General features: G+C 34.9%; 4 protein-coding genes and 1 pseudogene across 4 annotated transcripts; all 5 read right to left on the minus strand.

Moving 5' to 3' along the window:
- Positions 1–4,196: 4,196 nt before the first annotated feature.
- Positions 4,197–5,522, minus strand: LOC124959165 (olfactory receptor 1052-like). Its single transcript, XM_047517782.1, has 2 exons — positions 5,383–5,522; positions 4,197–5,124 (listed from the first exon to the last, which is right to left on the minus strand). The coding sequence occupies exons 1-2, from the start codon at positions 5,520–5,522 to the stop codon at positions 4,197–4,199; spliced, it is 1,068 nt and encodes a 355-aa protein (XP_047373738.1).
- A 4,615-nt stretch (positions 5,523–10,137) lies between these two features.
- LOC124960168 (olfactory receptor 1052-like) lies at positions 10,138–11,106 on the minus strand. The gene has a single exon (XM_047518740.1). The coding sequence runs from the start codon at positions 11,074–11,076 to the stop codon at positions 10,138–10,140; it is 939 nt and encodes a 312-aa protein (XP_047374696.1). The 5' UTR covers positions 11,077–11,106.
- A 13,527-nt stretch (positions 11,107–24,633) lies between these two features.
- Positions 24,634–25,573, minus strand: LOC124960276 (olfactory receptor 1052-like). The gene is given in 2 exon segments (XM_047518986.1): positions 24,634–25,215; positions 25,217–25,573. Coding segments are annotated over 2 exon segments (939 nt in total).
- A 15,803-nt stretch (positions 25,574–41,376) lies between these two features.
- LOC124960206 (olfactory receptor 1052-like) lies at positions 41,377–42,861 on the minus strand. The gene is made up of 2 exons (XM_047518835.1): positions 42,684–42,861; positions 41,377–42,137 (listed from the first exon to the last, which is right to left on the minus strand). Exons 1-2 carry the CDS (start codon positions 42,859–42,861, stop codon positions 41,377–41,379), a joined length of 939 nt encoding a protein of 312 aa, XP_047374791.1.
- Positions 42,862–61,525: 18,664 nt separating this feature from the next.
- LOC124959166 (olfactory receptor 5AS1-like) lies at positions 61,526–62,462 on the minus strand (annotated as a pseudogene).
- Positions 62,463–72,089: the final 9,627 nt, after the last annotated feature.

Below are 72,089 nucleotides of genomic sequence, written 5' to 3' on the forward strand. Positions count from 1 at the left end.
ACCAAAATGATGGCTTTCCACCATATATTATTAGGAAGTAATGTGAAGTAGCCAAGCAATTTCTTATTTTTATAAATACTGCTTTTTGACTCTTAATTTCTTCATAACCTTAACTACTTGACCATTTACATGTTATCAAGTTCCAATTTTAGTAGAGTATGAGAAGTCAATTATTACATTATTTGATATTTATTTTATAATTATCAATAAGAGTTCCTTAATCTTTATATATTATACCCATACCTAAATATATTGAAGGCCTTACTCCAAAAAGTGGCTAACTTTTATTAATAATATAAAAACTCCTGTATTTTTTAGTTGTTATTGATTCAGTTTTATATATATACCAGGAATTGAACCCAGAGCATTCTAGTACTGAGCTACCTCCCCAGTCTATTCTATTTTATTCTGAGATAGAATCTCACTAAATTGCCAAGGCTAACCTCGAACTTGTGATCCTCCTGCCTCCGTTTCCTGAGTACCTGGGATTACAGGCGTGCACCAGCAATCCCAGCTCATTTACTCTTCAACAGCAAATATGCTAGTGCATGGTAGCTGATAAAGCCATTCTGTGAGACATTTAACTCACAAAGTTATTCGACCAGTGAGTATGGAGCCCCTACTGAGTGATAGTCACTTTCCTAATAATACCAGAACAATGGAGTCCTTGCCTCCTATAAAGACACCAGGAATAAAGAATTCAGAAAAGGAGTTAGAAGTGAAAACAAAATTTCACAACCTGCTTCTTTTAGGGTGGAAGGGGCAATGATAAAAAAAAAAAAAAAATGGAGGAAGGAATCCCATTTTTCTCAAGAACATTACGAAGAAAATCATTTCGAGAGTTGGGCACTCTTGCTCTGTATTTGGGATAAGGATCATTACATTGGAGGGAAATTTTTTAAACAGAATGATGCATGTATGCTAGGGCAAGGAAGGAACAACTGACACCATGGTAAACTGAAAACAGCAACTTGTTTACTACAGATCGAGCTTTTATTCTGAAACAGGAAGGCGGTAGGAGTGGATGTGAAATCTAAAGGCAAGTGCAAATAATCAAAGGGATTTTTATTAACAGGAGAGACAATGTGTGGCATTAAGGAAAGTATGATAGGTAAAAACTTTGCTCTGAGGTAGAACTGGGGATACTTCTAGGGAAGGAGGCAGGCTCAAGGGAAGGACTTAGAAGACTATTCCTAGAGAATACCAGGACCTGAATTGAGACAGGAGTGATGATGATTACTAAAGGAAGCTATTTAGAAGGGCATTTAAAAACCACCATTTATCAGCTATAACCCAATAAATATTGGGAGAAAGGAAAAGAAATGAATTAAGGTGGATCTTCTGGGTATCCAGCTTGTGTTTATTGACCGAGTGTATGGAAACACTTTATCCAGAAAATATACTGTAAAACTAATAGAAAATATACTGTAAAACTAATAGAAAACTCAGAATAACTGAGTTTGAAAGGCCTGAAGAACTTTGAGAAAGAGAGCTTATTTGGGAGATAGATGTATAATGTTCAGATGTCAAATAAACATATGATTGTATCTGTACTCAGATATTCTTAGCTACCTTGGTTAGCTTAAGCAACAAATTAATGTTTCACAGTACTTACTATAAAAGAGAGGTAAACTGGAATTCAGAATGTCTAATAAGTAACTAGGACTAATCCAAATACACATACACACACACACCTACATATTCTATCCTACAGAGTCTTCCCTTGGCATTCATAGTGGTTTGGTTTCAAGATCCACTACCAATACCTACATCCATGAATACCTAAGTCACTTACATAAAATGGTGTAATATTTGTGCATAACCTATGTTTAAATCCCACATACTTTAAATCATTGCTTGTAATATTACTTTTAATTATTTATAATGCCTAATAAAATGTAAATAGTATACAGCTATTTGTTATATTGCATTTTATATTTATTTTTTATTACCACATCATTCTTCTTTATTTATCTTTTCCTGCATATTTTCAAGCTGTGGCTGGTTGAATCCACTGACGTAGAACTCCTGTGTACAAAGAGATAAATGTGCTATTTCCCCATCCATGAATATCTATGACACAGTTTAATTTATGAATTAGGCACAGGAATTGATGAATAATAATAACTAGCAATAAACTAGAGCTCTTTCTCTGAAAATATCTTGACCATGTCCCGTCTTTTCCTTACAGACAGCATATTGAAACTACAGCAAGTGAAGCTACAGTCAAAGCAGCAGCTCCTGTAACCACTTAATTATGCCATGAATTACCTGGTCTGATGTAAAAATTCAAATTTCTAACACCAAGAAATGAGTGTGTGAGCATACGCAATGCAGATTTAAGTTTTAGTGTGTGATTATGGAATGTCATTCAGAAAGCTGCTTGTCATATTGTAAGGATTCTCCTTTCAGGCAAACTGATCTTGTATTTGAAAGCTTGGTTATAATGATAACAGCAATTACTTATATTTTGGCACATAGTGTACTGTTATAGGTATATGTAATCAATATATTTGACAAATTATTTTGGAAGAAACTGTGGGCTAATAGAAAAATGAAAAATGTTTTCACTTAACGTCATTACTTTTCCATTAATTTAAATGTCAAGCACTAGGAATAAGGTTACACTTTCATAGATTTTAGCTAAAATGTATTTTATCATTATAAATTATTATTTAAAACCACTTTAGTATCATAAGATATAAACATTCTTTTCACAAACTCCAAACCTTATTTACTATATATTGCAAAAGTGGTAGTTAACAAAATCTGTTTGCTCTCATTTCAATTCTGGGCATAATGATGACTCTGGATTGGGTTAAAATGCTGAAAAGACCAGAAAATAATCATCATTTGAAATAATACAAGAACATATGCAACATAGCGTTCTAAACACTATTTTGTTAAAAAGTAAAACTATTGTCACTTTCAAATGTATTGACTGTTTTATGGAAGTTTCCTGAAGTCTGATTTTTCATGAATTCTAATCTACTCTAATATAATAAAATACCTTTGTGTTATTATGTTGTTATGTCTGTAAAATTGGCTGACATAGAGTGGCCATAAAAAAGAACCATTTCTGTACCTATGAAAATTTTAAATCAAATAGTTCAGTTTTCAAGAGTTTCAGGTAAAAGACGGCATGTATAATACATGCATAATATTGTACTTGTTGTTGTAAAATGGGGAGGAGATCTGCATAGAAGTGTGCAGGTACTGTGTGTTTGAATTCCAGTTCACATATTTGATGTTGTCCTCTCTCAGGTAAATTTTCAAGTCCCTGAACCCTTGGTGTCCTCATTTATGAAATGGTTCAGTCATAGAGGATTCTAAATGTAAAGGGAAAGGTTCAACTTCCACTCCATGACCAATTCTCCTCTAGAGGTGTGTGTGTGTGTGTGTGTGTGTGTGTGTGTGTGTGTGTGTGTTTGTGCTGTTGCTGGTGGGTTCCTCAATATTTAACTCATAGAAAGTGATCTCAATGTGTTACATAGAAAGTTAGATTATTAGAACAAAAATTTTATTTATATTTGAAGACATGAGATTCAACAGATACACAAAGAAGACTTTTAGAGGTTTCTTTATGTGACTAAACATAGAAATTGCCGGGAATGGGACTGAATTAGTTCTCTCCAAGGCTGCTTCACTGCAGGAAGGAGAGGATAGAAAAACTGCCATGAATTCCCTTGGAGGGTGAGCAGCTGTTGTTTTTTTTTTTTTTTTTTTCTGCCAGGAACAAGACAGAGAAGCCCACTTGCACCTGCATAAAAGAAAAGGAACACTATAACAAACTTCTTTGTCTCCAATTTGTTCCATTAAAGCCCATTCTTCCCATGAAACATTTTTTCTCCTGTCTTCCTTTTCCCTATTGAGTATATAAACCTCTGTCTCTAATTATTGATCCAGTTGCATATTAATTTCACTTCTGCTAATCTGTCTTTTGCCAGTTTACATCACAGGCCTTTCAATGGTGAACCAAGAGATTAAAGGAAAATATTTTCATGTAAACATGTGTATGTGTGTTCACATGGGTGAAGGTGAATGTGTGCATGCATGTTCCTGAAAACAATAATTAATGCATCTTTGCACATAAACTGCTTCAGATTACTTTCCTTGCACACCACAAGTTGTAGGTATTGTTTTCACTGTTTGAAGGATCAATAAACATTCCTTAAAACATTCTTAAAATCTGATATTCAATGGGACAATATTTTTCTCTTAATTATTCTTTTCATGGCTTCTTTGGCTTCTCTGTTTCTTATGCTATATATTAGAAGATTTAGTATTGGCAGCAAAAGAGTATAAAACACAGACAGAATTTTCTCTCTGTCCTGCTGATAGTGAGCGCTGGTTCCCAAGTAGGTAGACATCACTGTTCCATAGAAGAGAGTTACCACGGTCAGGTGGGAGGAGCAGGTGCATAAGGCTTTGTACCTACCCCTGGAAGAGTTCATTTTCAGGACCATGATAAGAATTCCCAGGTAAGAACTAGCTACCAACAAAAAGGTCGTCACTGAGGTTGCTCCAGAGAGGATAAGGAATAAAAGCTCACTGTGGTGGCTGTCAGAACAGGAAAGTCGAAAGAGCAAAGGAATATCACAGAAATAATGGTCAATAACATTGGGCCCACAAAAAGACAGCCTGAGCAAGCCACTCAGGTGGGTAAGTGAGTTGGCACAACCCAGCAGGTAAGAAGTAGTCACTAGGCAGGTGCAGAATATGGGGGTCATGAGACCTTTGTAATGCAGCGGGTAGCAAATGGCAAGGTATCGATCATAGGCCATGGCAGCCAGAAGGAAGCACTCTGTAGTCAGGAACAGGCTGACGAAGGAATATTGAAGGAGACAACCATGATAGGAGATGACTCTCTGTCCTGCAAGGTAGTTCAGCAACATTTTAGGAATGAAGACTGAGGAATAGCAAAAATCCAAGAAAGCCAAGTGGCTCAGAAAAAAGTATTTGGGAGAATGAAGCTGATCACTGGACACAATCACCATGATAATCCAAACATTTCCCACCACAGTAATGACATAGATCAAGAGAAACAGCACAAAGAGAACAATATTGAGTGCAGGATTCTCAGTTAGACCCAGGAGGATAAATTCAGTTACCAATTTTTTGAATCTCACAAAAATTAAGGCTATAAAACTTCATATACAGCTAATTGAGGAAGTGTGGAATAAACCCACTCTCTGTTTCAAGAAAGCCACCTGGCAGGCAATGCCCTAATTCCATTTTGCATATTTCAGTAATTGGAATGGATTGGAAGCAGATGACCTTACTTCATATTGTAATCCCTGCATGGATTTAGAACTTTTGTTTTTGGAGACCAGAGAAAGCATTTATAAACCCTTTTTGAGAACACATGAGCAGGACACCTACCTGGTGTGGAGAGGAATTCTTAGCCCTTTCCTCTTAACTTCCTGACTGTTGGGTTTATATTTGGATTTGGGTCTACAGAGGATGGGATCCCCAGTGCTTTGTGAACACTGGGTTTCATGAAAACAGCCACAGATAGACATGAGGAAATTAAGGTTCTAGCACTCTTCCCAAGGGTAGTAATTCATGCATTTAATGTTTTCTCAACTTTAGAAGGGAAATATCACAGGTGTTCTGGTCTTACCTATATAAGCTCTACAAGGGAAAACTTAAGTGTAAAAAATTAAATGTGTGCTTTTAAAATTATAATTTATATCTTTTAATTATATGTGCATATTATGCATAATCTAGTGTATTATTTTTAAAGTCCTAAATTCTATAGGTTGCTGATTATAAAATTTTAAAAGTATATTATTATTGGAAGTGATTACAGGGAACACATATTACACATACAGTTTCAATGTAATGCCATGCAAAATAGCAGAAGTAATCTGTAAACAGAATTTCAAGTGTGTGTGCTTATGTACATGAATTCATGTGTATTTTCATGCAGTAGGTTGCTTTTAATATTAGGGATAAATTAGCCAATTAAGATAACTGAAAAATCAGGTTCAACCTTTTTTCTCATTATACTGGTTGAATATGAAAGTAGTTTTGAGTAGACAGGTAACTGAAGAATAGAATAAAAATATAAAATGTGAGAAAAATGGTGAAATGGTGGGCTAAATGTCATGCAAAGAGATGTAATAAGAATAATTTAAAAACAAATATTATATCATATACAAACAATCCAACAAACACAGTAGTGATAATTTGTGGTGATTTTAAAATGAAGCAGTAGCGAAAAAAAATTGGTGAATATGGACACAGAAAATATTATAATCAATTTTGTTGAAATTATTACTTTTTTTTTCCTGGGAAAAATATCAGAAAGGTTTCTAATTGTGAATATTTATTTATTAGGTGTTTTATATGTCCAATTATTTTCTTTAATCATTTATTACAATTGATTAACGTTCTGATTCACGTTGCTGGTGGCTCAGGGTAATTAAAGAAATTGTCCAGGTTTGCTCATAGAAACCTTTAGTCACAGGAGGGTATTCTAACAAAAACTGAATACCAACATGTCCAAGAAAGAAGAATGAGAATATAGAATTCTCAGACTTCATAAGACACATCTAAATGATGTATGCTCTGAGAAGAGAGGTTGTCTCTCTCTTAAATCAAAAATTACCATTATTGTATTTAGTCAGAGTATTTTTAGAGTGCATTCTATGTTATATTAGAGTTGGATGGAATGGCTATATAATCTTTAGATGTTCATGGTTTGGAGAGATGGAATTTGAATATAGGCCACATTTCATCAAGGACAATTGTCCTCATAGTTGGGCTCAACATAATCACTAAATGATTATGTTTAATTATTGCTTGATGAAGCAAGCCCAAACTTTGAATTTCAGGATCATGAACTCATTCAACAGACTCTGGTTTCTATGTAAGTAATAAACACGACCAAGATATGAATGTAACCACAACCAGTCCAGATAACTCCAGAAACTTATTTGTCTTTTTGAGGTAGGGGAATTTCTAAACACAAACTTTAGGGTTATATATTGGGATAAAAACTTAACACATATTTAATAGACATTCCCTGAGAACCTAAAGGAAACTCATGTAGGAAGAACACCTGCTGAGCCCTGACTCCTCCAATTATTTACACTGAATAATATCCAATTTGAGACATGGAGTGAAGAGACTGGGCCAACAAGTGTGGACTCTCAGATCATCTTTTTAACATTTTGCTTATTGATCAATAGAGTTGCATCAGGTATTTCTTTGATGCAGCTCATTTATTTCCTACTATTAATTCTATCCACTACCTCAGAATATTTGGAATATGCTAAATTAAATTTCACTTAATTTCATAATAAACCCATAGTATATAAGTTATTCTATAACTTTGTTTTAAAAGTAGGAAAATGTTAATTATTTTCATTTATATTACAAAAATCTTCCACCAGTCTCCGAAATTTTATGAGAATTCTGAGACAGTAATTTTCATTTCATTTTTTTACATGGAAATGCCTAGGGTTTTTTTTTAATTTATTTATTTTGATTCAAGTACACAAATGGGGTACAATTGTTGTTTCTCTGGTTGTACACGAAGTAGAGTCACACCATTTGTGTCCTAGGTTTTGTTTATAGTATATTTATAATTATTGATTAGCTTGGATTAAAGGTTGGTGTGAGACAAAAATGTCATTTTTTTCCTATAAAATATTAGTTCCTCTCACACACATATACCTTAGGGAATTGTGTTATTTTATGTGCATTCTTGAGAACTGGCCTCTTCCTTTTTAACTTGTTTATTGTAAACAAAATTGTCAGTAGTTCAATTTATTGTTTTTATCTTCAATTATTTTGTTTGCATAACATTCTTTGTGTTTAATCCTTTTGGATATAATTTATCAAATGCTCCTGAAATATTGTGAGGGGTACATAAAATTTGGTTTATATAGTCTCATTATTAATTTATTTTTCTTTTCTGTCTGAAAGATACAACTCATAAAAATGCACTTATATGAAGAGCTCATATATATAAATATCAAATAGATATGACCCTTTGGAGCCCATTTTCAAATAATATATTCAATAGTCCTGCAAATTTTGAAGGGCTACACAAGTGTTGTATGTTGTTGTTGGTATTATAATTAATAGTTCATTCTGATAATTAAATTTTAATATCAATCTTTGTATAATTTATCTAATATAGTTAGCATTTCAAAATGCTACTTTGCTATTATTTATAAGGATATTGGTAATATTTACTTATATAAAGGAACTGCTTCTGAGAAGAAAAAAATAAAAGTTTACTTTCATTTGCCCCATACAAATGCAAATTAATATTTAGTGGGTCTAAATTATGACTTTATGGGGCTTGGTCCATTTGCCTCCAGTTGTATCAATATTTAAAACTGACTGGAAAATGTTAATACCATTTTATTTGTAAGTAAATTTTTCTCTAGGATATTGCATTTTTTTCCAGATAGGATCATTTACAGCAGCTTGAGAAGAGCTCACTATGAAACAATTAGTACCTGTGAGTTTGGTTTTATGATGATGCACTTGCATTGAATTCAAGTGGAAGATTAAAAAAAACAAAGAAAGAAACAACAAACAAAAAAAACCCCACTGGATTCACAGATTTCCCCAACCTAGCATACCTCCCCAGGGACTTTTTTGCTTAATGTCTGAAAACAATGCTGGAAGATCCTTCAAAAGGGAGGGACAAATCCGATTACTATAGATTTCCTAATGGACTTGAAATCATCCTTTTAAAACACAAAGTGAGTGGGACTCAGTGCCACACACCTGTGAACCCATGCTTTAGCAGCTGTCTAGGTATCCCTGAACCAGTCAAATGGACACGTACAATTAACCTTCAGAGCATCATAGCGTGAGTTCATGTTAGTTGATTCCATTAGGTCCTACTGTAAGGAGATAACACCATGTCATTGACCCAGCAGCTCTGGAGGCTGAGGTAGGAGGATCATGAGTTGAAAGTCAGCCTCAGCAACCATGAGGTACTAAGCAACTCAGTTGGACCCTGTCTCTAAATTAAATAAAAAATAGACTTGGCGATGTGGATCAGTGGTGGACTGCCCCTGAGTTCAATCCCTGGTATGCAAAATAAAATAAAATAAAACACAAAGTAAAATTCTTCAGAGTGAGAATTTGGGCTGATTTTAATGATCTTTCTGTGTAGAACAGTTATAGACCTGCAGCAGGCTGTCTTGCTCAATTTTAGGTATATCAGTGGAAACTGATGCCAGGAGTGGAAAATTATTCAGATTAACTACTGTGAATTGTAAGTTGGTCTAAGATCAACAGATCCTTTCCTGAGTATTCTCAAAATGGGCATATTTATTTTACATTTATTTTAAAGAATACCAGAGTGTTAATTGTTGAAACAAACACCTGTCCATTTTCTGGGTAATGCAAGTATCAATGTGTGTGTGTGTGTGTATGTGTGTGTGTGTGTGTGTGAATACATGGTAGTCGGATGGAACCCAGAGGTACTTTACCACTGAGCTACATTCCCAGTTTTTTTTTTTTTTTTTTTTAATTTTTCTACAAGAAGGGTCTAATTTAGTTAGGGTCTCACTAAATTGCTGAGGTTGGCCTTGAAGTTACAATTTTCTGCCTTAGCCTCCTAAGCTGCCAGGATTGCAGGAATGTGACACGGTGCCAGTCTGAATATTTTATGTTTTAAAAATACTTTAGTTATTTTTATACTCAACAGAGGGATCAAGAGATATAGTATTATATCATTTATAACTTATGTTTGTCTCTGATGTGTTTGAATGTTTATATTTTATATATGTATCTATGTATAACAAATGCGTATATATTTAATTTCTGCTCATACAGAGGAATGAAAACATCATCAATTGTCTAAGATAACTACCCAAAATCTTAGTCTAGTTTTAGGTTAGTTAACACAATAACTAGCCATGTGTCCTAGTGCACATTATTCTTCTAGACCTCTTTACACGGCTGTGATCCAATTGAATAAGCTATGGGGTTTCTGGAGGGACTTCAGTACTGGGGAGTGGCACAGATCATATCATACTATGTGCAAGTACGGATATGCCAGAATGAAACTCACAACTCTATAATTAATATACGCCAATAAAAGTCTTTACTGGCATTATTAGAGAAAGCAGTTTTCTGTCCTCTTTTTGGACTTACATGAAATCAATGACAAAAATGTTTCATGTCTATAGCCCATTTTACAGCATCCTTCACTTCCTTGTTTCTTAAGCTGTAAATCAGTGGGTTCAACATGGGAATCACCAGGGTGTAGAACACGGACACCACCTTTTCTTGCTCTAAGGAGTATTGCGAGCTTGGCTGAATATAGCTAAAGGTTATGGAGCCGTAGAACAGAGTCACGGCTGTGAGATGCGAGGCGCAGGTGGAGAAGGCTTTGCGCCTCCCTGCCGCTGAGCGGATCCTCAGGATGGCTGCCAGGATGAAGACATAGGAGATGATCACGGTCAAGAAAGTGATCATGGCGATAACGCCAGAGAAGATTAAAAGCAAGAATTCATTCATGGCTGTGTCAGAACACGACAGCTGCAACAGGGGAGGAAGGTCACAGAAGAAGTGCCTGATGACATTTGGCCCACAGAAGGTCAGCTTCACTAAGCCGATTGTGTGTGTTAGTGAGTTGATTAAGCCGCCCACGCAGGATCCAAGTACGAGCACTGTGCAAACTCCTTTAGTCATAGCCACTGTATACAATAAAGGGTTCCCAATGGCCACGTAGCGATCATAAGCCATTGCTGCCAGCAGAAAGCCCTCGGTGGTAAGGAGGGTCACAAACAAAAAACACTGTACAATGCATGCCGAGAAAGAGATGGTCTCCTGTTTAACAAAGAAGTTTAGCAGTAATTTGGGAGCAAAAACTGAAGAATAGCAGGCATCGACAAAGGACAGACAGCTGAGGAAATGATACATGGGCGTGCGGAGTCTGGGAGTTATTTGGATTAGGAAGAGCATTCCCAGGTTGCCCACCAAGGAAATGGCATCGATCAGCAGAAATAACACGAAGAGAAGTGCCTTCAGCTCAGCGCCATCCGTCAGTCCCAAAAGGATGAATTCAGTAACCGAAGTAAAATTGATAGAAGACATGTGTTTGCATTTCTCGGTACCTGTTAACAATAGGGCGTTGGAGTAAATTGAGAGCAAGGGTATGATATCCATAATTTTTAGAGTATATAATCTTTTCCACATGACCAATGCATATTATCTTTGAATGGTACCACATTTGACAAGAAAAAAAAAAATCAACCATCTTTTTATATTTACATGTAAATGTGAAAAATATGAATAAACAGCAAAAGGGCATTTTAGGACAAGACTTCTGTATTTTCACAGGGTTGGTCCAGACTCACCTGGAGTAGTACCAGGGCTCATTTTTGAGGGGAATCAAATGAAGAAGATGTTCATTCTTATTTATTCCAAATCATATTCCGAAGTATTGTTCCCCAGCATCCAGCTGGATAAGCTGAATTGGTTCTCTATTTCCTTTCACAGTCTTCAAACTGCACTCAAATTTCTCCCACTCATTCCTCTGCCCGATTCCAAAAAGGGTGTCTTATTTTCCTGACCTTGGTTCTAATTCCTCAGAACATTGTGTTTCCTGGGTTTGTCTGCTGGTTTTAGTGAAACATTCTTCTTTATTTCAAAAACCTCTGCAGAACCCAGAGAATGCTGGGCACAAGGCACCAGTCTGTTGGACAGGGACGGGTCCAGCACGGGTTCTGTCTACCTGTGTGGTCAAGGCCAAGCACACAGCTTCCTTCAGCCCTTTCTTGTGAGGAGACCTGGGCAGAGGAATCTTCCACAAGGGGTGGGGTGGGGTGAGGGGAAACGCCCCTTGCTTCCTCTGAACCAGGCACAAATACAAATAAATGTTTTAAATATTAAGATATTGGGAACTTTACCTCCACAAAATGAAGTAAAGGATGATGTTTGTTCTGGTTTGATCATCCTTTCATTTTGGAGCTCTTTAAACATTAGTTAAGTTAGAAAAAAGAACCAAGAATATTGAAATAATGAGAAATGAGATAACTACGCTAGATATAGATTATCTATGGTCTAGGAGAACAGTACCCATGGGGATATTTAGTGATGAATTAGAATCAATTCTTCCTTTTGTAAGAATATTCCAATGAATTGAAACATAGATGTTTAAAATAACTCCAGAAGATATACCAGCAGGTAGATGTTGAGATAGACAAAGAGCTTTGTATAAGGGGTAGCTAAATTACAGTTTTTGTCTGCCCCTGTTATTTAAATCATTTATCTGAATAATCTCAGAGCATTTCTCTACTTCATTCAAAACATTTTAACTGTGTTGTGGAAGGTATTTATGTAAGATTTGAATGAGAGAATTTAATTTACAAGTGGAAGAAAAAAATACTCAACTCCTCAGCTAATTTAGGAATTTCTGACTGCCCATTCCCATGCTATATTTCTCTATATTTCCCCAAAACAAAAATCAAGACTCAATGCTAAAAAGTCATTTAAGCATATCTTACTTTTATAATGATGTGAAAATGGAGTAAGGCTAGTAGTAAGAGGTTGCAGGATTGGAATTCAAACTTATCCTTTGGAGTAGGAGAGTCACAGGCACAGACTCCTTGGTATGAAAGTTAGATCAAGATGCTTAAAAACTATCCTGTCAAAAATAAGTTTAGATTAAAGATTCAGTTATATAGTTTCCTTAATTCAAATGGGACTATTCTCCTTAGAATTAACTGCTGATTAAATGAATAGAATACAAACATTATTAAAAATTGCTTGTTCCTGATGGATTAAGAGAACTCTCAAAAACATAATGGCTTCCCTAAGGTATTTCATTTCCTGAATATTTAAAAAAAAAAAAAAAACAGAAGGAAATGTGAAGCAACAGTGGGGAAAAATAGTACACATGACTTTTAAAGAAAAATCAAAAGCAGTAGAATTTATAGTAATTCCAGCTCTGTACTTTAGGGCTAAGCATTAGCCTAAGTGTTAGAAAGAAAAGCAAAAACAAAAATAAAGAAACAAGCACAAAAACAAGTACTTCAGTGGACTTTAAAGACTGGTGCAAGATCTAATAGAAAAAAATTTCCATTCCTTGCCTCCCTTGGGCAACATGAATGTCATGAAAAAAAAATTAGAACGCATACTTCAGTAGGTTCCCTTGAAGCTAACACCAGCATCCACCTTTTGAATGCATGTTCCTCCAGTCTAGTGAGTCCTTGTAGAAATTCTGTGGTTTTTGCCTTCAGTTTAAACTAGTCTCACAACGTTTTCTTACATATGCATGTAAATAAAAATCCACCCTCATTCTTTATGCTAAAGAAAGTAAATTTCTTTTTCTTTAGAGCAAATTTATAAATTCCCCAAATTAAATGCTAATGGGCAAAGAGAAGTGATTTGGGTGATTTCTGAGGTTGAGTATGGATAATTGAGGATCCATTACTTTAGGAGGCAAAAAACAGTCTGGTACTGGTGCAGTCTTTGCTTGGTTTTATTTTTGAAAAGCATAATTTATTCCAGTTCATATGTGAACAATAAGTCAATTACGTTTATCACACTGATATTATCTCTTAGAAAATTGTTGATTAAGGGTAAAAGCTTCTGAAAAGAATTTGCAAATGTCTGCATTTGCAGTTGACAAGAACAATAACAGAGAACAAATGAATAATTACCTTACTGTGTCTAAATCAGGTCCTCTGTCTTCTGTATGCTCCATTAACTCCTTAAACTTAGATGTGATGCTATATTTAGACACACATAGTATTGTAAAGTGTCCCTATGACAATCATTAAATACTCAACAGGACCTGGAAACAAAGATCTAGTGACTTCAACAGCAATAAAAACTTTTAAATTTATAGGGATTGATGTTTAGAGTACTTATTGGGCTGTAGATGAATTTGGTATATATAACTTATATTAACATTGTTTGAAATTTATTTAGATTATATTTGTACATATTTTGTCTTGAAAGGTTTTTATATAAAATTATTTAGAAGCTATATTACTTATTACATGGTAATATTTTAGAAAATGATTCTATTTTTGAGTAAAAGATATTGAGGAATAAACATGATACAATAAGCTGTAGTCTTTGCAAGAGCATAACTTAAGGGGTTTTGACAAATCTGTATTTGTATTTGCCATAACCAAAAATACATCACTTCCATTACCCTCAAATCTCTTTTTTCTTCCCAAGAACTCTCTACCTCTACTTCTAGCCCAAGGAAGTGCTGAATTTTTTATAGACCTATGTGAGATTTGCTTTTGTAGAGTTTCATAAAATTAGATGACACAGATGCCCCTCAGTATCCATGCAGAATTGGTTCTAGGATTCCTCTTCAGAAACCAGAATCTATGAGTGTTCAATTCCCTTTCATAAGTATTCCTAAGTACTTTTATTGCAGTACTTTTATAAAATAGTGTGATACTTGCACATAACTTATGTACATCTTCCCATGTACAAGTAATCTTTCTAGATTACTTGTGATAGACAATACAACCTAAGTACTATTCAAAGGGCTGCTATATTGTGTTATTAAGGGAACAATGATAAGAAAACAAGTGAATATTTTTAGTACAAACACAATGTTTTAAAAATATTTTCCATCCAATATGGTTTGAATCCACAGATGAAGAACCCATGGTTGTGGAGGTCAAACTGTGTAGCATGTGTTGATTTTCATCAGGACATTTTCAATAATAATGCACTGAGGGTCATTAATATAGTTGAATGAGTCATTATCTGTCCATTTTCATTGTTGAGTAATATTCCATTGTGTGGATTTTGAACACTTTGTTGATCCCATCACATCATCACTTGTGAATGGACAATTGAGGTGTTCATCATATTCAGACATTCTGAAAAATACTGTGTAACCATTAAAAGTTTTGTAACTTTTTGTGTGTGTGTGGCGCTGGGGATTTGAACCCAGGGCCTTGTGCTTGCAAGGCAAACACTCTACCAACCAAGCTATATCCCCAGCCCTAAAAGTTTTATTTGAACATAAGTGTGTAGTTATTTTGTATAAATATCTAGGAATGGAGACTTACAATCCTTTCATATGGTACATTGTTAAAGTTAGTACATTGATTTTGCCCAATTGCTTAGACATTGTTAAAGTTTGTACATTCATTTTGCACAGTTGCTTAGAATTGACTATGTACAAAACAGTATCTACTAAAAATGACAGTAGTACTTCTTTTCAACTTGGATACCTTTATTTCTTCTGCTCTTTATTGTTCATTCATCCTACACTTACTATTTAATTCATTTTTGTATTGTCTCCCTTAATATTTAGGCCTACCTATACCTGGATTATTTTAGTGTATGTTGTGTAATGGAAATACCCAGTAAAATTTTGAATAGAATTTTTCAACCAATAGTAAAAAAATTATGCCTATTTTTATATCAGATAATTTAAGTTTTTTCTTTCTATTATTATTTTCCCCAGGGCCTCTTATATGTATGTATATGTTTTATGCTTTATGATGACTCAAGAGTCTCTGAGATTATATTCCTTTCCTTGTTCTTTGTGTTATTGTTGTTGTTGTTCAAATGAGATCATTTCTTTTGATCTATTTTCAACTTTAGAAATCATTTCTTTTGTCATACCAAGTCTGTTCTTATATCCTCTAGGGATATCAGGTGTACTTTTTGACTTGAGAATTCCCATTTGTTATTTTTGTTAATCCCTTTTTGAAGTAAAATTTTCTATTTGAACTATAGAGCACTAAGGAAAGACATTGAAGAAGAACTTGGAAAACGGAAAGATCTCCCATGTTTTTGGATAGGAAGAATTAATATTATCAAAATGTTCATACTACCAAGAGCACAATACAGATTTAATGCAATTCACATTAAAAGTCTAATGAAATTATTCATATAAATAGAAAAAGCATTTATGAAATTCATTAGGAAAAACAGGAGGCCCAGAATAGGCAGAGCAATCCTTAGTGAGAAGAACCAAGAAGACGGCATCACAATAACAGACCTTAAAGTATACTACAGAGCTATAGTAACAAGAACACAATGGTATTGACAGCAACACAGACATGAAGACCAAAGGAACGGAATAGGAGACACAGAGACAAACCCATATATATACAGTTATTTTAAACTACACAAAGTCACTATGAACATACTTTGCAGAAAAAGATAGCTTTTGCAATATATGGTGCTGGGAAAGTTGGAAATCCATATGTAGCAAAATGAAATGTACCCATATCTCACCCTGAGCAAAACTCAACTCAAAGTGAATTAAGGATCTAGGCATTAGGCCTGAGACCCTGCACATATTAGAAAAAAGGGTAGAGCCAACTCTCCATTATGTCAACTTAGGAACAGAATTCCTCAACAAGACTTCTAAAGTACAAGAAATAAAATCTAGAATGGGATGGTATCAAACTAAAAAGCTTCATACCAGCCAAGGAAACAACCAAGAGCATGAAGAGAGAGCCTACAAATGGGTGAAAATCTTTACCACCTGCACCTCAGATAGAACATTAATCTCAAGTATAAACGAAGACCTCAAAAAACTTAATACCAAGGAAACAAATAACCCAGTCAATAAATGGGCAGAGGTACTGAACAAGCATTTCACAGAAGAAGAAATAGGAATGGTCCCCAAATACATGAAAAATGTTCAATATCTCTGCCGTTAGAGAAATGCAAATTAAAACTACACTGAAATTCCATCTCACTCTAGTCAGAATGGTAATTATCAACAATACAAGTAATAATTTATGTTAGTGAGAATATGGATAAAAGGTACACTCATACATTGCTGGTAGGATTGCAAACTGGTGGTGCACCACTTTCAAAAGGTTCCTCAGTAAACTTGGAATGGAACCATATTAGATGCAGTTAAATCACTCCTTGGCATGTACCCAAAGGGCTTAAAATTAGCATACTACTGTGACACGCCCTCATAAAATTTACAGCAGTTCAATTCACAATATCTAGGCTATGGAACCAACCTATGTGCCCTTTAAAAATGAATGAATAAACTGATTTTAAGTCCTTTGGGCATATTACAGAGATACAGCCACATCAATGTTCATAGCTTCTCAGTTCACAATAGCCAGATTGTGGAACCAACCTACATGTCCTTCAATTGATGAATGGATAAAGAAAATGTGGTATATATATATATATATATATATATATATACACAATGGAATATTACTCAGTCATAAAGAATGATAAAATTATGGCATTTGCAGGCAAATGGATGAAACTGGAGAATATCATGCTAAGTGAGATAAGCCAATCTCAAAAAACCAAAGGAAGAATGATATCGCTAATAAGTGGATGATGACACATAATGGGGGGTGGGAGGGGTTAGTGTTGGGATTGGAGTTGGGTTTAGGGAGGGGGGCAGGAATGGAGGAAGGAAGGACTGTATAGAGGGAGGGGAGGGGTGGGAGGGTTGGGGGGGAAGGGAAAAAATGGCAGAATGAATCAAACAACATTACCCTATGTAAATTTATGATTACACAAATGGTATGCCTTTACGCCATGTACAGAGAAACAACATGTATCCCATTTGTTTACAATAAAAAAAAAAAGAATGAATAAAGAAAATGGGGCATATATACACCATGGAATAGTAAGTACGCTGCCATAGAAAAGAATGACTTTATGACTTTTGACAGTAAATGGCTGGATCTGGAGACTTCATGGTAGGTGAAGTAAGCCAATCCACCAAAAAACCAAAGGTTAAATGTTCTCTTTGATAAGCAGATGTTAACACACCATAAGAGGTGGAGGGGAAGAATAGAAGTTCAGTGGATTCCACCAAGGGGAATGAAGGGAAGGTTGTGGGGATGGGAATAAAGAAGACAGTAGAATGAATCAGATGCAATTTTCTTATGTTCATATATGAGTACACCACCTGTCAACCTTAACATCATGTACAACCACAAGAATGGTATGCTAATTTGAATGAGTCACACTTCATGAATGTATAATATGTTAAAATATACTGTCATGTAAATCTAAAAAGAAGAAATTAAAATTTTTTAAGTTAAAAAATTTCTATTTTAAAAGAAATTGTTCTGATTTTTCCCAAAATTCTTCATTAATTCCTCAGGTGTTTTTAACATATTACTTAGAACAGCACCTTTGAAATCTTTTTTTTTTCAATCTGATACTTAGGTTATTCAGAGATAGTTTTTACCTTCTATAATTTTCTCCTAAGCAACAATCACATATTTTCTCTTTGTAGCCATAATAATATTGTTGCTGAAAACCTTTTGATATATGAAATTTATTGTAGATTTGCTGTACTCTGCAACTTTATTAGATAATTTTCAATCATTTTTCCAAAATTTCCTGAAAAGTGGTTCCAAATGTTATTTGAGTTTCCAGGAAACTTTCCCATTAGTGCATCACGAGAATTCCTGGTTAAGCCACATCTTCACCCACACTTCCTATGATTTACCTATTGTGTTATATCCTTTCTGGTGTGAGAATAATGGAAGTTCTTGTGGCTTTACTTTTCTTTTCCCACATGACTAATGAAGTTAAGGAAATTCATTTTTATTTTTGGAGGAAATCATTTTGATATCTGTTATGTGGTATAATTTTGGCACTGTTTTGATTTTTGCATTCAGTCATCTGTTCAGGTTTATTAATCTGGTTGGTTTTACTATGGATATATGTATATATATATATATATATATATATATATATATATATATATATACATACCTGTTTGTAAAAATATGTATTATATATACAAAGAATATTTCTAGCTTGCTTTCTCACTCTATAATTTGAAATATCACTATAGCTCAATGTATTATTTGCCTCCTTAGTGACTAAAATTTATGGAGTTTAATTTAAGAAATTTCATGCCTATTAAGTTTTTAAAATAACCTCAGTTTATATTTTGATTCTAACTTTCATATTGACTTTATTTTTGGTGACTAACTTTACATTTAAAATTATGCATTTCTGAAATACTAAGTATAATGGCACTTTTTCCTGTTGTCACTTTCTTTGAAATGTTATAACTTTAAAAAATTTAACTCCATTAATGAAACCCGTATTTTGCATAATCATTTAGATTCTATTTATTTTAAACCCTCACTGTTGCTGTACAGTCAATTCCAAACATTACATGTAATCACCCATAAACTTAACATTTACCTTCCTGTTTGCTTTCTTTCTTATCTGAATTGATATTCTCTGTTGCCATGTTTTCCTCTTTGGACTTTTTTAAAACATGCACAGTGTGGTGTATGTTAATTTTTTGTTTATAGACTATTCACATTTTATGTTTACTTATGTCAGTATTATCACCAGCCAAAGCATGATCTTTTCCCACACTCCTAACTGTGCCTTCATGAACATAATAACTTAGATGTACCTATTGTTAAATCTTATACAAATGAAATGTTGAAACTGTACATTTTTGTGTCTTCTTTTAATGTATAATGTTAGTACAATGTATCTACATTATTGTGTATATCAGTATTTTATTTTTATAATTCTGTATATATAGCCACTTTGTGAATATATGAAAATACATATTCATTCAATAATGGATAACTTTTTATTAGTTTTAAATATTGTGAATAAGACTGCTAAGAGCAAGGCTTCTTTTCTCCTTTTGAGTATGTTTGTTGTTGTCATTGTTTTAGGAAAAATGTTTTTAATTTGTCTTAATGTATTCAAAATCTGCTTTCTATCCGTTCTCTCATCTTCCTTTCGGAATTTAACTAAATGTTTTTCACAACATGTTATATAGTTTGGGATTCTTTGACTGTAAAAAATTACAGTTTTGTAATTTTTTCTTCTCTCTGTGCCTCAGTTTAGATGATTTATATTGATGTGTGTTGGAGTGCATCAATACTGCTTTTACTTTCTCTGACACTCTCTTACTTTCAGAAGTTCTTATTTACAGTTTGTATGGTTTTTTGTCACACGATTTCATGTTTCCCATTCCACACATTTAAATTTTCCTTAAATTACTTCTCCTTAAACAATTTTTCCAACTCTTTATTTTCTTCTATATATTAATTATGCAACTGGTCAAAGCCTTTTCTAACTCCAGCATGCAGGCATTCTGGAGTGCTTGTAAAGTGTATTTCCTGTGTTTTCTCTCTCATGGGCTATTTCCCCATGCATGAAAGTAACACAGAACCTGAAGATGACATTATGTTTTTCAAGGAAGGGCTTCACATTCCCCGATAGGTAGAAATTTAATTACTAATTGTTCAGGCTTGCAGGAGCTCAGAGTCTGAACTCATATTTCTTCCACTTGTCCCTATTTCTGAGTTTCTTAGAATCGGAAGTTTTTGGCTTTTGATTAAGAAGCTGACCTCCCTCTGTCTCTGTCCCTCTCACTCTCTTCAGCCCTTAAACAGGGCAGGAGACTGAATTTCCAATCTTTGGAGCAGTGGCCTCATTTTTCTTCCCTTTGCCTCTCGGTGTTCAGGCCACTGGCTGCATTTGGTGCAGGCCTCTAGGTGGTGGGACATTGTCAACAGAGCACCTGGACACTGAGAAAGACCATGCTGTCCTTCAACTTAGTTTGGAGACTTCAGAGCAGTTCTCGTGTGTGTGATTTATTTGTGCATGAGAGCTATACATGATAGTGGGGTTTGTTCTGATATACTCACGCAGACATGGAAAATAATTGTTCCATTTCAGGCCCACTACTTGCCCTTCTCTTCCTCTTCTCTCTCCCCCTGTTCCCCTTCCTCTGTTCTACTGGTCTTCCTTCTATTGATTCATTGTTTTTGTAATGAGTGCTTTATAGATATATACAAAGGTGAAATGCACTCTGGTGTGTTCATATCTGTTCCTACCATAATTTAGTTCATTTCATTCCACTGTTCCTCTCATTTTCCATCTGTTCCTCCTCCCGCCCCCTCCGTCTCTCCCTATACTGCACTGATCTCCCTTATATTTTCACTTGTGTTTTGTGAAAGAAATTTCTTACCCTCTCTGCCTGGTGTGCAGAGGGGAAAATGTCATTTATATTTACTGCTGGTCCTTCCCTCTAGCAAGTCTTTATCTTCTAGGCACAGCTGGAGTGCACTTTTTAGACAGTCTTTGTGGCCTGAGCCAGTCATTTATATTCCTCCCACAAAAAAAATTCTCATGGAAAAAACCAGCTCTGTGTTTAAGTCAGGATGGAATCCAATTCATCTCCCCAGCCTACATAACAGCTCAAAACTCCTCTCTGGTTTCCTTTCCCAGAGTACGCACAGGGCAAGTGCTCAAATCGGTAGTCCACCCAGGTCACATTCTTTATCATCTGCATTATTTTGGACACTACCAAAGCTCTTCTCTGCTCTTCTAAAGTTGTTCGCTTGTGTCCATCATTGATCCATTCTTCTTTCCTCCTTCCCTCCTTTCTTTTGTCTATCATCCCTCATGTCTCATTTCTACCCATATCATGCTACCTTTGTTCTACTCTCTATTTATTTGTCTGTCTGTATGTATATGTCACTTCATTTAGTCTCCAGGCCTATTCAGGCCAGATTTCACCTAATGTCCTGAAGGGAAAATTCAGCCACGTGGGGTCAAACCTAGGAAGCTTCTGCCAACTGCTCTACTGAATTCCTCTGAACTGTGGCAGAGCACTCATGAATGACATTGCTGTTTTTAATCAATGTTCCCTGAGTCACAGTGATAAAAAGCCATCTCATTCCTCCATGGTCACACCTTCTGAAGTACTCGCTACACCCATGCTCTTTTTCTTTAGCAGGCATTCACTCCTTTCCTAGGGATGATTTCTGCAGGTTGAATTTTGCTTTTCTCCTTATTTTTGTAGAGAAAATAGTTTGGGTCACAAATGATTCCATCCACGCAGAAAAAAAAAAAAAATGTTCTTGTCACTTTACAATCACTTTGCCCCATATTTCCCTAACCTTGGAAATTTCAAAACATTTCGATTTTACAGAAGATGTTTTTAAATCAATAAAAGAGTTAAGTATATTTTGATTACTCATATTCTTACCTAAAGCCACCACCTGCAATAGCTATAATTGCTTTATTACATTCTCAATCTCTTTATTAACCTCTATACTATTAACTGTGTAAACACACAAATATACATATATATGTATATGTATATATATATATATATATACTTTATGTATATATAACAACAATAATATAATGGTCTGTTCTAGTAAGTAATACATGTCAATACTTTCTCAAATTTAACATCTAATATAAAGTAGTACTTTGATCTTCTTAAGGTAATTTGCAAACCTTGTTCACTATGCTGCATTATTTTTTATTTTGCAATTTTTGATTGTAGTGTAACTTAAATATATAAATTCTGTGAGCTTCACAGAATTGTGCATTTTGCATATTTTCCCACCTTACATATTTCAGCTTTTAATTGATAATAAAGTCAGTGAAATCTATTGATAAATAGAGATCTACCCACAAACTAACAAAGGTGTATGGTGATTAAATTATTTCATTTTTTCAAGTAAAAAATTGAGTTTGACAAATTTACCTTTATTGTCCAAGGATATAGGACTTGAACAATAATTCTCTGATTTGTTTTATAAACTTTAGATGTTTTTCTTACATCATATTTGTTCATCTACTGAAAATATCTTGGAATCATCTTTGATTCTGTTCATCCAAACATTCTGCAATGTGCTTCTCACAAGTTTTGCTTTAACAACCTTGCTAACATGGCAGTGAAAACTTAGCTGAATTTCTGTGCAACCTCTTTTGGGGCTTTTATCTCCACTCTTGCCATTCTGTGGCATTTATACTAACACACACCATGATTCATTTATTATTGAGTCAGGCTGACTTTCCAATATGTAAATTGGGAAATTTGGCTTTCTCCTCATTCAGATCCCACATCTCCATGCATTGGTCACTATATAACATCTGATCTGACACACTTACAATGTACTTTCTATTCTCTCTTTGCTGCCTGTCCAAACTTTTCCCCATTTCTTGACTAATGCGGGACATCTTTCACCTCTTAGACTCTATTCTCCACTGCACACTCTTCCCAAAAACCTCTTCTGTTAGAAGTTGTAATGATACCACATTCTTACCATTTCCCTTTTTCCCTCCTGATTATTTTATTATTGCTGGGACACAATTCCAAAATACTGATCAACAAATTCCTTTGATAACAAAACCTAAGTTCACAAATCTGATCATTTTTCAGATTCAAATTTATCAAAGTGACACAGGTTCAAAATCACTATGAACCATTTCTCAAATAACAAAACCAAACCCTAGAAATCTAATGATTTGCCAGGATCTCTTTATGATTTTCATGAAAGAGCTCTAAAATATAGAACATTTTCTCTATTAATCACCAATAATAACTTTTATATGTCTCAAAGTTTTGTTTTGTTCCCCCCCACCACCAGATCATTTGTTTCTTTGACTCCCAATAGGTTGATAAAAATGACAAAATGAAAACATTTCCTAAAGCATTTCATTTAGGACTTCAATTATTAACCATTGAGACAGTGTTAAAACATGGTACCCCTCTAAAGGTACTTGATACATCTGGTCCTGTACAGTCTGCCATTCTTATTGTCTATTGCTTTTAAAAACAAATTCTTTTTTAGAGTCAAAAATCTTCAAATATTGCTTATTTTCCATTTACCAGGTACCTCTATGCTTTGTTTCTACAATACCTATGATTCTATTGCTCAAATCTCTATATTTGTATGATGCAGTGTAACTAGAACAGTAAAGGTACTCAAAAGAAATATGTTGAATAAGTAAACTACAAATAGAGTCATATTTCTTTAGTCATTTTAGACTTCTATTATGAATAATATAAATATAAAAGGGAAAATATAAAACTTTATTTGAATAATGACATTTTAAAAATGAATAATGTGGTTTGAGCTAAGAATCATGAAAATGAAACATTTTAATTCTTCTTTGACACCAATATATTTGAGAAATCCCTGTGGGAAGCCATCCTTATTTAGCCGAATCAGACTAGGTTGAACCATGGGACGCAGAGGCCTGACTTCTAGAAACTGCCAGGAAGCATGTGGGGCTGTGTGGGAGTGGTTCCCTGTCTCCTTCTGGAGTATTCCCCCTTAAGAGAATAACTCCCCTAACTGCACCCTATCCTGTCCAGCACAGAAGCTATTCCTGGTCCTTGCCCCCTTTTCCTGGATACTATAAATAAAGTTGTTGTTGTTAGAGACCAGAGCTGGTATGGCCAGACCTGCCATGCCCCCTCACATTTAAAAAGAGTATTGGCTCTTGTGTGTCTACTGAGAAGATAAGACTTTTGGGTAATTGAGTGATATACTGGCAACATCATCCTCCAGCAGTTAACCTTTTTGCATCCATGTGACATGGCAGAGAGGACCCCCACACACTATTATTAGAATATCTTTTTATATGAATCACTATCAGATTCTTTTAAAATGATGGTGAGCACCATCAGATTAGCATGAGAGTTTATTAGAAACACTCTTCAGCTTAGGAAAGTGGGAAGCTACTACACTCCACAAAAAATGAATGGCTCAGTAGAGTGATTTTTCAATCTTCAGGTCAAATTCAAAATTTCTGTCCCAAGTAGCTTAATAATATCTCTGTTCTAGTTTTGTTTGAGATGCTAGATACAACTTTAAACAAAGTCTCTTTGGAAGGCAATGTTAGGTCAGCAAGTCCACAATCAGGATGGAGTCAAGTGGGGTTTCTCTTCCACAGAAATGATTTTTTTGCTACATCTTTCACATCCTTATTCCTCAGGCTATAAATGAGTGGGTTCAGCATGGGGATCACCAAGGTGTAAAACACAGCAGACACCTTCTCCTGTTCCAAGGAATACTGTGAGCTTGGCTGGATGTAGCTGAAGGTCACAGATCCATAGAATAAGGTCACAGCAGTCAGGTGGGAGACACAAGTGGAGAAGGCTTTGCGCCTCCCCTCAGCAGAGTGGATTCTCTGGATGGCAACAAAGATGCGCACATAGGAGACCATGATGATGATGAAAGTGACCACTGGAATGACCCCAGAGAAGAACAAGAGCAGCATCTCATTGGTACGGGCATCAGAGCAGGAAAGCCTCAGGAGAGGAGGAATGTCACAGAAGTAATGATCTACAACGTTAGGACCACAGAAGTCTAGTCGGAGCAAACCTATGGTGTGTGTCAGTGAATTAATGAGACCACCCAAGTAAGATGCAAGGACCATCTGAATACAGACACTTTGGGTCATAATGACTGTATACATCAAGGGATTGGCTATTGCCACATACCTGTCATAAAGCCATCATAGACAAGAGCATGCCCTCTGTGGTCACATACACTGCAAAAAAGAAGCTCTGTAGAACACAGCCAGAAAATGTACTGGACTTATGTTTGGAAAGGAAGTTGACCAGCATCTTAGGAGCGAAAACTGTGGAGTAGCAGATATCACAAAAAGAGAGATTGCTAAGGAAGAAGTACATTGGAGTGTGAAGCTGGGTGTTTAACCTGATTAAGACAATCATCCCCCAATTACCTGTCAGAGTGATGAGATACATCAGGGCAAAGAGTAAGAAGAGAGGGATCTGCAAGTTAGGATTTTCGGTTAACCCTACCAGAAGGAATTCCTCCACCCCTGAATGATTCCAGCCTCCCATGCATTCAGGTGGATATGGTTCCTTAGTAGTAGAACAAGAAGATGTCACCTAGATGAAAAAAGAAATGACCTCTGTAATCCAGTATCCATCAGACATGAGATAATTAGGGTACCCTGTACATAGATGAAGAAAAGAGATTGACTTCAGCAGTGCATGGTAAGTGTGTTAGGCAACCTGTATAGTATGACTTAAAATTTCAGTATTTCCAATTATTTATCTTTATGTGGTGCTGATACTTGAACCCAGGGCCTCATGAGTTCTAGGCAAGCACTTTACCACTCAGCTGCAACCCCAGTCCTCATTATTTTATACTCCACTTATCAATTTCCACATCAAAGATGAGAAGAAACCATTTTATTAAAAAAACATTAATAGGTATACTTGACATTCATACCCAGATCCTGGATACCAAATTTCTGTCCCCTTCTGTGACATATGCCTACTCTCATCTTTCATGGGCAAGATTCAGAGAAAACAAATCTTTCCTTATCCTATGCCTCTGACTTCCACAATCCCACAGACCATTCCTTCCCAAAACTCAAAACACAGACTTCTTTTTTGCCTGAACTTCTCACCGCTTTGAAGATCAGGGACTGTGCAGACAGGGACTAGCAAAATTAACTCAGGAGAAATAAAGTAGAGTATTTTATTTGCTGTTTAATATTAAGGCTGTTCAAAATTAGGAGTGTCATTTAAATTGAAAATCCTTCCATTTGTTATCTTCATATAATTTTGTTATTGCACTTTGGTGCCTTTTTCAACATTAACACAAAAAAACTTGGAAACCCACTGTAGAGAAGCAAGGTATCATGTGAGTACCAAAACTATCAGATTTGTTTTGTTTTCAGAAACATAGGCAGTCACTTATTTTCACAAGCTCTTTCTTCTTTGACATATTATGTTACCAAATAAAAAATAATTATGACAAAACATCAACAAATTAGTTTATCCACATGTACTTTCACGCATTCAATAAATACACACTATTTACTGCTCTATGTCAATAAACATTGTATTTTCTAGACATGAAGCAGTGAACAAGACAAGTGTCCTGCCTTCAAGAGCTCATAGTCCCTTAGGGAAACAAAGAATTTTTATATTGATATAAGCAGTGGTGATTGATACTGTAAGATACAAGTAAGGAAAGGAAGTGAAAAGAAATTATAGAAAAGAAAATCTATTATATTACATATTAGTTTCCTTTTGTTGTTATCACAATTGAACACAAAAATTCGTGATTTAAAATAGCAAACATTTACTTTCTTACAGTTCTCAGGTAGAATTCTGAAATTAGTTCATTAGGTTTAAGCCTAAGGGTCAGTGGAGTCCCACTCTTTCCAGAGGCCACAGGCGAAAACCCATTGCATTGCCTTTTGAGCTTGTGGAGATGTCCTCCATACACAGAGCAGCAGAACCTTTCCTTCATTTCTGTACCACATTCTTCTCCTTTTGTAGCAAAATCTCTCTTTGCCTCCCTCTTACAAGAGCACTTGTGTTTATATTTAGTTTCCATGGTGATAATACAGCATAATCTTCCTATCCTGTTATCTTGGATGGGTTCACACCTGACAAATCCCTTTTCCATATAAGGTAACATCTGTGGATCCCATCATAGTGAATGGATGGATATGTGACTCTCTGAAGAAAGAATGTTCTAGCAACTTAAAAGTGCTAATGGTGGAATTTTGCACTATGGGAGGACTAAATAAATTGACCAAACCAAAAAGTAGAGCGAGAGTGACTGATGAGAAATAGACAGCATTGCTCTGGGAGCACCTTGTCATTTTGGAAACTCTCTTACAAGATGAGGAGTAGCTTTGCAGAAAGGATCACATGATCTGAACCATAGTTGTACAGGTTTTTGCTCTAGAATTTTCTGGGAGAACAGACTCCACTAAGTTAAGAATAGAAGCAAGGAAGACATTTGGAAGGCAGTCTCAATAATCTTTGAGAGCAATGACTGTATCTTACAAAAAAGGGGTAGTGGGAAAATGTCCCAGAAGTGGTCTCTCTGTCATCCATTTTGAATTGTGAAATGTGAAGACGGGAGAAATAAATTGAACTTAAAATAAATCGCCATTTTAGGGGATGTGTGAGTGTGTGTGTGGATGTGCATTTGTGAATGTTTCTGGAATTGTATTTTTTTCCTAAATGTCAGATATGAAGAAATAAATTTGAAAAATCAAGTTCTATTGAACTATACTCATGATAATTTAGCATTTGATGTTTGATTGTGAGATGGAAAATTCTTCAACATATAGCAGTACAATATCTGAGATGATGTAATAGAATATTTAATAAGGTAAACTCTGTGTAAATAATTTATTCTTTATTGTCTGATAGTAACAATGACAGATCCTTTCTGCTGTCTAGAGTCCATTAAGAGCAGCACAATCTGTTCTGCCAAAACCCAGAGAAGGGAGGACATTCTCTCTATAGTTTGCCCATATTGTAAGTGTTTGTAGAAAATAACTTACAGGTTTAAATTACCACACATTCTCAATCTAGTCTTAAGTTATTTGTGGTGGTTTATACAAAAGCAGTTTTATATAAAATAATGCATTTTTTTCTGCTTCTTGTTTGTCCTACCTTCCTCCTAGGTTTTAATTTATTTAAGGACAAATGTTCTATGGAAAATGTACCTCATTCACAACAATATTATATAATATGTTTCTCATTCAAAGATTGCATCCTCTGTGTAAGGAAACATAATAGGTATTAGAGATTTAAGATGTATAAATGAGTTGTATCCTCATGGAACTCTACCTTTACTGAGGTCAGCATTTATTGTTAAGTCAAAGTAAAAATCTTCATTCTACACACATAGCTTCATCCCTCAAAAATTGAGGAAACCAATCAGATTCTATCTGTGTTTTAGATCCATGACCTTTGAAAGAACATTGAATCTATAGAAAGAAAAGAAGAAATAAAGTACTTGGAAGTCGCAAGAAGATTTTGTGTTCATTGTTAATAAAACCAAAGTGCAAAGGACAAAATCAAAGAGGATTGTGATTACAAAAATCAACCTGAAAAACAAATCAAAGTACTTCTAAAGTAAAGGAACACTTGTGTGTTATTTAAATGCCAATCCCTTTCCTCTGCAAGGTTGCTTGGTGTAAGAGGGACATCACATCACTGGGGTGTCATGGAACAATGACTGAGTTCCAGTACAACAAACCACGAATGGGAACCAAGTCATCAGCATTTGTGATTTTAATCATTCAGAGAAATAGATGAGTACTTGCCAATTTTACCAGGGTAAGTCTTCAACTAGAGCATTCAAAATGGCCTGAGTCATGGTGCTGATGGACAGGTCTCACCATCAGAACACGGAGGAACAGGAACCATATGAGGCAGAGAGGGGAAAGGAGGAGGAGTGTGACTACCTTAGGTCTTCAGTAACATCTCTGCCTTGTTTATTGATACCACAGTAGAAAACCACAAGCAGAGAAACATGTTACCAAGGTTGCTGGATGATTTGTTCCTTTGACATTCAAATTACAGTCAGAACAGAAATTCATTCTGACACTAAATGCAGGGTTTTTACTACCACTTAGTGTTGCCTTCCTGAAAAATTAAAGACTCTTCTCAAATCCTAATAACTCTGAATAGTCTCTTAGGGAAAAAAAATCCTGGAAATAACATTTATAGGACCAAAAGTATACTCTGATGTGACTTTTCTAAATTTTCAGGTCAGTATCTTACATGTCATGACAAAATGGGAAAGTTGAAGTAGATGGTGTGTTCCTGCACAGTGATTTATTTTGACTTATAACTCTAAACACCATGTGAAAATATATAATTATCAGTGACTAAGTGTAGTTAAGAGTATTGGTGAGAGAAATCACAGAATTAAGATCATTTCAATCATAGTAAAACATGGAACTCAGCCAAAAGCCTATGAGAAAAGTTAAATGATTATCGAAATACTGGTATATTTCTACCATAGGGTCTCAATTGTTCACCAAAATAGAAGCATCCTGCATGCTCTCGTGTGGCTTTGCCCACAAGATATGATTATGCAGATGTAATATTTATAAGAGCATTTACCCCAAATTACTTAATGAAAATAATATAGCTATGTATTTTATGTAATTTTCACATTATAATAAAATATATGCAAAACAGTTGATCTGATTAAATGTTATACTTAATGTGTTACATATTTTCATAGTTAAATAAATTTCAGGTATAAATATGCATTTATACTTAAGAAAGCATACAATGAATGGTTTATGATTAAAATATTGGACAAAAGAAGCAAAAACTCAAATTACAAACAGGAAATAAAAAACTTAACAGTGATTATCATTATAACTTTAAAACCTAAAATCAACAAGAGTAACTGTTACAGACTGAAAGTTACAAAAGTATAGTTTAAATAATCAAATTTAAAACAATGTACCTTATTGTGAAGAATATTTCAGTCAGGCCCATTAGCATTGGAGATGGAAGAAGAAGCAGTTTGCTATAGCAAAAACAAGATCTGAGCTCTAGCAATTAAATAATTGTGTTATAGATAGGATGTAGTGAAAAACTCAAGGAAAATAGCAAAAATTAAAATATTTTTATAACAATCTTAAAAGAAAGTTAGATCCAAATGATTTCTGAACACTATTTTACTAAGTTGAAAAAAAGTGGTTTGCATCATACTATAGATAAGGTAATATATAATCCTCAGATATTCCATTTTAAAGGAATTTCCATAAATTTTCAAATAATTTTAGGTGCTATATGAACAAAATATTTAATAATTTAAACATTTATGCATTTACACCCAAAAGAAAATATTTGATATAGAAATCACATAAATGGTACCCTCCTTAAAAAAGGAAAAACCAGTGAAAATCATTGAAAAACAAACTACATGTTAGGATAAAAAAGTTTTTTTTTTTCTTTTTGGGAAAATGCTGATATGATACAACTCTTGAAAGTTTCTTTTGGTATCAAAACATAAAAATAAATATCAATAGCTTATAATAAATGGACAGAATGACTTCCTACATATACTTACAACTCAGCAAAGCCCAAAGTTAGCAGAGTGTCTACTGGAGACCAGTTTTTCAGTAATTCTGAAAGGACTAATATTGATGCCTGTGGAGATGTTTTATCTTTAGGTACTGTTCTTTTAGGGAAAGAGAGTGTGTAGCTCCTCATGTGGATATGAATCTCAGTAGTCCACAAGTTGAATCATTAGCATCCTCTGGTCTCTGGAGAGTGGAATTGATCATAGATCTGCATGTTCCTCTCATCCATTATTCAGTAGATGCCATAACTTTGCCTTTGATAAAATGTTAAAATTGTAGTGTTTTATATGAAGGACAGTTTGGAAAACCTGTATTTTCTCTAAAAATCAGTTTTGCAATAACATACAAAATACAGTTTACAGATGCAATTCCAGGAAATAAAAAACACATTCTAATTATATACAGATGTTACTCAGACAAATGTTCTAATGAAGAACTCACTGAAGTTCTTTATTTTTCTTTGAAATGGGAGCATTTATAGATGCCTTATCTACTTGGTTCATTATGAAATTAATATAAATTAACGCGTTATATCATACTCAAAACTTGAATCACAACTCACTGAATTAAAGTTTTATAACAGTCTACATACTCAACAAATACACAGAATTAACTGAGTTGTGTGGCCTGCTCCTGGCTATGCGTATGCTTTTCCCCTCTCTAATAATTCAGTAGGCACCATAGATCTATGGAGTGTGTTCAGGATTCCCTTGTAACTTTCATTCTGCTGAAAACATAGGGAAATAATAATAGAGCAGGGAGATTTTTGCATATCTTTCACATAAGCTTATTGGCTGTAACATAATTTGTATTTAGTCCTCTTTATTAATTCAAATAAATATAAGAACTATTTGTGTGTTTGAGACAGGGTGGAAGATAATGTGTAAGTTCTACTGTTAATTCATTAGCATGACTTAGATATGAAATGTGGAGAAGAAAATAATGACAATTAAGACCAGTTAAAATATTGTACAAAATACAAAGAAGTATGAAAAATTACCAGCTGATTGAAGGTCCCAACATAATAAATTTACAGTGTTTGGGTATACAAAATGAAAAATATTACTATGTCAAAAGATAAAATAATTCAGAACCATTGAAACAGTCAATGAATGAATGCTATTAGATGCATAATGAAAGTAGGTTTTCAGATGCAAATAAGGGAAAAAGTAATAAAATTAAATATCCTCTAAACAATGCCACATACTGCAATTCACATACTTCATAATTAATACAAATATACATATAAAGAAATTGATGCCTCAAGAAATTTTTATAATTTAGTGTAATAAATCCCTTTGAAAATTGTGAACTATTCCTTTTTTCTTTGGGAATAAGTCTACTGTCAAATGGCTTCTCTTTTATTTCTTATTGAGTCTTTAAAAAAATCAATAAAGATCACAATTTGTAATCAATCACATATTTCAACTCTTCCATATGTAAAAAAGCAACCCACCGGTGAATTTCAGCATTAAAAAAGCCTACCCAAAATACCTCTTTTTCCTACATTTTATCTTTAATTACATGTTTGTTTTTTTTAACACAAAGAATCTTATTAGAGTAAAATATTTTATCTCATGATTAATCCTTACATAATTGGCATATGTAGAAATGTTACAAATCTATGATGTCATGGAATATGAATGCACTATTTGTGAATCTGACTTAAAGATTTTTAGGCTTTCCTTTAAAATATATGTTCAAATCTGTTCATTTGAAAATCATGTGTATTTATTGAATGAATATATATATATATATATATATATATATATATATATATATGATGGTTATGTTGCCTATTTAATAACTATAAAAGTGTGTGCTCTACAAAACCATACTAGAGAAGAAAAGAAAGAGAAAGATATAAATTATAAATTCAATGTGGTGAGTATGATTTAATAGGTTTTTGTATATTGGACTCCAATATATGTTTTATATGGAGTTTTGATTTTGATTTGTTTATGTTTTAGCCATAGAGGAATAAAATTCTCAAACAATAAAATCAAGATATGCTAAAATCTGAGTCAAGAACAACAGCAACCTAAAAGTGTATGTTTATCATGTGCCTCAATGACTAACAAAGATATTCATTTGAAAAGTATCATTTAAAAACTTCCTTTTATATAACGTTTTATATTGATTCTTTAAAGATTTTATAAGAAATGTTAGATTCTGTAAAGGGAGAGGGGGGTGGGGGTATGAAAGATGGTGGAATGAGACAGACATCATTATCCTAGGCACATGTATGATTACACGAATGGTATGAATCTACATCATGCTCAACCATAGAAACAAAAAGAAGTACCCCATTTGTGTACAATAAATCAAAATGCAGGCTGTAAAAATAAAAAACAAATAAATAAATTACAAAAAATAGAAAGTAAAAAAAGAAATAAAATATAAAATATTTGACACTGAATTTTCTTTTTCTCTCTTATTATTTGAGTAAATGGGAAGTGAAAATATGTAGCTCACCTTGCATGTCAGAGACTTCAACACCCACTTGAATGCTAATTGCAAAAGTTATGGCTATTTTTATATCAGATAATTTCAGTTTTTTCTTTCTCTCATTATCTCCCTTGAGACCTCATATATGTATCTGTTTTATGTTTTATGATTGCCCAAGTGTCTATGAGATCCTATTGATTTTCTTGCTCTTTGTGTTGTTGTTCTACAAAAGAGATAATTTCTCTTCTTCTATTTTCAAGTTTAGTAATAATTTCTTCTGTCATACCAACTGTGTTCTCAAATCCTCTAGGGATTTCAGTTATACTGTTGGACATAGAATTCCCATTTGGCATTTTTAGCAATCCCTTTTTTGGGGGGCGGGGGTTGATATCAGGGACTGAACTCAATGGCTTCTCTTTTATTTCTTATTGAGTCTTTAAAAAAATCAATAAAGATCACAATTTGTAATCAATCACATATTTCACTCTTCCATATGTAAAAAAGCAACCCACCTGTGAATTTCAGCATTAAAAAAGCCTACCCAAAATATCTCTTTTTCCTACATTTTATCTTTAATTACATGTTTGTTTTTTTAACACAAAGAATCTTATTAGAGATAAGACTGAGCCACATCCCCAGTCCTGTTTTATGTTTTATTTAGAGGTAGGTGCTAGCTGAGTTTCTTAGCGCCTCACATTTGCTGTGACTGGGTTTGAACTTGTGATCTTCTGCCTCAGCCTCCCAAGGTGCTAGGATTACAGGCGTGCACCACCGGGCCTGGCAGTAATCCCTTTTAAAAATTAAATTTAGATGGATACAATGCTTTTGTTTTATTTTCTATTATTTTATTTTTATGTGGGTGCTGAGGATTGAACTCAGTGTCTCACACATGCTAGGCAAGTGCTCTACCACTGAGCTACAACCCCAGCCTCAGCTAATCCTTTTTTGAAGTAAAATTTTCTATTTGAATTACAGAACACTAAAGAAAGAAACTGAAGAATATTTTACAAACTGGAAAGATCCCTCATGTTCATGGATAGGAAGAATTAATATTGTTAAAATGTTCATACTACTGAGGTTCAATACGGATTTAATGCAATTCCTATTAAAATTCCAATGACAGTCTTCATAGAAATAGAAAGAGCAGTCATGAAATTCATTTGGAAAAAACAAGAGGTCCTGAATAGCCAAAGCAATCCTTAGTGAGAAGAGTCAAGTAGGAGGCCGTACAATACCAGACTTAAATTACTTCAGAGCTATAGTAACAAAACAATCATGGTATTGGTACTAAGACAGACATGAAGACCAACAGAACAGAGTAGAAGACACAGAGACAAACCCTCATAAATACAGTTACCTTATACTACACAAAGGCCCCATAAATGTACTTTGCAGAAATAATCACCTCTGCAACAGATGGTGCTGGGAAAACTGGAAATGCATGTGTAGCATAATGAATTTTAACCCTCATCTCTCACTCTACGTAGAACTCAACTTAAAGTGGATCAAGGACCTAGGTATTAGACCAGAGACCCTGCACTTACTAGAAGAAAGTATAGGTCCAACCCTCCAGCATTTTGGCTTAGGAACTGACTTTCTCAACAAGACTTCTAAAGCACAAGAAGTGAAATCAAGAATCAATAACTGGGATGGTATCGAACTAGAAGCTTTATCACAACAAAGGAAACAACCAAGAGCAAGAAGAGAGAGCCTACAGAATGGGTGAAAATCTTTGCCACCTGAACCTCAGAGCATTAATCTCCAGGATATACAATGATCTCAAAAAAATTAACAACAAAATAAACCAATCAATAAATGGGCAGAGGAACTGAACAGGCACTTCACAGAAGAAGAAAGATGAATGATCAACAAATACATGAAAAAAATGTTCAACATCTAGCAATAAGAGAAATGCAACTTAAAACTACACTAAGGTTCTATCTCACTCCAGTGAGAATGGTAATTATCAAGAATATAAGTGACAATAAATGTTGGTGAGGATGTGGGAAAGGGGTACACTCATACATTGCTTATGAGACTGAACATTGGTGCAAGCACTCTGGAAAGCAGTGTGGAGATTACTCAAAAAAGTAGAAGCCAGATATCCCACTCTCCAGTTTATACCCAAAGTACTTAAAATCAGCATGCTGTATTGACACAGACACATCAAAGTTTATAACAATTCAATTCACAATAGCTAAGGTATGGAACTAATCTCGTTGTCCTTCAATAGATTAATGGATAAAGAAAATGTGGTAAATAAATGCAATGGAATAGTACACTGCCATTAAAAAGAATGACTATGACTTTTGCTGATAAATGGATGGTTCTGCAGACTTCGTACTAAGTGAAATATGCAGTCCCCCCAAAAAAAAACCAAAGGTCTAAGGTTCTCTTTCATATGCAGATGTTAACACACAACAAAAGAGACCGGGAAAGAAAGGAAGTTCAGTGGATTAGACAAAGAGGAATGAAAGGAAGGGTGGTGGGATGGGAATAAGAAAGACAGTAGAATGAATCAGGCATAACTTCCCTATGTTCATATGTGAATATACCACCAGTGAATCTCAACATCGTATACAACCACATGAATGGTATCTTAATTTGAATAAGTTATACTTCATGTATATATAATATGCCAAATATACTCTATATCATGTAAATCTAAAAAAATAACAAATTAAAATGTTTAAATTTAAAAAAATTTATTTGATAAGAAATTGTTCCCATTTTCCTGCAATTCTTCATATTTCTTTCAGTTATTTGAACATATTACCTTTAAGAGTAATTTTGAAATCTTTTTTTTTTTTTTCTCAATCTGACACTTAGGTTATTCAGAGATAGATTTTACTTTCTGTAGTTTTCCCCTAAGCAACAATCGCATATTTTCTCTTTCTTTTTAGGCACCATAATGTTGTTGCTAAAAACCATTTAATATATACAATATAATACAGATATGCTGTAGTCTGTGAAGCATTCTTAGATAACTTTCAACATTTTTCCAAATTTACCTGGAAAGTGTTTTGAAATGTCAATTGAGATTCCAGGAAGGTTTCCCATTCGTGCTTCATGAGAATTTCTGGTTGAGCCACATCTTCATCAATACTTCCTATGATTTACCTATTGCGTTGTATCCATTCTGGTGTTAGGACAAATGGAGTTTCTTGTGACTTTAATTTTCTTTTCCCTCATGATTAATGAAGTTAAGGAACTTCATTTTTATATTTGGTGGAAATCATTTTGATATCTGTTGTGTGACATGGTTGTGGTACTGTTTTGATTTTTATATTCCAAATTCTGTTTTATTAATCTGGTTGATTTTGGTATGGATATATATACATATACATATAAAATATGTATGTGTGTATATATACATGTATGTTTGTAAAACCATATGTATTATATGTGCAAAGAATATTTCTACTGGATGTGTAGCTTCCTTTTTCACTCTATAAATTCATCTTAAATAACAATATGATTCAATATATTATTTTTCTCCATAGTGATCAAAATGTATAGAGTTTTAGTTTAAAAATGTCATGCCTATTAAGTTTTTAAAATAACTTTGATTTATATTTTGATCCTAACTTTCACATTGACTTTATTTTTTGTGATGTGCTTCACATTTTAAATTGTGCATTTTTGAAATATAAACATAATGGCACTTCTTCCTGTTGTAACTATCCTTCTAATGTTAGAACTTTACATAATTTAGCTCCAATAATGGAACCTGTAGTTTGCATACTTATTTATATTTTATTTATTTTAAACCCTTTCTGCTACTGTGCAATCAAATTCAATCATTATGTGGAACTTTACATGAACTTAACATTTACTTTTCTTTTTGCTTTTCTCTTATCTTCATTGAGAGTCTATATTGTCATGTTTTCCTCTTTGGACTTTTTAAAAACATGCACAGTTTAGTTTATGTTCATTTTATATTAAAACTATTTATATAGTACTTATGTCAGTATGATTGATTACCAGCTAAATCATGATCCTTTCCAGCACTCATAAATATGTCTCCCTGAACAGAATATTTTAACTGTGATATACATATTGTTAAATCTTATACAAATGAAGGTTACATATGTTCATTTTTGTGTCTTCTTTTATTGAGCCTAACATTAGTGTGAGGCATCTACATTGTTGTGTACATCACTACATTTTTTGTATAATTCTGTTTACATAACCACTGTGTGAATACATAAAAATGAGTATTCATTCAGCGATGGACAATTTTGTTATCAGTTTTAAATATTTGAATAACTCTGCTAAGAGCAAGGCATCTTTTCTCCTTTTGAATATGTTTGTTAAAATTATTGGTTGAGGAAAAATGTAGTCAGTTTTTCTTATTGTATTTAAAATCTGCTTGTATTTCAAGTCTGCATTCTATCCATCCTCTCCTCATCCTTTGGGAATTCACCTAAATGTTTTTCACAGCATGTGATTGAATTTCATGTTTCTTTGACCTGGTTTTGTACATATTTTCTCCCTGTGCTTCAGTTTAGATCATTTATATTGATATATGCTGGAGTTTATCAATACTCTTTTTACGTTGTCCGGCATGCTCTTATTTTCAAAAGTTCTTAATTTCAGAGTCTGAATAATTTTTTGTCACACAATTTCATGTTTTCATTTTCATGTATTTAAATTTTCCTTAAGTTACTTTACCTTAAACAATGTTTCCAACTATTTATTTTCTTTGATATGTTAATTATGCAATTTGTCAAAGCCTTTTCTAACACTAACATGCAGACATTCTGGGACCTGTTGTGTTTTATGTGTTTTCTCTCTTTTTGACTATTTCCCCATGAATGAAAACAACACAGAACCTGAAGATGACATTACGTTTTTCAAGGAAGGGTTTCACATTCCCAGATAGGTACAAATTTAATTATTAATTGTTCAGGCTTGCAGGGGCTCAGTATCCAACCTCATGCTTCTTCCACTTGTCCTGCTTCTGAGTCATTCCACTGTTCCTCTCATTTTCCATGTTTCCTCCTCCTTCTCCTTCCATCTCTCCCTATACTAAACTGATCTCCCTTATGTTTTCACTTGTGTTTTTTAAAAGAATATTCTCACCCTCTCTACCTGGTGTGCAGAGGGATACAAGCCTGGCAACTGTTATAAAGGGAAAATCTTCTTTATATTTATCGCTGTTCCTTCCCTCTAGCAAATCTTTGTCTTCTAGACAGCTGAAGTGCTCATTTTGGGCATTCTGTATTTCCTGTATTATTTTGAACACTACCAAAGCTCTTCTCTGCTCTTCTAAAGTTGTTCACTTGAGTCCATCATCGATCCATTTTTCTCTCTTCCTTCCCTCCTTTCTTTTGTCTATTAATCTGTCATGTCTCCTATGTACCCATATCATGCTACCTTTTTTTCTATTTGTTTATTTATTTGTCTGTCTCTCTGTATGCCACTCTATTTAGTCTCCAGGCCTGTTCAGGCCAGATTTCAACTTATGTCCTGAAGGAAAATGTAGCCCTGTGGAGTCAAACCTAGGATGCTTCTGCCAACTGCTCAGCTGATTTCTTCTGAACTCTGGTAGAGCCTCCATGAATGACAACCCTGGGTTTCCAAATGTTCCCTGAATCACAGTGATAAAAATCTGTCTCATCCCTCCAAGGTCACACCTTTCTGAAGTACTCGCTGTATATACCCATGCTCTTTGTACATAGCAGTCATTCACTTCTTTTGAATCTTGCTACTCCCCTTATTTTTGTGGATATAATGGTTTGGGTCACCACTGATTTCATTCATCCAGAAGAAAAGAATATTCCTCTCACTTTATAAACACTTTATCCCATATTTTCATATTCTTGAAATTTGAAAACATTGCAGTTTTTCAGAAGTCATTCAAGAATAAATAAGTTAAGTATTTTTGTGATCACTCATAAATTCCTTATCTAAAACTACTACCTACAATACCTATAATTGATGTGTCAACTTTTTATTAATCTGTATCTTAAAATCTGTACACACAGATTTGTATATTTATACATATATATACTTTTTGCATACTATTAATAATGATACAATGTTATTTTCAAATATGAAGTTCATATACATGCTTTCTCAAAGTTCAAGATCTAGTACAAGGTAGTGCCTTGATTGTCTTCAGATAGTGTGCAAACCCTGTTCACTATATTATTTTGTATCTTACAATTTTTTTACTCTTTTGTAGCTTAAATATATAAATTATTTGAATTTCACAGAATAATGCATTTTTCATATTTTTTCTATGCTACATATTTCAGCTTTTAAGAGATAATATAAAGCAGTAAAATCTGTGGATATATTAGTGATCTATCCACCTGCTTACAAAAATTAAAACTGATTTAATTAGTTTGTCGAGTAAAAAAATTAGTTTAAAAATTTACATTTATTACCTACTGATAGAGAACTTGTACACATAATTCTCTGATTTGTACTAAGCCTGATGTTTTTCTTTTTTTGGCCTTAGTGCATGAGAAACTTTGTAATTATCATATATATCCTTAAAAATAATACATATTTTATAAACTTCATATATTTTAATCATCCCATATTTGCTCATCTGTTGAAAATATCTTGAAGTCATCTTTGATTCTTTTCACCCAAACATCCTGCAATGTGCTTCTCACAAGTTTTGCTATGACAGTCTTACTAACATGACAATGAGAACTTAGTTGAATTTCTGTGCAAACTCTTTTGGGTTCTTATCTCCACTCTTGTCATTCTGTTGCATTTACACAAATACATTCTATGATTTAATGATTATTGAGTCAGAATGACTTTTCCAACAAGTAAATTGGGAAATTTTCCTTTTTTTTCATTCAGATCCTACGCCCCCTTGGATTCTTCACTACACACCATCTGATCTGACGCACTTTAAAACATGTTTTCTGTCCTTTCTTTGCTACAGTTCCAAACTCTTTGCTGTTTCTTGACTAATGCAGGACATTAATGCAGGACACCTCTTAGGTTTTGTTCTTGGCCATACCATCTACCCCAAACCTCTTCATTTAGAAGTTATAATGATGCCACGTTCTTACCATTTCCTTTTTTTGTGTGTGTGTGTGTGGTTCTGGGGTTGAACCCAGGACCTCCTGCTTTCCAGGCAAGCACCCTCCCAACTGAATTATGTCCCCAGGCCCTTGCCCTGTTTTCCTTTTTTCCTCATGAAAATTTTATTATTGTAGTGACACAGTTTCAAAATCCTTATCAACCTTTTCCTCTAATAACAAAATCCCAAATCAGAAAATCTAATAATTTTTCAGGTTCAAATTTATTATTGAAGGGACAAAAGTTCAAAATCACTATGAAACATTTCTCTAATAACAAAACCAAAACCCAGAAATCTAATGCTTTGCCAGGTCCTATTTATGAAATAACTCTAAAATGTATACACTTTTATTATTCACCTGCAGTAACTTTATATAACTCAGAGTTTTTTTTTACTTTTCTCCCCTAAATTATTCATTTCTTGACTTTGAATATGTTGAAAACAATGACATCACAAAAGCAATTTCCTAAAGCATTATTTTGCATTTCATTTTGAGCTTCATTTATTAGCCATTGAGAGTCTTAAAAATGCTATCCCACTAAAGGTACTTGAAATATATGATCCTAAATGACCTGTCATTCTTATTGTCTACTGTTTTAAAAAAATCCATCTTAGAGCCAAACATCTTCAAATATTGCTTACTTCCCACTTACCAGGTACCTCTATGCTTTGTTCCTCTAATACCCTTGGCTCTGGTGCTCAAATCTCTAGGTTTGTAAGGTGCAGTGTAACTAGAACAGTAGAGGTACTGTAAAGAAATATGTTGAATAAGTAAACTACAAATAATGAATCATATTTCTATAGTCATTTTAGACTTCTATTATGAATAATATAAATATAAAAATGAGAATATTAAACTTTATTTGAATGATAATACTATTAGAACAAAAATATGATATGATCTAAGAAAGTCATGAAAATGAAAAATTTTAGTTCTTCTACAAGACACGAATATTTTTGATAAATCACTATCATTAAACTATTATTTTTATTTGAATTACTATCACAGTCTTTTAAAACCATGGTGAGTACATTCGGATTTAGCAAGAGAGTTTATTAGAAATATTTTTCAGCTTTTGAAAGAGTGAAGCTACGATATTATCGAAATAATGAATAGCTCAGTAGTCAAATTCAAAATTACTATTCCAAGTAGCTTAACAGTATCGCTGTTCCAGTTTTGTTTATGATGCTATCTAGATACAACTTTAAATAAAGTTTATTTGTAAGATAAAGTCTCTTTGTAAATTTAGGTGAGCAAGTCCACAATCAAGATGGAGTCAAGTGGGGTTTCTCTTCCACAGAAATGATTTTTTTGCTGCATCTTTCACATCCTTATTCCTCAGGCTATAAACGAGTGGGTTCAGCATGGGGATCACCAAGGTGTAAAACACAGCAGACACCTTCTCCTGTTCCAAGGAATACTTAGAGCTTGGCTGGACGTAGCTGAAGGAAACAGATCCATATAACAAGGTCACAGCAGTCAGGTGGGAGACACAGGTGGAGAAGGCTTTGCGCCTCCCCTCAGCAGAGCGGATTCTCTGGATGGCAACAATGATGTGCACATAGGAGACCATGATGATGATGAAAGTGACCACTGGAATGACCCCAGAGAAGAACAAGAGCAGCATCTCATTGGTACGGGCATCAGAGCAGGAAAGCCTCAGGAGAGGAGGAATGTCACAGAAGTAATGATCTACAATGTTAGGACCACAGAAGTCTAGTCGGAGCAAACCTATGGTGTGTGTCAGTGAATTAATGAGACCACCCAAGTAAGATGCAAGGACCATCTGAATACAGACACTTTGGGTCATAATGACTGTATACATCAAGGGATTGGCTATTGCCACATACCTGTCATAAGCCATCATAGACAAGAGCATGCCCTCTGTGGTCACATACACTGCAAAAAAGAAGCTCTGTAGAACACAGCCAGAAAATGTACTGGACTTATGTTTGGAAAGGAGGTTGGCCAGCATCTTAGGAGCGAAAACTGTGGAGTAGCAGATATCACAAAAAGAGAGATTGCTAAGGAAGAAGTGATACCGCCGTTTACCGGTGACGAGTTCTGCTTCTTCTAATGTTGAAGATTAAGCACTAGAGAAGCACGCCAAGGCAAGCATATTAAGCAGGTTTATTTAAAGGGAATAATACAGACTTCTCCCGGCAGGGAGAAGGGGGCCATGGCTGATGTTCTAAAAGTCCCCAGAAGAGAGCGCACCCTACATCTTTTATAGGTTAAAGTCTCTTTTGTTCTCCAATTCTCTCCTCCCTTATCTCTCTCCTTCCTGCCTACGTGACTAGGCCTGGTTTTGCATTACTGAGAAACCATGGGCAGGGGGAGGGCCAAGGTGATTCAGGCAGGTAAGGGCCCAGGGGGCATTAATTAGCAGCTCCATGCTTGCACTCCTTGATAAAGGCAGGTAAATTTGGTAATCAATGGGCTCCGGAGATCCTTGACATTCCAATCTTCCAGGGGCAGTCTCCAACTTCCAAAGGCAGATGGCTTCATGGCTTCATTTCCTCGAATTGACCCGATTCCCTATTTCTACACTAACTACCTGTCCTTAATTCTGGCTTCAGAAGTACATTGGAGTGTGAAGCTGGGTGTTTAACCTGATTAAGACAATCATCCCCCAATTACCTGTCAGAGTGATAAAATAAATCAGGGCAAAGAGTAAGAAGAGAGGGATCTGCAAGTTAGGATTTTCGGTTAACCCTACCAGAAGGAATTCCTCCACCCCTGAATGATTCCAGCCTCCCATGCATTCAGGTGGATATGGCTCCTTAGTAGCTGAACAAGAAGATGTCACTTAGATGAAAAAAAAAAATGACCTCCATAATCCAGTATCCATCAGACATGAGATAATTAGGGTACCCTGTACATAGATGAAGAAAAGAGATTGACTTCAGCAGTGCATCGTAAGTGTGTTAGGCAACCTGTATAGTATGACTCAAAATTTCAGTATTTCCAATTATTTATTTATTTTTATGCTGAGGCTTGTACCCAGGGTCTCATGAGTGGTAAGCAAGCACTTTACCACTGAGCTACAAACCCAGCCCACTTATTTTATTCTCCAGTTATCAATTTCCACATAAACATAAGAAGAAACCTTTTTATCTCAAAAATTATTAACAAGTATGTTGACATTCATATCCAGATCCTGGATACCAAATTTCTGTCTCCTTCTGTGACATATTTTCCATGGACTATGAGATGACTCAGATCCAGAGAAAACAAATTGTCACTTATTCTGTGGCAATTTGTTACCTATTTATTTTTCCCTCCCAGATAAGCTCAAGACACTGACTTCCATAATCCATAGACTCTTCCTTTCCAAATCTCAAACCACAGACCTCTTTTTGCCTGATCTTCTAACCACTTTGAAGATCATGGACTGTGCAGACAGGGACTAGCAGAGTTGAGTGATGAGAAAATAAATAAAGTCTTTTATTTGCTATTAATTATTAAAACTGTTCAAAAATTAGGAGTGTCATTTAAAGTGAAAATCCTTCCATTTGTTATCTTCATATAATTTTGTTATTGTACTTTCGTGCCTTTTTCAACATTAACACAAAAAACTTGAAAACCCACTGTAGAGAAGCAAGGTGTCACGTGAGCACCAAAACTATCAGATTTGTTTTGTTTTCAGAAACATAGGCAGTCACTTAGTTTCACAAGCTCTTTCTTCTTTGACATGATATGTTACAATTCAACAATAATTATGGCAAAACATCAACAAATTAGTTTATCCACATGTACTTTCATGCATTCAATAAATATGCACTATTTACTGCTCTATGTCAATAAACATTGTATTTTCTAGACATGAAGCAGTGAACAAGACAAGTGTCCTGCCTTCAAGAGCTCATAGTCCCTTAGGGAAACAAATAATTTGTATATTGATATAAGGCAGTGGTGATTGATACTGTAAGATATAAGTAAGGAAAGGAAGTGAAAAGAAATTGTAGAAAAGAAATATATTACATATTAGTTTCCTTTTGCTGTTATCACAATTGAGCAAAAAATTGGTGACTTAAAATAGCAAACATTTACTTTCTTACAGTTCTCAGGTCAGAATTCTGAAATTATTTCATTAGGTTTAAACCTAAGAGTCAGTAGTGTCCCATTCTTTCCAGAGGCCACAGGGGAAAACCCATTGCATTGCCCTTTGAGCTTGTGGAGATGTCCTCCATACACAGAGCAGCAGAACCTTTCCTTCATTTCTGTACCACATTCTTCTACTTTTGTAGCAAAATCTCTCTTTGCCTCCCTCTTACAAGAGCACTTGTGTTTATATTTAGTTTCCATGCTGATAATACAGGATAATCTCCCTATCTTGTTATCTTGGATAGGCTCACACCTGACAAATTATTTTTTCAATATAAGAGAACATCCATTGATACCAAGGATCAGTACTTGTCTGATACTGGGAACCATCTTTCACTCTAACAGATGTAAATTTCAGTAGGGAACTATACAGAGGGAGAAAGCTGAGTAGAAAATTGATGGAAGTGGCTTAATTAGGTATGTGGATATTTGAAGAAAGAAGGTTCCAGCCAATTCAAATTCCAACAGGTGGAATTTTGCAAAATAGTAGGACTGAATAAATTGACCAAACCAAAAAGAAGAGGGACAGTGATTGATGGGAAATAGACAACAATGCACTAAAAGCCCCTTGTAATTTTGGAAACTCTCTCATGAATTGACAAACAGCTTTTCAGAAAGAATCACAGAAAAACCTTACTTTTATAGGTTTTGCTATAGACTTTCTTGGAGAACCGACTGTAGTTAAGTCTAGAGCAGAGACAAGGAACACATTTAGAAGACTGTCTGAATAATCTTTGAGAGAGATGACTATTTTACCACAAAGTGGCAGTGATAAAACTGAACAGAACTTGTCCCACTGTGCATACATTTTGAGATGAGAATTAAGAAAACGGGAGAAATATATTGAAATTAAAGTAAATGCTTATTTTAAGAACTATGTGGGTGTGTGTCTACATGCATTTGAGTTATTTGTCGAGTTGAACTGTTTTTTCTATGATGTAGAATATGTGAAGATATATTTGAACCCTCAAGAATTCTTGGGAATCAACCTAATAAGAGGTGAAAGACTCTAAAATGAAACTACATAACACTAAAGAAAGGAATTGAAGAAGTCCTGAGAAAATGGAAAGATCTCCCATATTAGCAGATAGGCAGAATTAATATTGTCATAATGGCCATACTACCAAAAGTGTGATAAAGATTTAGTGCAATTCCTATTAAAATTTTAATAACATTCTTTACAGAAATAATAAGAGCAGTCTTGGAATTTATTTGGAAAAATAAAAGGCCCAGAATAGTCAAAGTAATCCTGAACAAAAACATTGATACAGGAGGCATCACAACGCCAGACCTTAAGTTATACTACAGAGCTATATTAACAAAAACAGCATGGTATTGGAAAAAAAGAATCGAAAGGCTAAGCCAGGGACTTTGGTACAAGCCTGTAATCCCTGCAGCTCGGGAGGCTGAGGCAGGCATATCACTAGTTCAAAGTCAGCCCCAGCAATAACGAGGTGCTAAGCAACTCAGTAAGACCCTGTCACTAAATAAATACAAAATAAGGCTGGGGATGTGGCTCATTGGACCAGTGCCCAAGTTCAGTCTCTGGTACCCATCCCTCCCCTCCAATAAAAAAGAATTGAAATCAATGGAACAAAAGAGAATACACAAAGACAAACCACATATATACAGTAATCTCATTCTAGTCAAAGGTGCCATAAACATACATTGGAAAAAAGCCTCTTCAATAAATGGTGCAAGAAAAACTGGAAATGTATATACACTACAATAAAATTGAACCCCTATCTCACCCTGAAAAATAATCAACTTAAAGTGGATCAAGGATGTAGGCATTAGACCAGACACCCTGCATCTATTAGAAGAAAGAATAGGCCCAACTCTCCAACATGTAGACTTATGAACTTACTTCCTCAACATGACTCCAAAAGAGCAAGAGATAAAATCAAGAAACAATATATGGGATGGTATCAAGCTAAATAGTTTCTTCATAGCAAAGGAAACAATCAAGAACACGAAGAGAGAGTCTACAGAATGGGAGAAAATCTTCGCCACCTGTACCTCAGATAGAGCATTACTCTCCAGGATATACAAAGAACTCAAAAAACTTAACAACAACAACAACAAAGGAATCTAATCAATAAATAGGCAAAGGAACTGAATAGGAACTTCATAGAAGAAGAAAGATGAATGCTCAACAAATATATGAAAAAATATTCAATATCTGGCAATTGGAGAAATGAAAATTGAGGTTACACTGATGTCTGCCTCACTCTAGTCAGAATGGCAATTATCAAGAACACAAGTAACAATAAATATTGGTGAGGATGTGGGGGGAAGGGTACACTCATACATTGCTGTGGGACTGCAAATTGGTGCAATCACTCTGGAAAGCAGTATGGAATTCCTCAGAAAACTTAGAATGGAACCACCATTTGACCCAGTTATCCCACTACATGGCATATACCCAAAGGATTTAATATCAGCATACTACAGTGACACAGCCACATCAGAGTTTATAGCAACTCAATTCATTATAGAAAAACTATGGGAACCAAAGTAGGTGCATTTCAATAGATGAATGGATAAAGAAAATGTGGCATATGTACACAACAGAATATTATTCAGTCATAAAGAAGAATGAAATTATTGCTTTTGGTTTGCTGGTAAATGGATGCGACTAGAGATTTTCATGCTAAATGAAATAAGCAAATCCCAAAGAAACAAAGGTGAATGTTCTCTATGATGTGTGAATGCTTACACACAATAAAGTGGGCAGTGGGAAGAATACAAGTTTATTTGATTAGAAAAAGTAGAATGGAGGGAAGGAAGGGTTATGGGAATAGGAAAGACAGTAGAATGAATCAGATACAACTTTCCTAAATTCATATTTGGGGACCAGAGTATTTCCACATCATGTACAACCACGATATGCCATCAGAATTAGAACAGGTTATATACCAGGAATGCACAATATGTCAAAATATATTCTACTGTCACATATACCTAACAAGAACAGATAAAAAACAAACAAACCAATACTCTAAAAATAGAGACCACACTCTAGAGTTAAAGAGCCATAGCCTAAAAACAAAATAACAAGGCATAAAATCAAAGTATAAATAGGCCTATAAGAATCAAGAGGGTCCTCCAGCAATTTAAATGCCTATAGAAAAATGTGTCACCCTTTGAAAGAAGACAACAGGCTGGATGTGGTGGAACAAGCCCATCAAAGAGGCTTAAACAAGAGGATTCAAAGCTAGCTTGGACAACCTAATGAAACCCCGTCTTAAAAATTGACAACAAAAAAATAGATGATGAAAACAAAATTAAATTTCCTTAGTGTATCAGTAATCCAGCAATAAAAATACGACATACAAGGACTATGTCTGAATATAAGAATATGCAAGGAATATATATTTATGATCCATATCTAGAAATAATAGACAATAGAAATGGATGTGATACATTTATTAAAATTAATAGACAAGGAATTATAAACAACTGATGTGTGTGCATGTATTTTCAAGGATTTAAAGGAAAACAAGTAATAAAGAAATGGAAACTAAAAGAAGAATCAAGTAGAAGTCCTAATACTAAAAATACAATATCAAAGATAAGAATGAAGGCAGCTATGGTGGCACACATCTGTAATCCCTGCATCTCAAGAGGCTGAGACAGGAGGATCACAAGTTCAAGGCTAGCCTCTGCAATTCAGCAAGGCCCTTTCTCAAAATAAAAACAAAAAGGCCTGGGACATAACTCAGTTACTTTGAAAACCCATGGGTTCAATCCCAGTACTACAATTAAACACATACACACATGTGCGCAACACACACACACACACACATACACACACACGAAGAAACAAAACACAAACAAAAACATGAGCTTTACACCAGATGGGCTTAATAGCAGATTAAACATTGCAAAAAAAAGGGTTAATAAAATTGAAGATTATCAGAAACATTAAACATATTTTTCTTCTCTTCTTAATATACTTTTTAAAGAAAAACCAAAATCAATGAAAATGTTGAGGGTTTTCACATAAATGTAGAAATAAAATAGGACAATAGCATGAAGGATGAGGCAAGGCAAGTGGAATTATATCTTTGTAAAGACGTAACAGTTTACATAAGTACAGCAGAAAAGCAAAATCAGGAAGAGAAAGAAGAAAGATGGAAGGAAGGAAGGAAGGAAGGAAGGAAGGAAGGAAGGAAGGAAGGAAGGAAGGAAGGAAGGAAGGAAGGAAGGAAGGAAGAAAAAAAAAACAGTGAGAAATAATCACCTCCAACCAACTGAGCCATAATTATCCTTTTCTCTCTGGATGATATTTGTCAGTTCAAGACCCTGTTTTTATTCTTTTCTTAAGTGTAATCAGTAGCCCCCCATAAAATATGGCAGAAACATTTTTCACTTAAAACCAAATTTACTATTAAGGGTATGTTTAGTTTTCTAAGAAACAGCCTCGTTATCTTCCAAAATAGCAGTACTATTTTGCATTCTCACCAGCAGTGAATGACATCTCCTGTTGAGTCACACTTTGGTCAGCACTTTGCCTGTGTGTGTGTGTGTGTGTGTGTGTGTGTGTGTGTGCGCGTGTGTGTGCACGCATCTGTATTCTGGATCTTGACCTATCTGAAAGGGAAATGAAGTCATCTTCCTGTTGTTGCACTTGCTGTTTGCATTTTTCTGGGAACACATGTTGTGGAGCATCTTTTCATATTTTATTTGGCATCTGTATATTTTCTTGCTGTGGTATCTGTTCAGGTCTTTGACTTATTTTTAAATCAGGTTTATCATTTAAGATAATAGGCTTTTATCACAAGTGCTTTTGCAAGTATTTATTCCCAGTCTGACTTGAGTTCTCACTCCTTGCCATTATCACTCACAGAAGCTTTGAATTTTTTTTGATGATAGCCCTTCTGTTACTGCTAAATAAAAATTTATTTAGATGTTAAAAAAAAGAAAAATCAAGAATTTCATTGAACTACATTTTGCTCTTATTTAAATTGGTTTGGCATTCGATGTTTGATTGTGAGATATAAAAATTTTCAACATAGAATAATATAATATTTGAGATGAACTAATAGAATATTTAATAAGAGTTAGAATTTATACAGATAACTTATTCCTAGCTACCTGATAGTAACAATGACAGATCCTCCCAGCTCTTGGGAATCCATCAAGAGCACCAAAATCTATCCCACCAAAACCCAGAGAAAGGAGAACATTCTCCCCATAATTTGCCCATTCTGTGAATGTTTGTACAAAATATTTATAGATTTAAATTACCACACATTCTCAGTCCAGCATTTATGTTATTTGTGGTGATTTATACAAAAGCAGTTTTGTAAAAGACAAGTGACTTTTCTTCTTCATGTTGGTCCTACTCTCCTCCTAGGTTTTAGTTCATGTGAGTACAAATTTGTCATATATTCTATGGAACTCTATTTCATTAACAGCAATATATCATATGTTTGTTATTCAAAGAGTGCATCAGTATGTAAGGAAACATATTAGACATTAGAGATATAAGAAGAAGTAGATGAAAAACCAACAAGCACTTTTGAAGTAAAGTGATAATTGGGAGTTATTTAAATGCCAACCTCCTTCCTCTGCATGGATGTTTAGTGTAACAGGAACCTCACATCACTGGGGTGTCATAGAACAATGACCGAGTTTATGTAGAGTTCTATTCCATCTACAATAAACCACAAAAAAGGAACCAAGTCAGCAGTTTGCAATTTTCCCATTAGTAATTTAGAGACATTGCCTTAGGGGAAAAAAATCCTGGAAATAACATTTATAGAACCAAAAGTCATACTCTGATATGATTTTTCTAATTTTCAGATCAGTATTTTAGATGTCATGACACAATAGAGAAGTATAAGTAGATAGAAATTCCTTCACAGTGATTTATTTTGACTTATAACTTCAGAAGAACACTAGAAAATACCTAATTATCAGTGATTGAGTATAGTTAAGAATATTGATGAGACAAATCATAAAATTAAGATAATTTTAATTATAGTAAAAAATGAAACCCAGTCAAAAACCTATGAGAACAGTTAAATGATAATTAAAATAATGGTATCTCCCTACTGTAGAACCTCAATTGTTCACCAAAATAGAAGCAGCTTCTGCATGTTCTCATGTGGCTTTGCCCACAAGATATGGTTATGCAGAAGTAATATTTATAAATGAGCTTCCCACAATATATTGAATGAAAATGTTATATTTAATGTTCTTATTGTAGTAAAATATGCAAAACAATTGAGGCAATTAAATGTTATATGAGACATGTTATATGTATTCATAATTACATAAATTTGCAGGTTTACATATGTACTTGTTCTTTAAGAAAGCGTACACTGAGTGGTTTATAATTGAAATATTTATTGGATAAAAGAGGCAAAAAATCAAAATACAAACAAGAGATATAAAACTTAATGACAATCATAACATAAAAAACCTACAATTAACAACAATAAGTATAACAGACTGAAAGTCACAAAACTATTTTGGATGGTCACATTTAAAACAACATACATCATTTTGAAGACTATTTTTTCAGGCCCATTAGGCTTGTAGTGGGAAGAACCAGGAGGCTGCTGTAGCAAAACCAAGATCTGAGCCCTGGGAATGAAGTGACTGGGTTATATACCAGACGGGGTAACAAAGTCAAGGAACATAGAAAATAATTAAAATATTTTTATGAGACTCATAAAACAAAGTTGGATCCAATGATTTTCAAATATTATTATTATACTAACTTGGAAAACAGTGATTTTTCATCATACTAGAGCTACAATAATTTACGATCTTTAGATATTCCATTTTAAAGAAATTACCATAAATATTCAACTAATTTTTAGGTACTATATGCACTAAGTATTAAATAATTTAAACATTTATGCACTTAAAAGAAAATAATTATCATGTAAGTAGTACCCCTTTCACAAAATGAAAAGATCACTGAAAGATAAACTACATTAGGAAAAAAAATATTTTTCTGTTTGAGAAAATGCTGATATCATACTACCTGTAATTTTCTTTCTGTACCAAGAGATAAAAAGAAATATCAGAAGCTTATTATAAAAATAAAAACCACATAACAACTTCCTAAATATACTTACAACTCAGCAAAGCCCAAAGTTAGCAGAGCATCTACTGGAGATGGGACTTCATAATGCTTAAAGGACTTATTGATGGTAGTAGAGATGTTTTATCTCTAGTTAATGTACTTTTGGGGAAAGAGGGTGGGTGTAGCTCATCATACTGACTTGAATCTCAGTTGTCCACAAGTTGGATCATTAGCATCCTTCGGGTCTCTGGAGACTGGAACTAATCTTAGACCTGCATATCCTCTCATCCATTGTTCAGTAGATGCTGTAACTTTTACTTTGATAGAATGTTAAAACTAGCATTTTCTTCATGCAAGACAGTTTTAAAAACCTGAATGTTTAAACTCAATCTTGCAATAAGCATACAATACAGATAACAGATGCAATTCCAAGAACTAAAAGTGTTCTGCTTACATATAGATGCCTCTCAGACAAATGCACGAATGTTCTCATAAAGAAATAGCTGAAGTTCTTTAATTTTGCTGTGAAATGGGAGCATTTACAGATGTGCCTCCTAATTGGTTCATTATGGAAATTCCTATGAGGCAATGTATTATATCATACTCTGAAAACTTTTTAGCCCAAAACTCATGGAATTAAAGGTTTTGACAGTCTACATACAGAACAAATACACAGAATTAATTGAGTTGTGTGACCTATTCCTGGCCAGTTTATATTTATAATGTATGCTTTTCCCCTAATAATTCAGTAGGCTTCATAGATTTGTGGAGCGTGTTGTGTTCTTGATAATAGCCATTCTAACTGGAGAAAGATGAAATCTTAGAGTTGTTTTAATTTGCATTTTCTAATTACTAGAGATGTTGAACACTTTTTCATATATTTATTTATTGCCTGTATGTCTTCTTCTGTAAAGTGTCTGTCCAGTTCCTGTGGCCCATTTATTGATTGGGTTCTTTGTATTTTTGGTGTAAAGTTTTGTAAGTTTTTTATAAATTTTGGAGATAAGTGCTCTATCTGAAGTGTGTGTGGAAAAGATTTTCTCCCACTCTGTAGGCTCTCTCTTCACATTATTGATTGTATCCTTTGCTGAGAAAAAGCCTTTTTTTGTATTTTTTATTTATCTTTTAATTTTTTACAAACTGCATTTTGATTCATTGTACACAAATGTGGTACATCATTTTGTTTGTATGGTTGTACATGATGTAGATTCATACCATTCGTGCAATCATACATGTACATAGGGTAATGATGTCTGTCTCATTACACCATTTTTAATACCACTTCCTGTTCATTTCCTTCTACAGTAATCTAAAGTTCCCCCAGAGAGAGAAAAAGTTTTTTAGTTTGAGTTCATTTCATTTATTGTTTCTTGATTTGATTTCTTGTACTTTGGGAGTCTTGTTAAGGAAGTCTGATTCTAAGCCAACATGATGACAATTTAGGCCTACTTTGTCTTCTATTAGGTGCAGGGATCTCTGGTCTAATTCCTCCATTTTGAGTTGAGTTTTGTGCAGTGTGAGAGATAAAAGTTTAATTTCATTTTACTGCATATGGATTTCCAGTTTTCCCAGCACCATTTGTTGAACAGGTTATCTTTTCTCAATTGTATGTTTTTGGCTCCTTTGTCTAGTATGAGGTGACTGTATTTATGTGGATTCATCTCTGTGTCTTCTATTATGTACTATTTGTCTGCCTGTCTATTTTGGTGCCAATACCACGCTGTTTTTGTTACTATTGCTCTGTAGTATAGTTTAAGGTCTGGTATTGTGACACCTCCTGCTTCACTTTTCCTGCTCAAGATTGTTTTGGCTATTCGTGGTCTCTTATTCTTCCAGATGAAGTTCATGTTTTCCTTATCTATTTCTGAGGAATGTCATTGGGATTTTAATTGGAATTGCATTGAATCTGTATAGTACCTTTGGTAGAATGACCATTTTGACAATATTAATTCTGCCTATCCAAGAACATGGGATCCATCTTCTAAGGTTTTCTTCAATTTCTTTCTTTGTGTTCTGCAATTTTCATTGTAGAGGTCTTTCCCCTCTTTTGTTAGATTGATTCCCGAGGATTTTTTTTTTTTTTTTGAGGCTATTGTGAATGGAGTGGTTTTCCTAATTTTTCTTTCAGAGGATTCATCACATATGAATAGAAATGCAATAGATTTATGCATATTGATTTTATAACCTGCTACTTTGCTGAATTCATTTATTAGTTCTAGAAGTTTTCTAGTGGAGTGTTTTCTAGTGACATAAAATCATGTCATCAGCAAATAGTGACAGCTTGAGTTGTTTTTTCCTATTTATATCCCTTTTAATTCGTTCATCTGTCTGATTTCTCTGGCTAGTGTTTCAAGGACAAAGTTGAATAGAAGTGGTGAAAGAGGGCATCCCTGTCTTGTTCCAGTTTTTAGAGGGAATGCTTTCAGTTTTTCTCCATTAAGAATGATGTTGACTGTGGGCTTAGCATAGATAGCCTTTACAAAGTTGAGGGTATGTTCCTACTATTCCTATTTTTTCTAGCATTTTCAGCATGAAGTAGTGCTCTACTTTATCTAATGCTTTCTCAGCACCTATTGAAATAACCATGTAATTCTTAACTTTAAGTCTATTGTTGTGATGAATTACATTTATTGATTTCTGAATGTTGAACCAAACTTGCATCCATGGGATAAACCCCACTTGATCATGGTGCACTATCTTTTTAATATGTTTTTGTATGAAATTTCCCAGAATTTTGTTAAGGATTTTTGTTCATTAGGGATATTGGTCTAAAGTTTTCTTTCCTCAATGAATCTTTGTCTGGTTTTGGTATCAGAGTGATACTAGCTTCATAAAAGTGAGTGTGGAAGTGTTCCCTCCTTTTCTGTTTCATGGAATACTTTGAGTAGTATTGGTATTAGATCTTCTTTAAAGGTCTTGTAGAATTCCACTGAGAATTCATCTGGTCCTGAGCTTTTCTTGGTTGGTAGGCTTTTGAGGTCTTCTATTTTGGTGCTTGAAAATGATCTGTTTAAATTGTGTACATCTTCCTGATTCAGTTTGGAAGGATCATATATCTCTAAAAATTTGTCAATGTCTTTGATATTTTCTATTTTTTGGAATATAGATTTTCAAAGTAGCTTTTAATTATGTTATGTATTTCAATGGTGTCTGCTGTGATCTTTCCTTTTTCATCACAAATTTGCATTTTCTCTCTCTCCTCTTTATTAGTGTGGCTAAGGTTATATCAATTTTGTTTACTTTTTCTAAGAACCAACTTTTTGTTTTGTCAATTTTTTGAATTGTTTCTCTTGTTTCAATTTCATTGATTCAGCTCTGATTTTAATTATTTCCTGTCTTCTACTATTTTTGGTGTTGATCTGTTCTGCTTTTTCTAGGACTTAGAGATGTAATGTTAAGTCATTTAGTTGTTGACTTTTTATTTTTGTAATGTATTAGCTCAGTGCAATGCACTTTCCTCTTAGTACTGCTTTCAGAGTGTCCCGGAGATTTTGATATGTTGTGTCTTTGTTCTTATTTATCTCTAAGAACTTATTTATTTCTTCCCTGATGTCTTCTGTTATCATTCCATCATTCAATAGCATATTTTTTAGTCTCCAGGTTTATGAGTAGTTTTTGTTTGTTGTTTTATCTTTGATTTCTAATTGTATTCCATTAGGGTCTGATAGGATACAAGGTAGTATCTCTGTTTTTTTTGCATTTACTAATGGCTTCTTTGTGGCATAGCATATGGCCTATTTTGGAGAAGGATCCATGAGCTGCTGAGAAGAAAGTATTTGCTCAATGATGGATGAAATACTCTAAATGTCCATTAAGTCTATATCATTGATTGTTTTAAATAGTTCTATAGTTTCTTTGTCCAGTTTTTGTTTGGAGGATCTATCCATTGGTGAGAGCAGTGTTTTAAAGTCCCCCACTATTGTGTTTTGGTCTATTTGATTCTTAAAATTGAGAAGGGTTTGCTTGATGTACATAGTTGCTCTATTGTTTGGGGCATAAATATTTAAAATTGTTATATTTTGCTGGTTTATGATTCCCTGAAGCATATGAAATGTCCTTCTTTATTCCTTCTAAGTTAGGTTTAAAGTCCACTTTATCTGATATGAGGATGGAAACCTCTGCTTTATTACTGAGTTCATGTGCATGGTATGTTTTTCCCCATCCTTTCACCTTTAGTCTGTGGGCATCTTTTTCTATGAGGTGAGTCTCTTGAAGGCAGAATATTGTTGGGTCTTTCTTTTAATTCAATCTGTCAGTCTGTCTTTTGATTATTGAGTTTAGGCCATTGACATTCAGGGTTATTATTGTGATATGATTTGTATTCCAGGTCATTTTGGCTTATTTTTGGTTTTTAACTTGTCTTGGTTTCTCTTTTGATTGACTTTTCCTTTAGTGCAGTTTCTCCCTTTGTTGAATTATATTGTTGCTTTTCACTTTCTCCTCATGAAATATTTTGCTGAAAATTTTCTGTAGGGCAGGATTTCTATCTGTAAATTCATTTTACTTTTGTTTATTGTGGAAAGATTTTATTTCATCATCAAATCTGAAGGTTCGTTTTGCTGGATATAGGATTCTTGGTTGGCATCCATGTTCTTTCATTGCTTTAAATATTCTTTTCCAGGCCCTTGTTGCTTTTAGGGACTGGGCTGAGAAATCTGCTGGTATCTGTATTGGTTTCCCTTTATAAGTAATGTTATGCTCATCTCTTGCAGCCTTTAACATCCTCTCTTTGTTTTTTGTGTGAGGCATTTTATTTATGAGTTGGTGTGGATCTGTGGTAATTTTGTACACCTAGTGTTCTGTAAGCTTCTTGTATTTGATTTTCCATTTCATTTTTTAGGTTTGGGAAAATGTTTACTATTATTTCATTGAACAGGTTTTGCATTCCTTTGGTTTTTATCTCTGCCTTCCTCAATTCCAGTAATTCTTAAATTTGATCTTTTCATGATATCCCATAATTTTTGGAGGTTCTGTTCATAATTTCTTAACATCTCATTTTTGTTCAACTTTATTTTCAAGATTAAATATTTTTCTTCATTGTCTGAGATTCTGTCTTCCACGAGATCTATTCTGTTGGTGATGCTTTCTATTGAGTTTTTAATTTGATCTATGATTTCTTGCAATTATTTTTTTTTCAGAATCTTTATCTATTTAAGTATTCTTTTGCTTCCTGCTCTTTTAACTGTTTATTGGAGTGATCATGCATTGCCTACAGTTGCTCTTTTATCTTTTGCCTCACAGATCATTTTATTTTATGCAGATTCTATACTATTTTTCTGTCATTTCTATTGCCATGCTGTCATTGGAGTCTATGGAAATAGCATCCTGTTTTCTTAGACACATTTTCTTCCCCTGTTTTTTCATATTGTTTTTTTTTATGTTCCCCTCCAGCAGTGAAGATCTGAGGTTGAAGATTCCCCCCTGCAGGTTTATTGTGACCCTGAAGTTTTCCAGTACTTCTCCTTTGAGGGGGAGGTCAACATTAGCAGCACCCAATACAGAGAAAATGCAGACCTGAACCAGATAGCCTCTATAAAGACTTTAACATTATTGTAATAAACAGGATGAGTTCAATTACTATTTACAGTATTTCTAGTTGTGAATGAAGAGGATGGGGAAGGGTGTAGGATGTAAGTAAGTAAATAGAGGTACTCGGTTAAAGGGCCTCCAGTCCCCTGTAGGTGTCTCATGAAGGGAGCTATCCTTCCATTGATGGTGGTCACACCCTCAGGAATAATTCAAACTTTCTGCACTAGACTTCAAAGAAGCTGGGGAGCCACAATGTGGGTGTGTGGCAGGTGGGGGGGACAGGCACAGTGTCCTGTGTCCTATAATTTCCTTATAACTTTTATTCTGCTGAAATTGTAGGGAATTAATAATATTGCAGGGGATTTTTGCATCTCTTTCACATAGGTTTATTGGCTGTAACATAATTCTGTATTTGACTCTCTAATAATTCAATTACATTTATCAACTGTGTGTGTTTGAGAGAATGGCAGATATCTTATAATTTCTGCTGTTGATTAATTAACATGTCTTGGCTATGATATGCATAGAAATAAAAGAAATGACAATGACAATCCAAACATTGTACAAAGTCCAAAGAAGTATAAAAAATTACAAACAATGGTGAAGTTTCCAAAATAACATTAGAGTGTTTGGGAATAAGAAATGAAAGATATTACTATGTCAAAAGAGAAAATGAAATTTAGAATTTCTCAAAACCATCAACAGATGAATGGTGTTAGGTGAATAAAGAAAATAGGGTTTCAAAAGAAGATCAGAAAAAAAGCAGTAAAATTAAATGTCATCTCATCACTGACACATGCCTCAAATTGCTTCTTTCATTACTGGTGCAAAGATATATCAAATGCCTCAGGATATTTTTATACTTTAGTATAATGAAGCCTTTGAAAATTTTAGCTTTTAAATGTTTTAAGAAATGCTAAACATATCAGTTATCATCTAGGTAATTTTGAAAGCTGGTATAAGCTGCCTGGGCATTTTTAAATATGCTATTATGGTAGTAGTCTAATTTCTTTCTCTTTATTTCTTATATTATTACCAGAGGAGCCATGGGCACCAGGACAGCAATATTTGTATTTATGAAGATCATATCCTCATTAAGAAAAAGATTCCTTAAGATATTCCTTTAAGTCAGATGAAGTCACAGATATATCAGTATTTGCAGTGAAGAAGAGAGAAGGTGACACAATGCAACATTTATTTCAGGTTAAGGATCAAGCTTCTGAGGAAGCTCATAAGTCAGAAGTTTTCAAAAGACAAAGCCTGTATCACTTTTCTTACCACAATTCCATGGTGACATGGAAAAACCAGTGGATATGTAGTGGACTTGAATTCCATATGATGACCCTATTGCTGTCACTCCTTGTGTGGGGTCAGTATGTGTGTGAGTTCTACTTGTCTGACAAATATAATGAACTCAGATGCAAAAGTATGGAAATGTGCTACATGGTTAGGGAAGTACTGATAAATGTTGGTTGATCAGAAAAAAAGGAAACTTCTATGAAAAATGATGCGAATGGGGAAAACAGCCATTGGTTTCCTAAGAGGACACAGGGGTGAGTTTCAGGAAACTCCGCCTGCTTAGAACTATTGTAAACATATGCAAGAGGTAAATGATGTTGAAAATGCAAATAACATAAGTTTCTCTTATGTTAAAACAATGATTTTACAATTAAAATTCATTTCTATGTGTTAATATTTGCATTTATTTTACAAGCCCTTCTCATTTGTTAGAAAACACAATTAAAACTTTCATTGTCAAGATCACTCACAAACACAAGGAAGATTCTCTAATAAAACAACTTCTATTTGGGAATAAAGAATAATATTACAATCCAGGACACAGGAAGACTATCCAGTCGTCTGGCATATCCAGAGAACAAAGGAAAGGTTAAGAGTTTTATTTGGTCAGAGACATCGACTCAAATACTAAGGGAGCTGGCATGTTCTTCTTGTGAAGTGGCAGCAGTTGCTCTGTAAATATAGTTTTATGGTCAAAAGTGGTATTACACCCAAGAAAATAACGTCTTCAAAAATATGGCAAACTGATTCACTAGCTGGCTCTGCAGAATTATGGGAACAATCATTTCTATACTGAGCATTTTTTCTCCAGGGTCTCTCAGCTCTATTGCATGTGGGGATACCAAGAATGTTTTTATTATGTACTTAATTTGTCCACATCCCATCCGTTTCAACAATTATACCTGGCCTGGTCTAAGGAGGTATCTGAATGCAGTTCAGCAGGCAGGAGAGTTTCCCTGGGCCACCTGCAGGGGCTGCTGCTGAGTTCGGCCTATAGCCAAGTTCAATGGTGGAGTACTAAAAAACAGAAACTGCACAGAATGATCTAATGAAGGGAGATTGATTCAGTAACAAAACATCTCTTATCAAAGAAATTGTGGTATATACACACAATGGAATATTAGTCAGCCATAAAGAAGAATAAAATTATGGCATTTACAGGTAAATGAATGGAACTGGAGAATATCATACTAAGTGAAAAAAACCAGTCCCAAAAAAACCAAAGGTCAAATGATTTTTCTGATAAGTGGATGATGATACATAACCGGGCAGAGGGAGGCAAGAATGGAGAAAGGATGGACTGTATAGAGGAAAATAAGGGGTGGGGAGGGGTGGGGGGAAGGATAGATAATGAAATGAGACAAACATCATCACCCTATGTACATGTATGATTACACAAATGGTGTGGCTCTACTTCGTACACAACTAGAGAAACGAAAGTGGTACCCCAAATGGGAACAGTGAATCAAAATTTTTAAAAAAAGGAGGAAAATAAAAAGAAAAGCCCAGAATCTGTTGACTTTACTACTGAATTCAATCGGGCGTTTGAAGAACTAATAATTCTACTTGATCTATACCAAAATTTTGAAAAGGATATACCAAAATTTTATAAAGGATAGGGAGGAAATTCTTTCAGACTCATTCCCACAAGATACTGATGGCAAATCAAAGATACAAAAAAAAAAATACAAATACACAAACAAAAAATATACCAAAGAAATTAAGACAAAAAGAAAGAAAATACAGGTAAATATCCCTGCTAAATATAGATGCAAAAATACTCAGCAACGTAATATCAAGCTGTTATGTTTTAGATACTAAGTATCTCCCAATAGCTCAATGGGAGAAGGTTTAGAGGTGAGGTGGTTGGTTTATGAGAGCATTACCCTAATCAATGAGTTAATCTCCTGATAGGGACTGACTTAGTGGTGACTGCAGGCAGGTGGGGTGCCACTGGAGCAGGTGGTTAATTGGGGACATGCCTCTGGGGCATATATTTTGTGAGCTGAGCTTGGTGTGTCTCTGCTTCCTGGTCATATCCTGAGCCACTTTCCCTCTACACAAGTTTGTCATGATGTGCTGTTTTACCTTGAGTCCCAAGAGATGGAGTTGACTGTCTATGAACTGGAGCCTCTGAAACTGTGAACCCCTGAGGCTGAGGCAGGAGATTGTGAGTTCAAAGCCAGCGTCAGCAAAAGTGAGGTGCTAAGCAACTCCCAGGATTATGAATTCAAAGTCAGCCTCAGGAAAAACCAGGCACTAAGCAACTCAGTGAGACCCTGTCTCTAAATAAAAAACAAATCATAGGGATTGGGATGTGGCTCAGTGTTTGTGTGCCCCTGAATTTAATCCCCAGTACCCCGCCCCCCAAAATGAAATTTGTTTTATTTTTCAGGTGACCACCTCCCACTGAGGCTAAGTAAAATTTCTCTTTATCTCCTACACTTGAAAACTGAGAAAAACATAATATAGGAGTAATAATGGATCAAAATTTACAAAATAAATCACTGTTTTGGTGTGGGAATTATTATGAGGCTATATTAAGTTATGTGGGATATTGAATATCCATTGAGATAGATTTATTCTGACATTGATGTTCATAAACATTTAAATACAATGCAGCAGACATCTTTCCAGGTGAATTAGCATGAATAAATAAAAATGCTACTGGATTAAAAAAAAATCAATCTACCTCACCGCAATAAAGTCCATATATGACAACCAGCTAATATCCCATTGACTGGAAAAGGTTGAAAGCTTTTTCTGTGAGATCTGGAACAAAACTAAAACACCAATTAATTTTGCTTCTATTCAAAAAAAGTACTGGAAGTCCTAGTCACAGCCATTAGGCAAAGGAAAGAAATAAAAGGAATACAGTTTGGAACAGCAAAAGTTAGATTCTCCCTAATTGCAGATGACATAGTGTTATATACAAAAAGCCCTAAATCAACACTATAAAAACAAACACGCAAACAAAAAACCTATTAGGGCTTGTAAATGAGGCAAAGTTGCAAAGTTCCCAGACACAAAATCATCATGGATAAATCAGTAGTAGCATTTTCATATACTACCAGCCATATACTACAAGTTATTGGGGAAAAAAAATCAAGAAAAATATCATTTACACCAGTTGCAGGAAAAAAAAAATCAATACTTAACGAAATTTAAACAAAAAGTCAAAAAATCTCTAAACTGAAAGCCATGAAATACTGATGAAATAAACTGAAGGACACGACTAAGTGGGAAAATATTAAATTCTCTTTGATTGTAAAGAAGTAAACTATTAAAATTCCTGTTCTTCCCCAAACAACCTACAGTCGTAAATTTATAATAGTTTACCCATAATATGTTTGGGGCATAATTTCTGATGATTAGGAAAAAGAGGAGGAGGAAACTGGAAGGACAGACTGAGTCTCAAATATTAGCAAATAATTCAAATTGCTATTCATTTGAAAATACACTTTTCTCCACACAGATTTTTGTGGGTCTTTTTGACATCCTTATTTCTGATACTGTAGATTATTGGGTAAACATGGGAAAGACCACAGTATAAAACACTGCAACTACCTTGTCAGTTTCTGGGGAATAGTTAGTGGTGGGACGTAGGTACATAAATAGGAGTGTCCCATAGAATAAGGTGACCATTAGGAGATGGGAAGCACAGGTGGAGAAGGTTTTGCTTCTGCCTCCCGAGGACTTGATGCTCAGAACCGTCATGAGGATGCAGAAGTAAGAGACAAATATTACCATAAAAGTGCTGGCCTGGATGCTGCCACACAAGATAAAGAGCAGAAGCTCATTGATGTGGGTATCTGCACATGACAAAGCCAGGAGAGGTGGGATGTCACAGAAAAAATGGTTGACCACATTGGAGCCACCGAACGGCAGCCTAAATGTGAGGGACACATGCACCAGCGAAGTCATACCTCCACTGAAGTAAGCCAACAGGATGAGGCTGATGCAGAGTCTCTGAGACATCAGTGTAGGATAGAGCAACGGGTTGCAGATGGTTGCATAGCAGTCATAGGCCATGCTGCCAAGACCAGGCACTCCATATCCGCAAAACAAGCAAAGAAAAACATCTACAGGGCACAGCCATAGAAAGAGATGATCTTCCTGGAAACTAAGAAGTTCACCAGCATTTTTGGAGCAATTGCTATGGAATAGCTGATGTCTAAGAAAGAGAGGTTGCTAAGAAAGTAATACATGGGGGTTTGCAGGCTTGACTGGATATTAGCTAGGACTATTAAACCCACATTGCCCACCAGAGTTACGGCATACACTATGAAAAACACCAAGAATAGTGTGAGTCTGAGGGGGACAGAATCTGTGAATCCAACAAACAGGAACTCAGTTGGCCTGGTATAATTACTCTTCAACATCCTCTTTGTTTTCTTGTTTTTCTCACTGGAGATAGTTGGTATCAGATGCTGTGAATTGACTTGAGTTATGGAAGAGTCAAAATCTTTATTCTCCCTTCCAAGGAAGCAAATAGAAGGTTAATGAGAGCACATACATACCATTTTTGTGACATTGTTTTGTTGTTTTGGCTTACATCATTTGTTTAAAAAGGCAATTAATTATGATTTTTGATTCTTGAAAGTTATTTAGAAGGTGTTTTTTTCATGATGCATTAACTCTTTAAATACTTTAGCTAATATTAGGGGTTGAATGAGGCTCATGTGATAAGATCTGGTAGAACAATAAGAGTTAACAAAATCTTTGGGAGCAAACCTTATTTTTACAGAATTAAACCATATTCTTCCATGTAAAGGAGATTTGAGACAACCTTTAGAAAATACATTCACAATTTAACTACAATATTTACTGAATATCTGTGGTCTTGGGTGGAGTAATAATATATTAGTTAAGAACATAATAATAATTCAAGTCATGTCTGAGTTTAAAGTCTTAGTTTTAGGCATAAAGGTACATAGATGTAATCCCAGTGACTCAGGAGCCTGAGGTACTAGGGTTGCAAGTTCAAGGCCAGTCTCAGAAATTTAGCAAGACCTTGCATGAAATTAAAAAATAAAAATAAAAAGATTGGGGATATAGCATAGTAATAGAGCACCCCAGGTTCAATACCCAGGACTCAATAAGTAAATAGATAAATAAATCTTGACTTTGCTATTTAACTGTTTGTGTGATCTGAGTATAGATATTTAGCCACTCTGTTGTAGAGCAATAAAGTATTAGTATCATTCATGTAACTGCTCGTAAAATATAAGAGCATTCATTAAATCAAATCCACAAAAAAATAATAAATTGATCCATTTTTATTTGACTCAATAGCTTGAAATATTCATATAGTTCCTAAGAAGATTCATCTTGTCTTTGGTTTCCTTGATATAAGAACTCTGATCTCATGTAAGAATATTTCTGAATTGTTATATACGTGTGCATGTGCAGCTGTATGGTCGTGTGTTTATCTGAATGCATTGTTTACAAGATCTTAAACTTTTACTTATGCCCTGTACTTATTGTTTTCATCTCCCAAGATTTATTTCCTTTTCTTGTCTTTCAGGTAGAACAATATTTTGTGTGATGTCCAGAAAAATAACTGTTTAAAGAACAGCTGTTATGTCCATAACTAAGAGCTTGACAGAGAAAGAAGGCAAAGGACATTAGAAACTATAGTGAAGGAACCTCAACTCTTAAATACCAGGGCAAATGTGCAAATGTCATTTCAAAACTTTATAAAGCATTTTCATTCTCAGACTTGATTCCTTCCTTCCTTTCTTCCTCTCCTTCCTTCCTTCCTTCCTTCCTTCCTTCCTTCCTTCCTTCCTTCCTTTCTACCTTCCTTCCTTCCCTCCCTCCCTTTTTTTCTTCCTCTTTCTCTTTATTCCTTCCTCTCTCTTTCTCTTCCTCTCTCTATATTTCTTTTTTTCTTTCTTTTTCTTTCCGGACAAAATGGTGTTGCATTCTGAGGTTTAAAATCAAATGGAAAAAAGTAAATGAAAGAAAAAACTGAGAAGTTGCATTTGCATTCTCTTGAATGGAAAATAGTAACAAATAGAACTGTAAAAAAGCAGAAACTCACAAGTAATTAGCTAATAGATCTGTGAACAATATCAAAATGTCTTTATATCAAGTATATAAAAAGACGCATGAGTAAGTGCAACATTCTACCCTAAGTGATAGATCAGTATAAGTTTTGTAGCTTTAATATAATATCTCTTTAACAATCATTTAAAGTACCCCCTAAAAAAAGTAATGAATAAAACTGAAAGGGATGATTGCAAAACAAACAAAATTGATACATAAACAAATCACTTTAAAATTTAGTAGCACACAGAAATATAAATATACAATATTTTATATATATACATAATATATATTTTAACTATAGAATTATATATATAATATCTATGTAGCATTTTTAACTATAAAATTTGCAAAAACTGAAATTTATCTAGTATGAATGAATATAACTAGATCCAAATTTGGTGAAGAGAGAACAACCATATATATTAAAAACTTCAAAATGTGCATTTAAAATATTTTTATCACAAATCCATTTTGTTTCACATACTTATATGTTGAAGAGCAGTAAAAGATGTTGAGTAAATCTTTAATTTGATATTACATATCTATGCAACCCCTAAGACATATTTTGGAGTATACTAGAGGACTTCAGTAAAATTTTGAAATACTAAAAGTAACTATAACAAACTATAAATACCTTTTTTCCTATCTACGTCACACTAGCTAAATTCAGAATTAATTGTTAGCCTAATAAAAGGGAAACATATCTCTATTAACCATTAATATTTAAAATGTGAAGTAGTTGGTAATTCATATTTATTTAATTTGTAACTAATTTCTTTAAAAAGTGCAGTTTTCTGTGCTTTATAAAAGCCACACAGTTAAATTTGTATTAAAATAGTTTTTAAATTGAAGATTCCTAAAAATCTATACTTGAAAAATGTCAACAAACTCAGCTCTTCTTAAACTGAGAATTTGATTGGGGTTGCTTCCATCAAAATTATGTAAATAAAGATTTATTTTCCCTGAAATATTTTTGAGAGCAAGTCGTTTGTTCATGCTATATATGTAAAAATTATAATCTTTCTACATTAATTAATAACTTTAAGGTGTTGAGGGGGTATGTGTGTTTTTTTTTTTTTTGGCTACTGAAAATACAATTTTTAATTTTTTAAATTTATTTTCATAGAGGGTATAACATGAGTTCTCTACATTTGGGCCACATCATCTTTGGTCTTTCTACATTCTCTTGAGTTTTCCACCTTCAAGCGAATTCAGGGAATTGTGTTCCCTCCAGTGCAGAAATTAACTATGCCACCTCCATTGGGTGATTTAATTGCATAAAACATTTTGTCCCTTGCCAAAGGCTGTTAGCTTTCCTATTTACTCTCCCCATCACAATGAAAAAATGTTCATAGCTGAACACTCCAGAAGGCTGGAAGGCATATATCACCATTAATCTCAGGTTGCTTTCCCACCTCACGTACACCCACGAACTGAGCAAAACCCAAAGAAGCATTTTATCTCAAATAAGTCCATTATTATTGTAACACTTGTAGCAGATATTTTGTTGATGCTTTGTGGAATAAATCACTTACCTTCCCATCATTTAGAACTTTGGATTGTATAATTTGTTTTGTATAGGAGATTAAATTATTTTCTCTATGTTTTATAATAAGTTTTATAAGAGATGAGTATTTATCTTCTAGTGTGTTCATATGAGACGTTATCCCAAGAGAAACCCCCTCCCCACAGAACACTTTATTGGCAGTAACTCTCTTCTCAGGGCTGTGGTTTAGATGATGTCTTTTCAATGAGAAAAAATTAAAAAAAAAGAAAGAAAGAAAGAGAAAAAAAGAAAAGAAAAAGAATGGACACACAATTGACTACGGGTTAGACAGTTTATGACAAGCAAATGTCTCGATTGCTCCAGATATTTTATTAAACCACCACAAAAATCTTTAATTCTAACTATCAGTAGAAAAAAATAATTTTTCCTAGACATCCTATGGTTTCTATCAGTCTCTACTGTGATTCAAACACACATAAATATGTCGAGTATGCGGTTATGTGAGGAAATTCTGAAGTGCAAGCTCAATACTATTGAGAAGAGTCTCTGGCACCCTAATTTTTGCTTCCCCATTATCTGAGTGAATGAAATAAACCTTAAGGGCTGAGCTGCAGATGTAAGAACTGATCACTCAGACAACCAGGTTCTGAATATTTTACTATTTCACAGCTCGAAAGATCTTGAGCTACCTTTTAAATACAAATTTTATAAATTTAAAATTGTGACAGCAGTTGCTTACCTTATCAGATTCTTGTGAGGATTGAGTTAATACACGTAAGGACTTAGAATCTTGTTCAGTAGGTGGTATTGTTTCATGATTGTTAACTTTCTTTAGAAAATGTGAAAGTATTTGCAGCAGTGTTTTTTAATACTCCAAACTGAAGGTCTAGATGTTTTCATCCTGTAAGTATTGACAGTAGCAGTGTGGATCTAACTATGTTTACAGTGTACAGATTGAAGAATGGATAAATAGGATGAATGCCCTACCTCTTTATAATGCCTGGCAGAAAAATTGAAATCAGTATATTGCTAGTAGAAGATGCATGATCAATATAGGAAAAGAAAAAAGGTCCTTATTCTTCAATCAGAAGAAAAACTATGTAAGTGAGGAATTAAGAGATGGAACAATTTTAGAGTAAGAGAAGCTACCCAAATTATTTTCTTTCTTTCTATATCTTCTTTTTATTAAATAAATCTGCGAGTCTGAAAAAATATAATGGAACACATTTCCAATTTGTCTTTTAAAAATGTAAATGTAAAGAAAATTTTCCTGTTTATGTACACTGTGGGTTTTTAATCATAAGGGTTAAGGGTACTATTATGCTTTACAAATAACAATATTTACAAACACCTCTGCTCAGTTACGGCAGAAAATTAGTTTGCTGAAAGGGTATTAGACAACTCAGAAATGATAGGGAACTGGGAAAACTGTTGGTAACTAAGAAACAAAAGGAGAACAGGGATCTCACAATGCCAGAGTTTGCTTCACACATAACAATACTGCTGTGCATAATCTCTCCTGCTTTGCTTTCTCAAGACTCAAAAGCCAGGAATAGATTTTTTTTGGCTAAACAACAGTAACACATATACCTAAGTATCCCCGTGCCTGGCACAGTGAACCATCAGTAAACCAAACAGAGGTTGAGTCAGCTGGGGAATTAAAAGTCTAAAATGATATTTAGAAATAAAGACAGATGACAAAGAAAATAGTTTCACAGAGGGGACCTGGTGGGTGGATCAGACCTGATGCAAGGAATCCATAACAGAAAAAACCAGCCAATGCTTTATGTATAGCAAAACATATCAAAGAGGGATTAATTATGAGAAAAAGTTTTTCAAGATAAACAAGAAGCAAGAGGCTGTGGGGAAATGGGCCTGATTGGAGACTTTTCTCTTGTATGGTAATTCTTCCTCCTCCAGGTAGCTGCCTCCTCAAGGCTTTCGGGACACAGGGCTATCTCTTTCCACCTGGAGAGTTGCGTTTAAACCTAGGACTGTCTGAACCAATAAATTCCATGGTATCACAGAATTCTCTTTGAGCAGGATGCTGCCAAGGCAACAAAGTGGTTTCATACTGGTAAGATGACACAGAGTTCTCTGAGGGGCACACTTCTGCTTAGAGATGGCTCAGACGGAGGACCCCACAGTTCATTCGGGCTCCTAACACCTAAGCCGTAGTTTCCAGGGAACTATAAAAAGGCCATCTTTATCTCCTGAGTTTCAGTTGTGAAGCATAAGAGGCCCAGTGGTGTTCTTGGTTTTCACCTCAGTAAAATCACCATCGTGCACATTAGAGAAACCATGCTTTCCTACGTTGGAAAGTGTCTACAGAGATGGCATCACAAGCAAGCTCTCAGTGCAGCATGGGTTGATTGTGAGGTCTCTTAGCACTGGGGCAAATGGGTCCTGTGCAGTGAGGTCCCCATTTACTCCAGAAAGATTTCCTTTGGAGACTAGTTTTCAATAAATCCTAAGCTTTTGCAGTCCTTTTTGCCTATCTATAAGTAATAAACCTACTTCATATAATTCATTATGCACATGAGTACTGTGTCTCATGGTGTTCAGATAAGACGGTAACCAGTGCACAGTGAGCTTGCTCTGAAAAAACACTGCCCCAAGGAAAAAGAAGGGGCAGTGTCCTGCAAAAAGAAGTCATGAGCTTCCAGTTGTCCTAATTGGAATCTCACAGACCACACTCAATTGTGCCAGCAATGTAGTCTCACAACACATGTCAAGTATTGCCAATTAGAGAACCTTGCCCAAGTCTTCAAATCCAGGGTTTTAATGGGGATCAGTTGCAGAGGCAAGCAAAGCCTATTTGTCTGTTTAGTTATTCAGCCTTCAACCCCTCCATGCCTGAGTTCAAAGTGACACATCATATCCCAAAGTCCCAGGTGTACAAAAGTAAGCATCCGCTGTAAAAATTCATAAGGAGCACATACAAAAATTCCAAATGACAGTTGATGGAAATTAATAAAATACTTAATCTTTTGTTTATGTGGGGATCTGTTGCTGGGCTTCATGTTGTGGTCATCTGTCAGTGTTAAACCTTCACTGGGGAGGTTTCCTTCCCAGGATGTTATTCATAGATGCTTGCTCCAAGTTTCTTCAGCACGGTCTTGACTCTTTCTATTCTGGGTTATTCCTGAAAAGCCTTACAACCTGCTTGTCACTTCCATTCAGGACATTTTGAAATTTTACTTTGAATTCTGTTGTATTTACAGAACAGTCTTGTAAAAATTGTATTATCATATGAGTTATTCTTAAAAACATGTCATTGTTTATATACATTAAGATATTTTAGTGATTTTTTTAATAGTTTTTCATATAAAACTTAGAGTATGTATTGTTATGTGTGAAAGCATCCAGAAACCAGTCCGGATGCAGGAACTCAAGCAAGAGATTTTATTAAACGGACAGGCAGAGTGTCTGCCCACAGGATGAGAGAGAGAGTGAGAGAGTGAGAGTAAGAGTGAGTGAGAGAGAGTGAGAATGAGGAGGGGGGAGAGAGAGGCAGAGAGGAGAGGGGCAGAGAGAGAGAGAGAAAAGCGCGAGAGTGAGGAGGAGAGGGGGAGGGAGATAATGGCAGAGGAGCTATTCTTAAGTACTCGAATTTCGAGGGCTAATAACAATGGACCAATGACTGGTGAGGAGGTTCTCAGGTTAACAATCTGGACCAATTACTGGCTAGGAAGTTCACGGACTAACAATCTAGGTTGCAAAGTGGTGTCTGGGAGGGAGAATCATGGTGGCAGCAAAATAGCAGATCGATGCCAATAGCATGTGTTTTCTTAAGGAAATTATTATAAATTTTTTCCTTGGAAAAAATTATATTTTCAAATGGGATCGGGAGACACTGACATTTCAGTCTCCCAGGGGTGGTCTCCAATGTCCCAGACTCTGATGGCCTCCACTCCTCGATTTGACTAGATTTCCTATTCCACACTAACTGCCTGTCCTCAATTCTGGCCCCTCTCCACTCCCTGTTTTAGGAACTCCTTACTGGTGTAAGGAAATGGGATGACAACCGCTCTGGTTGCTTCAAGCTGAACATGGGTGGCACATGGGACAAGCAGGTGGAGTTCCCTTTTAGAAATCCTGTCAATCAAGGGGTTCGAGGTACAAGTTCGGTTGGGGAAGAGCAGGTTGTAAAGTCATCTGGGGTGGGTGCTTCTATGAGTGAGAAACAAAAAGAGATGACTACCAAGCTGAGATTAATATAAAATAAGTGTTACAGTCTCTGGAACATGTCAATGAATGTCATGAAGATGACAGAAGTCAATAATTTCTCACCAGGAAGTGGAAGCCCTTTTGATCACCAAGATTACCTGCTTAACTACTCCTCCATAATGCTGCAGGCAGAGAATTGCTAATTAATGTCTCCTGGGTCCCCACCTGAATCTCCACTTGGCCCTTCTCCCTGCCATCTGCTGCTCACCATTTTTTGCTATATCACTGGCAAGTCCTGGGCCTAGTCTCATAGGCAGGAAGGAGATAAGGGAAGAAGAACAGAACAAAGAAGACCCTAATCAATAAAAGAGGTAGGGTGCACTCACTTCTCAGAATTCTAGAACATCAGCCATGAGCCCCTTCTCCCTCCCTGAAGAAGTCTGTATTATTACTGTAATGTACAAAGCTGCTCTCCCTGCCCTTTCCGTTGCAGCCCTTTCCCCGCCTCCCAACTACTGTCAGTCTGTGAACATCCTAGCTAGCTATTGGTTCATCAGTCAGCTTGCAAGTATCCTTCTCCGTTATTGGTCCCGTGTTAGCCCAGCGGAATTCAACTGCTTAAGGGTAGCTACCCTGCCATCTTTTCTCTCTTGTTTTTCTCTCCCCCTGACTCACTTTCTTTCTCCTCCTCACTTTCCACTCTCTCTCTTGCATGCTCCCTTTCTCTTTCCCTTTCTTTTCCTCTCATTTTTTCTCTTACCCTGCAGGGAGACACTCTGTTTGCTTAATAAACTCCCTTATGTGATTTCCCTTGTCTGACATGCTTTCTGTGGGATTCCTTAAAGTTACCTTTAAATAAAATCTATTTAATATTAAAAAAATGTATTTTCTGTGTCAGTGAGGAATGCAACCCAGTTTTTGATAATTGTCATAATTTTTCATTTTATCTCTTTATATGGGTCTATTTCTTACATTTTTAAAAAATTCCATTTATTTATTTATTTGCCACCTAAAGCCTCAAGTGAATTGTTACCATGTTTCTGGAATTGGTGACATTGAGCAACATTATCATTTACAAAAATTTTAAGTGATTACCACTACTGGATCATAAGGAATAAATTCATTTTAAGCTCTAACTAAAATTGTGACTAAATCTCTGAATGCCTTTTATCTAGCTTTTACTGAATCATTGCTTATTTTAAAAAAGTAGATAAAAATATGCTTGCTATCATAAATCTTTTGGAACTAAAATTCAAGCAACTGAAATCATAATATTTTGACCGTGAAATTGCACAGGAAGCATTAAAGGAGGTTTTCAAGATGGCAGAATAGAGGAGGTCCACTTTCCTGACTGCAGACAGAGGGGGAGCAAAAAAAAGCAGAGGGACTTTATTGGAATTTAAAACTGGACATTCGAAGCAAATCAGGTACTCAGGAGTTGAATATAATAAAATTAAAAAGAAATCCCTAGCTGCACAGCCACTACTGATACTGCCATTTATCGGTGACGAGTCCTGCTTCCTCAGGTGTTGAAGTATAATGCCAGAGAAGCACTCCGAGGCAAGCATAGAGTAGAAGTAAGTTTTATTAAAGAAAAGTAAAAGCAGACTTCTCCCAGGTGGAAGAAGGGGACCCAAAGGCAGAATCCACTGGACTGAGCAAATCTTGTCCTTTTTATAGGTTTTATTCCCCCATTCTTTCCCCCTTATCTCTTTTCTTCCTACCTATGTGATTAGGCCCGGTTTTGCATAAAGTGAGAAGCGATGGGCAGGGGGAGAACTGGAAGTACCAGTCAGAAAGTTCCCTCTGGAAGCAAATGGAGAAATAAGGGAATTAAAGGAATCCACATTTTTGGGATGCCTGAGGAGTGTCTGGGTACAGAGCATTTAGAGATCAAGGACATTGCCCAGCAAACCTGAAAGATGTGCTGCATGATATTTGTGTGAGGGGAAAGAAGCTGAAATCTCTCTAGGTGGTGTGCAGAGGACAAAGGAAAGAACCATTTCATAGCCATTGCTTAGGGCCCAGCAACTAGGGGGGCCAGTTCCTGGCAAATCAAGTTTGGTTCAAAATACAGGTCCAATAAACACATACAGTACAACACAGGGTGTGCTTAAGTGACCAGAAGACAATCAAACATGGAGAGAAGTTTACACAGGGGAAAGCTGATCACAGAAATCCACCTGGCTCTCCCCCTCCCCCTCCCATCCTGTTGCTTGCAGGACCTGTTGGGAGAGACCCATGTGGCCAAGAACTTGGAAGGGTGGGGGTGGGAGAC

Source organism: Sciurus carolinensis, chromosome 11 (assembly GCF_902686445.1).
Source record: "Sciurus carolinensis chromosome 11, mSciCar1.2, whole genome shotgun sequence".
NCBI lineage: Eukaryota > Metazoa > Chordata > Mammalia > Rodentia > Sciuridae > Sciurus > Sciurus carolinensis.

What these genes read in the sequence shown, in the direction of transcription:
- LOC124959165 (XM_047517782.1), bottom strand. Translation starts at nt 5,522, where the DNA reads ATGTCTATCTGTGGCTGTTTTCATGAAACCCAGTGTTCACAAAGCACT. An exon ending in AGAATTCCTCTCCACACCAG is followed by an intron (nt 5,125 to 5,382) that starts GTAGGTGTCCTG and finishes AATTTTTGTGAG; the next exon opens with ATTCAAAAAATTGGTAACTG.
- LOC124960168 (XM_047518740.1), bottom strand. Translation starts at nt 11,076, where the DNA reads ATGTCTTCTATCAATTTTACTTCGGTTACTGAATTCATCCTTTTGGGA.
- LOC124960206 (XM_047518835.1), bottom strand. Translation starts at nt 42,861, where the DNA reads ATGGGAGGCTGGAATCATTCAGGGGTGGAGGAATTCCTTCTGGTAGGG. An exon ending in CCAGCTTCACACTCCAATGT is followed by an intron (nt 42,138 to 42,683) that starts ACTTCTGAAGCC and finishes AACGGCGGTATC; the next exon opens with ACTTCTTCCTTAGCAATCTC.